General features: G+C 39.7%; 2 protein-coding genes across 3 annotated transcripts; both read left to right on the top strand.

Annotated features, from left to right (window-relative positions):
• The first annotated feature begins 12,242 nt into the window (after positions 1-12,242).
• On the top strand, positions 12,243-16,997 carry LOC113715596 (putative late blight resistance protein homolog R1A-4). Of its 2 annotated transcripts, none has more exons than XM_027239837.2 (2): positions 12,243-14,705; positions 15,090-16,997. In XM_027239837.2, the coding sequence occupies exons 1-2, from the start codon at positions 12,429-12,431 to the stop codon at positions 16,776-16,778; spliced, it is 3,966 nt and encodes a 1,321-aa protein (XP_027095638.2). In that variant the 5' UTR covers positions 12,243-12,428; the 3' UTR covers positions 16,779-16,997. The 2 variants fall into 2 exon arrangements, with proteins under 2 accessions (XP_027095638.2, XP_071929105.1); XM_072073004.1 differs by having other exon boundaries at positions 12,243-16,319; positions 16,426-16,642.
• Positions 16,998-52,300: 35,303 nt separating this feature from the next.
• On the top strand, positions 52,301-53,137 carry LOC140021164 (uncharacterized). Its single transcript, XM_072071935.1, has one exon. It carries the CDS (start codon positions 52,301-52,303, stop codon positions 53,135-53,137), a length of 837 nt encoding a protein of 278 aa, XP_071928036.1.
• The last annotated feature ends 18,952 nt before the right edge of the window (positions 53,138-72,089 follow it).

Below are 72,089 nucleotides of genomic sequence, written 5' to 3'. Positions count from 1 at the left end.
ATTTATAGCTAGCAGCAGATTACAATTCTTATGCTTGGAGTTACATCTGAAATTGCTCGAGTATGATTCTGTGATGAATATGACCTGATAGCTAGCTGAATAGGCAACTCAACTCTGATAATAGATTTTTACAGCTAGTAGCAGAATGTAATTCATATCTTTGGAGTTATGTTTGAAATTGATCTTTTATGGTTTTATGATGATTATGACACGATTGAAGTGCTACTTATTGTCTTCTGAGTTCTGAGAATGGTTGAACTTAGGGGCCGCTTGGTAAGTGGTTTGGAAAATCACAGAATGGAATAAACCCTTTATTTGTTGTTTGGGTTAAACCTATTGGAATGCAGTTTTTGGAATTATTTCTAAAAAATCGGACTTCTCCCATTCTAGAACAAATTGGGAGGTTTTAGACAAAACCCTCAACTGATTTCCTCACAACATTAATGGCAGACTTATCCATCACATACAAAACTCCTCTACCCTCTCTTTCTCTCTATCACATGCTGCTCCCTCTGTTTTTTCTTCTTCATCAGTTTTCCTATCTCTTCTTCTTCATCGTATAGTCTTCATATCTTATCCAAAATCTCTTAAAAAAAAGATTTAAAGTAGATCTAAATGGATTAATAGTGGGCAAATATTTTCAGTGGGCAAAATTGTTCAACAAGATCTCCACGAGAAAGATCTCCAAGAAAAACTGAAGAAAATCCTCAACTCAAATCCAAGGGTTCTATGAAGTTGCTCCTGAGATCACAATTCTCTACCAGGATCTTTTCTCCTTGCTGAGTTTTCTTGATGATTCTTCTGATAAATTCTAGGATCATGAATTACTGTAATGCATCAAAGACGTTGCTTATAAAGCAAGAGATCTTGTTGAAGAATGTATCGTGGACAATCAAGTCGAGTCAGTAAAGACGTACCTCATTTGCTCTTTGTCTAGATTCCGGCCGCAGGCAGTGGGGAAAAGTTCTCTTGAAACAGTGGTCAAGAAAAAAAAGAAACTGTGGTCAAGAAAAAAAAAACTATGGTCAAGAGTGTCTTAGATGGAAAGAAGGGTATTCATCGAGGTTTAGTGCATGCATTACAGGATGTTCAATCTATCAAGAGAATTACTACAAATATAGATGAAAAGAGTCTAAGATTGCAGGGATCAATCTTATATGCCTTTTAATTCTCGGTATTCAAAGGTATTAATGTCTTCTATGCCTTTAATTCTTTTATTTCATAAGAATTATTATATCAGGGTAATTTTGAAATTTAATTGCATTTAATTCCGAAATACTCATCAAACCAAACATCAGAAATTGGAATGATGCTAATTTCAATGTGTGAACCAACCTAGATATTGAAATAAAAAGTTTAATTTCAAAACCAGAGTCTATGATTCCATTTTCATTTTTTATTTCAATCTATGAAACAAGCACCCCTTAGTACTTTCAGATTTGTTCTTATGAAGTGTGTATATTTCTTAAAGAGTAGCGACTGTCTATAGTCAATGCACACAAGGATGCATTTGTTGTGACGAAATAATGAACAGGATGCGAGTATGAACCTACTATGACATGTACATTCCAATGAAAGTATGCAATTATGAGAAATCATCTCTGGCAATCAAAATCAGTGGTCGTCATTTATCTAAGCGCCTGATCGATGTTTGATACCACATTTACATATAAAAAAAAATATTTAACGTTTCATTGAAAAAGAATATATGCTAAAATTTATAAACCCATTGTCATGAGAATTTTTGGTTAAGTGTTAAAGCCTATTTGTTTTCAATTGGAGTAGAACTCCTTTATTTCAAAATTGAAAACAAAAATAATGATCAAAATTACAGTTTGTGTTGCAACAAATATATGTTAATTGATTACACTGACAACTTTGATGGCCCTTTCTTTTTATATATACTAGGGGAAAAAGCCCGCGCCATGCGCGGGAGTTTAGTACCTATAATTAAAGATAGTTAATAATTATTATTTAGTATTTTGTAGTATAAGAATTGAAGTATGACAATTTTATTATGTGATATTAAATAGAAAAATCATAAATTACATATTGAGTAAAAAATATAATATGCATTGAAATATAATTATAAAACACAATTAACCACTTTGCGTCTAATCTAATAGAATAAAAGATCTACTTATATCTGCTCATGCACTTTAGGGATTTTAAAATTTGTTGTTTAGTTTGAATTTGATTTTGATATGAGGGCAATCCACCTCATTATCTTATCATATAAATGAGATTTGAACAATTAGCATACTTGAAGAAATCATTGCTAGTGGAATTTCGGTTCTTGCAACCCAAATTCTTTGATTTATATTGATTCCAAGGGCATATTATCATGAAACATCCACATTGACCAATCAATCAATTATGATTTATTGTATGATTTAGGACATATAGCAAAATATCTCCTTCTCAGTAGGGGCTACAATCACAAAACATCAGTTTTTGACTTAGTTGCAAAGATATACAATAACTAACATGCTAATCTAGATGAATAATTACCTAAAAAAAGTACTAAAACATCTTAATCCACTCAATTCAAGAAAACAATTAAAAGTAATGAAGTACATACTTTGGATCTACAGCCAAATAGTTTTAAGTAGATAGTTAAACATATTGGCAAATCAAATGAAGTGAAAAATTGCCTACATGGAATCATCAATAAAGTAGCAAACAATTTGAAAATTACCGTAACTAATAGTTAAAACAACAAAAGAAGTGGATGCAATCTATAAATGAAAAATTTTATGATGATAAACTTATTCTAAATCACAAATGACAATTAACAAATGTGATCTCCTCCCTATCAAGCCTATCTAACATGGCAATTGAATTAAAACACTAAAAAAAAATATTGCACATACAACTTGCAAGATTACAGATTTCTTACAACCAAAAAAGTAGATTAGCTAAAGAAAACATACCTATTGAAAAAGATGTTGCAAAATGGGAAAGAGAAGTAACTAATATAACAACATCTGAATTCAATAAACTATATGATTGTAGTGGAACAAAAGTATAAGTAAATGAAATGAATTTGAATAGATGGGGGTTACTATGGTAACGGCCAAGAAACCAAACTTCTCTACTAATCAGTATTAATTGTGTCTTAACATCTATATATCATAAGTTTGCAAATAACTGATGATAAAGGCTTTAAGAAATTAAGAGAATTGGATGCTAATCCAATAAAATGATTAAAAGGATTTTTATGTAATTCCACTAAAACACAAGCTGAATTCAATTGTACCCAATGTTTAATCGGATATCGAATATTGCCACATGTTAAACTTATCCATAACTTTAAATGTCTCATAGAACATTTAAGTAATTATAAAAAAATCAAATTAGTTATAATGATTCATATTCAATACTTCAATTGCACTTCAAATACTCTCAGATTCCCAAAATAGTCCCACCCTTGCGGTTGAAATCTTTGTACTAAACTTATTCTTATATAGTATAAGAATATTTCCCCCAATAACTCCTATGGTGGTACAAAAAAAAAATCACTTTTAAGGATATTTATGGGACTAGATGCATGAATGGACTGTTGCATTATTTAATTCTTTTAATTTACAATTTCATTTTGTCTTTTATAATTTTTAGATTTTCTAAACAAATAAAGTCAAAGTTAATACGAACCCAACTGCTTGAAGGAAGTCTCATAGTCCACAAGTTCCAAAATCTAGACGATTGTTCCAAGTTTGAAAGGTGCAGAATCCTTAAACCCTTTAAACCCCTTGATTGTGACTCAAGAACGATTCTTACCCACAATAAGTGATGAAAGGACACTTAGGATGTAGTTAGAAAGGCGTTACTAACAAGTGCGATTCTTATTTGATAACCCTAATTCGAATACCTTTGATAAGTCTAATTCGAATACCTAAAACTTGCTCTAAAGTATTCAAAGGTTGCTTCAAGAAGCCAAGGGAACTTCTCTCTAGTGTTTGCTGGAAATTTGTCTAATCTTTATTACTGAAATCCGTGGCCTTTAAATAGGCTTACAAGCGACGCAAATCCTACTAGGAATTGGAAGCTAATTCAGCTCATTCAAAACCCTAAGCTAGCCGAACATTAATCCTACTAGAATTAGGAAAGCTTAAACGAAATAGCCACTAGAGTAACTGACTAATCGACTAAATACTAAGCTCAACATGAGCCAGGCGCTACCTACTAACTAGTTAAATGACAAGTAACTAAACTAATTACAGCAATAAGACTAACACTAGAACTAATGAAGAAGTCATTCCTCTAGCGCTTGCAACATGTTCACGAACTTGATTTGTTGATCAAGTCCTTCTATAGTAGAACTCCCGGCTTGCTCTTGCACAGATTGAACAAAAGCTTGTAGTCCAGCTTGCAACCTCTTAGCCCGTGCTTGAGTCATTGGACCAAGTGGCACTTGAATGGCACACGCGAACCACCATTGGAACTCAACGAACCATGTGAACCCGAGGCCTTCACTTGGACAGCATCTATGACCACATTAGTCCCCTCCTCTTAAGAAGGATTTGTCCTTAAATCGCGATCATCACCTACATCAAACGGACTCAAATCAACAACGTTAAAAGTTGTACTAACTCCATACTCACCTGGAAGGTCGATCTCATAAGCATTGTCATTGACTCGCTCAAGAACTTGAAATGGTCCATCTCCACATGGAAGGAGTTTATTCCTTCGTTGCACTGGGAAATGTTCTGTATGCATATGAAGCCACACCCAGTCACTAGGTTCAACTATCACTTTTCGTCTACCTTTTTTGCTTGCTTAGTAAACTGCTCTGTCTACTTTTCAATATTTAAGCACACTTGTTCATGCAAATTTCGTACCATCTAGACTAACACGTTCATTCAAAAGTAAAGGCATTAGGTCCATAGGAGTTAACGGGTTAAAATCATAAACAATCTCAAAAGGCGAAAACTGCGTAGTAGAATGTATAGAACGATTGTAAGCAAACTCAATATGAGGTAAACAATCTTCCCATGTTTTTAAATTCTTCTTAATTAAAGCTCGTAACATGGTAGAAATAGTTCGATTAATAACCTCAGTTTGACCATCAGTTTAAGGATGACTAGTAGTTGAAAACAACAACTTAGTTCCTAACTTAGACCAAAGTATCTTCCAAAAGTAGCTAAAAAGTTAAACATCTCTATTAGATACAATCATACGAGGTATGCCATGTTATATAAGTATCCTTTTAAAGAACCAGTCCGCAACATGTGAAGCATCATCAATTTTGTGGCATGCAATAAAATGAGACATTTTAGAAAATCTATCAACTACCACAAATATAGAATCATGATTTCTATGAGTTCTAGGCAAATCAAGTATAAAATCCATAGATAAATCTACCCAAGGTTTACTAGGAATAGGTAAAGGTGTATAGAGACTATACGGGTTAACCTTAGACTTAGCTTTCTGGCATTGCAAGCATCTCGCTACCTCCCTCTCAACATCCTTTTTCATGTGAGGCCAAAAGAAGTGTTCTTGCAAAATATCAAGTGTTTTAGTCACTCCAAAATGGCCCATTAATCCACCACGGTGAGATTCCTTTACTAGCAAATCTCAAATGAAACCACTAGGAATATAAAGTTTATTGATGTAAAACAGGTAACCATCTGACACATAGTATTTGCCGTGTCCAGCAGTAGCGGAGCCACGTACAAGCAAGTGTGGTCAATTGACTGCACTTAACTTTGAAAAATTAGTTCTTAGGCTTGGGAAATTTGAAAAATTTTAAAGTTGCATCTTATTTGACCCCACTATATTTTATCAAATTCTCTTTCCTATATACATTGATCTCAAAAAATTGAAAATTCATAATTCTTACCATCACAATAATTTTGAATTTATTTCAAATTATCTATGGAAGTTAGTTCAAGAACAAAATCATCTAAAATTTTCAAACACAAGGGGTGAACTTTCTTGAGTGGAGTGAGAAAACCAATTCTTCAAATCATTTTTTTCCAAACTTCAAAGTCTTCAAAAACAAGAATTATTCAAGTGGATGGTAAACTTTTTATTTATAATACAAAATTAAGTTATTATGATTTTTATTTATAATAGGGTAAAGATAAATTTTGTAAAAGAAACCTGTAGAAGATCAAGTTGATGGTGATTCATAGATTATTTTAAAAAATTCAAGAGGTTCAATTACTTACATTGAAAAAGATGCATTTAACAAAATTGATAATGAATTGCTTTTGCAACAGTTTTTTTAAAAAAAATTTAAAAAAAAGAGTACTCATAGGGTATAGTTATAACCTATATATAATGTTAGTAGTTTTTATTTTTTTAAAAATGAATTTTAGTATACTAAAATTTGACCCCACTTACTGTGGGGTCTTAGCTCTGCCCCTGGTGTCCAACTTCCTTACACAAAGCATAAACATCTTTAAAATTCATGTCAGTCGGGTATAAATCATTAATCATTTCAAATCCTAGTAACTTAGCATTGAGAGAGGTAAGCAAGGCATACCTTCTCGATAATTCATTGGCTACTACGTTAGTCTTGCCAAATTTATATTTGATAACATAAGGAAAAGTTTCAATGAATGAGATTCATCTCACATGCCGTTTGCTCAATTTATGTAGAGCCCTAAGGTACTTCAAAGATTTATGGTCGGTGTGAATCACAAACTCTTTGGTCTGCAAGTAATGCTACCATGTCTCCAGTGCATGAACTAGAGCATACAATTCTTTGTCATATGTACAATAGTTCAAAGAAACACCACTTAGCTTCTCACTAAAGCAAGTGACAAGACGACCACCTTGCATCAATACTGCTCCAATTCCAATACCTGAAGCGTCACATTCAATTTTAAATATTTTAGTAAAATCAGGTAATGACAAAATAGATGCATGTGTGAGGTGTTCTTTAAGTGAATCGAAAGCTCTTTGTTCACCTTCTCCCCAAATGAATTTCTCATTCTTTTTAATGATTGCTGTCAATGGGGCGGCAATTGTGCTATAGGATCTCTCACAAGTAGCCTATAGAAACTCGCAAGTCCATGGAAGCTACGAACTTCACCAACAGTCCTTGGAACCAGCCACGCACGAATTGCTTTAATCTTACTATCTTCTACTTGAATTCCTTGTGAACTAACAACAAAACCTAAGAACACAAGTTTATTAGTACAAAAAGTGCACTTCTTAAGGTTGGCATAAAATTATTCCTTTCGAAGTACTTCAAGTACAAGTCTTAGATGGTCAAGGTGGTCTTCTAGACTCTTGTTGTATATGAGTATAACATCAAAATAAATGACTACAAATTTCCCTAAGTAGGCATGCAACACATGATTCATCAATATCATAAAAGTATTAGGTGCATTAGTTAACCCAAAAGGCATAATCAACCACTCATACAAGCCATAATTAGTCTTAAAAGTCATTTTCCATTCATCACCCTCTTTAATACGAATTTGATGATATCCACTTTTAAGATCAATTTTTGAAAAGATGATAGCACCATGCAACTCATCTAACATATCATCTAAACGAAGAATAGGGTGGTGATACTTTATTGTAATTGAATTGATGGCTCTGCAATCAGTACATATCCTCCACGTTCCATCCTTCTTGAGGACGAGTATAACTGGCACAACACACAAACTTAAACTCTCTCTCGCCCAACCATTTGCAAGTAGGTCCTCAACTTCCCTTTGAAGTTCCTTCGTTTCCTTAGGATTGCTTCTATAAGCTGGTTGATTGGGTAATGGCACTCCAAGAATTAAGTCGATTCGGTACTTGATTCTTCTAATTGGTGGTAAACCACTAGGCACTTCTTCAGGAAATACATCTCCAAATTCCTGCAAAAGAGACACTATAGAACTTGGCAAAGAAGATTTAGTGTCATTAGGAGGAACCAAAACCTCCTCGCTTAGAAGCACAAGTAAGGTTCGGCGATGACAAAATCTCTCTCTCATATCTTTGGCTTTTGCAATCAGAATTTGTTTTCTCTCGGTTTTTACCTCAAGATTCAAACCATTATTAGCCTTTTTCCCCTCATTTTCTTGGATCCCTTTGCTGATTTTCTCTTGGTTCTCTCTCTTTTTCTTTTCTCAATGTTCACATCATACTCTCTTTGCAATTTTACTTGATCCTCATACACTTACTTAGGTGATAGAAGTACAAGGCTGATCTTTCTATCATTGTGCACAAAACTATACTTATTGGTTCGACCACCCTCATGACTTGCATTCTTATCAAACTCCTAAGGTCTACCAAGTAAAAGATGACTAGCTTGCATAGGTATAATATCACAAAGAATTTCATCCTCATATCTACCAACTCTGAAGGGAACAAGTACCTAATGTGACACATGAATGTCATCACAATTGTTAACCAAAAGGCTTAGGATACTCATGAGCCTCCAAGCCCAATGTTTCAACCATCAACACACTTGCTACGTTCGCACAGCTACCCAGATCAGTGACTAAACTACACACTTTGCCTTTAATGTGACAACGAGTATAGAATATGTTCTCCCTTTAAGTAACATCGTCTTTGACAAGTGTCAATTTTACCTAATAATTTATGCATATTTTAATTTATTTATAGTTATTCTGAGCTCCTAAGGTAATGTGAGTGACCATTTTGATAATATTTGATGCCTTTGAATAATGTTGAGAAGACTTGTGAATTCATCCTTTTTAGTTATTAATGTTTATCATATTTTGGTAGGGATGAAGGAGCAAGGACAATACGGGGCCATTTACAAAAGGTCATCATCAGATTAGATGAGAGTATACGTTGGACAGTGAATTTCGAATCAGATATCAAACCGAATACCCGTTAGAAGGTTTTGTAAGAAAAAAGGTGTTGAGCAGTATACAACATCAGATTGAGGGAGTGAAGTCAAATAATCATACCAAATACTCGTCAAAAGATTTTTCGAAAAAGAGTGTTTAACAGTATACGGCGTCGGATAGTGAAATTCGCTTCAAATACCGCGTCGTATACTTAGCGGGAAAAATCTGCAATTTGTGCAACTTGCACAACTTGCAAATATCTTTTCATCTTTCTTTCTTGCAGCATCCATGATGTTTTGGCAGCAACTTTTTGGGTCTAAGACATCAAATTTTGTCAATTTTGTGTCATTTCATTTCACAATCTTGACTCCTCAAGACCAAGCCAAGCTTCTTGTGGAAGATTTAGGAAATCTTGAAGATTATAAATAGAGGAGCTTTTTGTCTTAGAATGAGCTTTTGGAAGCCTTTAGTTTCCAGTTAGTTTTAGAGAGGAAGAGAGCTTTGGAGCAAAAGAAAGAAACAAAAAGGATTGTGTCTTGCCATTTGAGGCAAGACAGAAACCCACCACACTTATAGCCTTTTCCATTTCTCTTAGCTTGTAGGACTAGTTTAGGATTTGTATTATGTATATATTCTTGTAAAAGCTGAGAAGGAGGAAGATTGGGATGAAGAAGGGGCACGGTGGAGGCTCTAGTGATAAGGGTTATCCTCTTTCCCAAACTCTTTATCTTGTGTTTAACTCCATGTTTAGTGCATCTACTAGTTTGGATACTATGTTTGTTGATGTTGTTTTAAAGTTTATGCCTTGGGTATTTGGTTGAACTATCTATGATTGCTATGTGTTGATTTCTTGATTATTTTGGGTATTATCTTGATTGAGTTATTTAGCACTTTTGTTCTTAAAATCATGATTAACTGGCGATTAATTGTGATAATCTCAAGGTGTTAGATTTACAATGAAAATTAGAATTTGACACTAGTTCATGAAAATGTTAAATTTAGGGAGTACACTCACGAAAGTAGAGGTGCACCATCACGGCTTGTTTTGTAGTAATTTCATAGAAGTAAATGAACTTATAGTTGATTTCATAAACACGAAAGTAGGTATGGATTAACTATAGGTATAGTTGGTACATCGACGAAAGTGGGTATCACGTACACTAGGAAATTACACCATTATTTAACCGAAATTTTAGTACTCAATTAGTCAAGAAGTTGCGCTAGGATGAGTAGATAGGGATTCCATTATCCGGGGAGCTTTTATTTGTATTTTCTTCCCATTGTAGTTTAGATTTGTTGATTTTAATTTGTTGGTAATCTAAATAATAGAGAAACTTTAGTAGTGCCGGTAGTTGTTCGTCTTTCCTGTAGGTTTGACCCTAATTACCTTATACTTGCCCAACCCGTATACTTGTGGAAAATTACATGTGGGGTAATTTAGGAGATTATAAATTTAGAACTTGACTATGGATTGAACTTTATTGTTGTATGCATACCCCGCGCATATCAGTTTTTAACATGTACAACCAAAGCTCTCCTTGTAACCAAGCCTAAACTAATAATTTCTTGTGAATCATCTCCTTCCTTAACTAGTGATGGCATGTCTTTATATTCTTCTTCATCGCCTGTCACAATTTCTCCACTTGGAAGTACAAGCATTGCCCTTTGATTAGGACATTGACTCGCAATGTGTCCAAGCCCTTGGCATCTCCAACACTTAGTATCTCTTTGTCTTGGTTTCGGTGTCTCATTAGAAGGCTTAGCGATCGGTTTTGCTTCCCCTTTTGACAAAGTAGGTCTTGGTTCGAGAAGGGTATATGTCTGGTTGTAGCCCTTTCATCACACCTATCTTGTGGTGTGTGTGAATAAGATGGTGAAGGACTAGGAGCTGATCTCAATGGACCCCTCCTCTTTAACCTCATCTTGGCCTTGATTGCTTTTTCCAACATATCACCAATTTCAACGTAGTGATGCATCTCAACTTGGTCCGTATTTTTTGGTCGTAATCCACTCAAAAACCTTTCCATTGTAGCCTCCCTATCTTCTACAATGTCAACTCAAAGCATATAAATCTTCATCTCCTTATAATAGTCCTCAACTCTTCTATTCCCTTAAATCAAGTTTTGCAACTTTTGATATAAGTCGCGATAGTAATGACTAGGAACAAAGCGTTTCTTCACGAGAGCTTTAATTCCGTCCACGTATTTACTGGCAATTCTCCACTCCATCTCCAACTGCTAGAGATTTGATCCCGCTATATGATAGCATACTCAGTGAACTCCATTATGGCAAGTTTCATCTTTTGCTCATTAGTGTAGGAGTTACAGTCAAAGATGAATTCTACACGTTTCTCTCACTCTAGATAAGCATCCGGATCAGATCTTTCTTGAAAGGAGGGAATTTTCATTTTGACTCCTTTTATAGCATCAGATTAAACTCTCAAATTCCTCTTGTTCCTCCTCGGCCTAGTCTCCACCTCGTCGTCCGAATTAGAATTCTCAGATTCATGTAATGGTGTTCTACCCCGGCTTCCTTTGCTAGCACTTTTGGCAGATTCTAGTTGATCAATCCTCTTATGAATTACCTCCAATTTCAGGTCCATGATTCGGCCCATGTCACCTCTCAAAGATTCTGCAAAAGTTTCGAAGTCAAAGGTTGAGAGCTTTCTCCTCCTTTGTTAGACATCTTGGAAGTAAGCTGCAAAATAGAGTTAGTGATAAAAACAAGTTCCAACTCTCGCTCTCATTTTTACACTCGAAACACTCCAAGAAGCTCACCAAAATGTTCTCAATGGCCCTTGATTTCACCCTCGAAGAAGTTAGAAAAGTCCAAGAGTAATCAAATTTAGCTTTCAAACAAGTCACACTTTAATGTAGCTTTTGGTTGTAACAAATTTGGCTCAACTCAACTGAATTCAGACACAAAAACTTCGGATTAGTGGCTGAAAACTTTAAGGATCTTGGCTGAATTTTGGAAACCTAGGAAAGTTATTCTACCCGATGACTTAGATTGAAAAATTAATTCATCATGACTTTTAGCCAAAAATTTATATGTAATAAGAAATCATTAGTGTGAATGTGAAATACTTAAGTTTTGTTTATAAAGTATATGCTTTATAATTTCTTATATAATGATTGAATTTTTTTAATAAGAAATTAATGGTATGTATTTAACTGTAAAAATAAATTCTTTAGCACATTATTATCAAAATTTATATGCAGTAATAGGAGTAGAGAAGGAGGAAAAAAAATTTAAACATAATAAACAAAAAGAAGAGAAGAAGAAGCAGAAAGTGCCAAAAAAAAGGAGACAAATTTCCTTCAACTGTGAGCATTATTATCTTTTTATTATCCCAAAAATATGATTTTTGGCCATCAGAGGATAATTTATAGATTTCGCCAGTACAGGGAATCAATTGCTGCTTATGATTATAGGGGCAACTTGTATTTAAGCCTAAAATAAACGCGGACTAGTATTTTGACACAAAGAGTACGAAAGTCAACTAGTTGTGACTCTGACTGAGTTGACCATAGGTCAACCCACTTGTGAGTCATATTGCTTCAAGTTGGGATTTGGGAAATCGGGTGGAGACAGAGATAGTGCCGCTTCTTTCGCTTTCTTGTATGATCTTGTGAGAAGTGAAAAGGTTAGTGATCAGTATTAAAGATGAGTAAAACTTTCAATTCTGTTGATTATATCCTCAAGGTGCTGGAGGGGACATGGGGGAATGATGGTGATGATGCTGCTGAAGAAGAAGATGCATTTCGTGATCCATTTGAAAACCTCAAGGTTGAATTAAGACTACTGAGAACATTTCTCAAATACGTAGGAAATTGGAGGGACACTGATGACATGATTCAGGCTGACTTTTTGGTCCTTGATGCTGAATTTGAAGCTGCACTCTCTGTTGTCAAAAGGGATCTCAGCACTGCTTCTTATCAGAAAGGGTATGAAAGAAGTGCTGAATTCTTGGATTCTGCAATTGCTCAACTACAAGAAAAGATTACCTTTTTCAGGCGAAAAGTTATGAAAATCTATGAGTACGTGACCAACTATTCGTTCCAATCAGAGCCTCCTCCCCTGACCAAGTCTCGTCAATGGAATGAGTTCTTTGACTCTTTGGAGCAGAATCTCAAGGATCTTCTCCATGGGAAGTACAAGTTAATTGATCCTGTCTTGGTTAGAGAATTGATGGCCCTTGAAGAAAATGTCATACCCTTCAAAGAATTAGCATGGTGGAGCATTCGTGGTGCAGATTTTGTCGAGAGCGATGTTTTGGTGCAGTTTGCAGAGCTTGGTCTCCAGGCAGCACATCTTTCTTATTCTTGTTGGTGTGATAAGATGGATGATGAAAAGATTTCCCTGTTTACAGACAGGGTTGTGATGCTAAGTGATCTGCAAAAGAAGTTGAAGCTCAATACTCCACAAGTTGCAGATATTTATCTCAATGTTCTCAGAGGCATAAAGTCATACCCAGACTGGGCAAAGGCAGAAGTAGTTGATTACTTTGTTGATTTTCTTGTTCCTAAGAAGGATCAACAACTGGAAATAATCAATCAGGGATTTGTTGAATTCATATTATTTCTGTTGGATTCATGTGACGCGTTGTTCAATAAGGATGAGGTGCAGTTGCTCTTGAGGGATGTTGTCGTAGTGGCCATCCAGATTGGATCTATCGGCTGCTCAATGACCGAGAATATGGATGAAAAGAATGAGGTTGCACTGTATAAGTTGCATTCGAAAATGGAGCTTCTCAAGGCTGAGGCATTCCTCAGTGTGGTATTGAAACCAGAAGATGCAACAGTCTGTTATGAGGAGAGGATTGATGCTCATCGGGAGGGACTGAAATTGTTGAGAAAACTTCTGACAGATTCACCACAGGGAAAAACTGAAAGCAATAAGACAATCTGGATCCATATTTCAGCTTTGGCTAAGGAGGTAAGGTTTGCTGTTAGCTCATTGAAAGGCAAATCATTTGCACGCAGGCATCGTGATGTGCTTGAGGTGCTTAAAGTTTTCCTGACTGAGGCATTTTTCACGGAGCTACTTAATAGTCAACCTTATTCAGATTTAATGATTCATGATAGGGAGAACATTGAAACCATTTATGGGGGGCTAATATTGATCAGAACATTTCTAATGGGTCCAGGAGAGAAGAATGAGGAGCTCTTGTCTGGGGTTGTATCAGTATCTAAATTTGTAAGATCTCTCTATGACTCATTCCTTGCCAGCAACTTTAGAGAAGATTTGGTTGGGAATATAAATCTTTTACTCCCTAAGTTGGTAAAAAGGATTAAACCCCTCAGGGAAGAGATCAAAAATATTTATTTGCAACAACGAAGCTCAATGGATTATAACTTCCCCAGGACTAATGGAGTGGGATTTATGGACTTCCTCTTGGGAAATCTGGGAGTGCTTTACAGGAAAAAAGATCTGGGGAAGCGGTTTATTGATAAATTCGATTCTAATGCTTGCATGAAGCATTATGTTGAAGCCCTATCCAGACAGGTGAAGATCATGAGATCTCTTCTCAAGAATATAATTGAGCAGTATAATGAGCACTCAGACTTGAATGATCTCCGTTCATGCGTAATAGATATGGCATATGAGACAGAGTATTTTATTGACAAAATACTGGTTGGCGGTTGTGTTGAATGGTATCATGCACTATGGTTTTCTGATCTCATAGAGGAGTTTAAAGTCATAAAACTTCAGGCTTCAGCAATCTTTGATAAGATGTATAGTATTGAGGTCCATAATGTTGTGCATACTTCGGGAAGTTTAATCTCACCAGCTATTGTGCCCAATGTGGATGAAGTTGTGATTGATCTTGATGATCAGGCTGAACTGATTATGGATCGACTTACAAGTGGAACATTGCAACAACAAGTCGTTTCAATTGTTGGCATGCCTGGACTAGGTAAGACCACTCTGGCTAAAAAGGTATACAATGATCCTTCGATTACCTATCACTTCCATATTCGGGCATGGTGTTATATTTCTCAAGTGTATCGTAAAAGAGAATTGTTACTTAACATATTAAGTGACATTATGGAACTTACTAATGATGTTCTTGAACTGAGTGAGGATGATTTAGAGTTCAAGTTGTACCAATGTTTAAAGAACAGAAAGTACCTCATAGTTTTGGATGATTTGTGGAGCAGAGAGGCATGGAATGACTTAGAATTTTCACTTCCGGATGACAAAAATGGAAGCAGAATATTGATTACAAGTCGTCTTACTGATGTAGCTTTGACGACAAAATCTGATAGTATAGCTCATTCACTTCGTCTGTTTTCTGATGATGAAAGTTGGAATTTATTGCAGAAGAAGCTTTTCAATCGAAAAGATTGTCCTGATGAATTGGTGAACCTGGGAAAGAAAATAGCCAGAGGTTGTAAAGGTTTACCTCTTGCAGTTGTTGCAATATCTGGTCTCCTTCAGAGAACTGGCAAGAAGCAAGATTGGTGGGAAACAGTTGCGAGAACTTTAAGCTCATGCATTGCTGATGATCCAGAAATGAGGTGCATGGACATCTTAGAGCTAAGCTACTCACATTTGCCAACCTATCTGAAGCCATGCTTTCTGTACCTTGGAGCGTTCTTGAAGGATAGAGAAATTCCAGTTTCAAAGTTGACACGTCTGTGGATAGCTGAAGGTTTTGTACAGAATCCAGAGCTAGACAGTTTAGAACACCTGGCAGAGAAATACTTGAATGATCTAATTGGTAGAAGCCTAGTAATAGCTTCCAAAAGAAAGTCCAATGGTGGAGTCAAAACACGCCGTGTTCATGACATGCTGCGTGCTTTGTGCTTAGTTAGATGCAAAGAGCAAAACTTTTTGCATTCGATAACTGGGTATGATGAACTTTTTGCTTCTTCCCATGAGAATTTAGATTATGGTGTTGATCCTGGTTATTGTCATCCTTCAATTTCCATTACATACAAAAAATATCGGCTGTCTATTTGTTCAAGACGAAAGCATTTTGCTATGTCAATGCCTTCTGGGCCATGTGTGCGCTCTTTACTCTTTTTTGCCACCAATGATATGTATCCACGATGTCCTTACAACGTTGGCTTCATAACAGACAATTTTAAACTTCTCAGGGTGTTGGATTTAGAGTGCATCAACATGGGCCATTGTTTCCCTAGGGGATTGGAACATTTGGTTCATTTGAGGTATTTAGCTGTTTGTGGTGACTTAGACTCTATTCCAGCATCAATATCCTGCCTCTGGAATTTAGAAACTTTGCTTGTGAGGGGATTGAAAGGTAAAGTTGATCTGCCGCATACGTTTTGGAGCATGGTGAAGTTGAGACATGTGCATGTAAAGAGCTTTACTTCCTTTAGTTTCGTCAAAGAAGATTCATCTCAGTTAGATAATCTTGTTACTCTTTCCTCCCCAGTTCTCTTTTCTGGGGAGGAAACAGAGAAGTTGATGAGGCAGTTACCCCAACTCCAGAAACTGGGATGCATATTCTCAGAATCTAAAGTTGATACTGGTAAAGGCTATGGGTTCCCACTCTTGGGCTTTCTAACACAACTTGAAGCACTCAAGGTAACATATTCCGGAAGATTTTGTCATCCTCGTAAATTTGACTTCCCCTTGAATCTTAAAAAGTTGACTCTGTCAAAATTTTGCCTACCATGGGATTGTGTTTCAGAGATTGGGAGGTTACCCAACCTTGAGGTTCTCAAATTACTTTCTAGAGCCTTTGAGGGTGAAAGATGGAACATGAAAGAAGGAGAGTTCCTTAAGCTTAAATTTTTAAAACTTGACACTCTAAACATTGCTCAATGGAATGCCTCTGCTGATCACCTGCCCAAGCTGCAACAACTTGTGCTGCGGAATTGCAGGCACCTTGAGGAGGTTCCCTCTGGTTTTGCAGATATCCCTACATTGGTCATGATTGAGATGCAACTGTGTCGAAGCTCAGCCGAAGAGTCAGTCAGAATTCTGAAGGAGGAACAACTGGGATTGGGGATTGATGACTTAAAGGTCCTCATCAATTGTTGAGACTCAGGTTTCAGATTGTCTCAATCAAGTCAGTGGATGCTCACTTTGTAAATCTTCATCTTGCTATGTTTCAGCTTTGGAAAGTTTGCATCATTAGTTGACGACTAATTTGTTTGCCCTTTCCCATGGTCTCTAAAATTGTTTGGTGTAACACTTTTGTAGTTAATATTGTCTGTTCATCAGGCAGTTCAGTAAGAGGTAAAGTTTGTTTCAGTATAACAGAGCTGATTTCTGTGGTGCCTTGTTCATCAAGGTCATTGGACACCAAGAAAAATTTTATCAAAACAGGAAAAAGTAACTGAATAAAACAGAAAAGGTTTGGTAAATGAAAAAAGCCTTCCATGCAACAGCTTAATGGAACGAATGATGGCCAGAGATGAACCTTATATGTCGGGGGAAAGGACAAGGCCAAAAAAACAGAGAGATGGTCGGAAAGGATACTGGTTGGTTGCATTAACTGCTGATTTTTGGATTATTTGTTAACTGACCAGATCTCTTACCAGTAGGTCATGGAAATATTTTGTATTTTAGGTACTTCAAACAGCCCTTTTTCCCTTGTGCTTCCTGGTGGAAATGCAACTCTAAAAGTGGCAACTTGATAGAGCTTCTAATTAAAAACAAGAAAATGAGATATTTCCCAATTCAAAAGGACTCATTTTTCCAATTCAAAAGAACACGATGCCGCCGAAGGCTCATCCCAGTTACTAGAAAGGTCAAAATATCCGTAAAGAATCTGGTGCATGGATTGATTCTCTTCTCAAATTATCAAATCAGATCCTCAGTGCTATTTAATCAGTGACAACTTGATGCCACTCCTTCATCCGATACCAAGTGTCCAATTAATTTAAGATTAGATATTACGCGCTAATTTAAATTAACTGAACACTTGATATAATTTAAAAAGTGGCTTGCACTGAATTACCACCGAAAAAAGTGATAGTGAGGATTTCAATTCGTCAAATTATTTCACCTGTGATTGAGACATTTGGCCTCAATTATGATATATTCCACCTTTGAGGTGGAGAAATCTCAACTTGGCGATTTCAATTTCGCAGCCTACATACCAAAAATAGCTAATCATCCAACATATAGATAGCTTGGGTTGTTTTTCTCATGTCATTAGCTAGTAGTGGCATTTGAAGAACACATATGTTATGAACCTCTCCGATCTAGGTGCCTATTTCCAGAGCTTCCCCAGTGTTAATTCCTATCTCATCACAGCCAAACTTTGCACTGCTTGTCCGTGCGCAAGAACTCTAACGGCTAAAAGAACTGAAAGTATGTCTTACTTAGTCAACTTGATAGTACTTCTTTTGCATATGTAATCATATTCTCAATTTGGCTTTTCAGTTTTGTTTGAAAGAGCACCCGTAACAGCATAACCACCAGAAAATTGCTGTTAATATTCGCCATGATAGAAACTCAAGGTATAAAACGTTAGTTGCTCTATGATATGATGGTAGTTTTAGTGCAAGCTGTCAACTATGTGTCTAAGAGCTCTGTCTTTCTCAATCTCTGTGTAGTTGGAAGCTTCACTGTTGGAAGTTTGATGGCTTAGACCACTTAAATTTCTTTCCAAGAGAAGTGTTGGATATTTTAATAAAAATATCATTACTATTTTGAATTCATTCACATGTTTATATTTTGAATTCAAATGCAATAAGTTACAAATTCTTTAATGAATTTTCAGTTACAAAATCAACCATTCAAAAGGGTAACTTATGAGATTTATGCCTTGTATTTGTAACCTATGTAATGATTAGGTTTTAAGAATTTATTTAGTGAATTTTGACTATTATACAATGAACCTAGAATTTTTTAAATTTTGTAAATGAAAATATGACATATTTATTCCATTTAATGGTGATATTTTAATACTCCTAAAGTTTTAGCCTATAAATAGAGGCTACTATCAACTGAAAGCCAATCTAGATGATGTTAAAGGCATCCGGTATGGTTTAGTTATAAGTATAATTGATTCACTATGAGAGTAGATTTCACATACATTAGAAAATTACGCCATAATTAGCCAAAATAATAGCATTCACTTAACTGATAATGTCATTTTCAAGAGTAGTAAGGAATTCCATGCCTCTAGGAGTTTTCTAGAGTATTTTTGTTACTCTTATAGTGTGGATTTAATTTCTTGTACTTGTGATAGTCTAAATAATAAAAGAGTTCAAAAAACGTCGGTAATTGTCACTCTTCCCTGTGGGATTGACATCTAATACCCCTATGCTCAATAAACAAACTGTATACTTGCAGAAAAATCACATGTGGGTTATTAAGGATTTATAAATGTAAAACTTGACTGTAGATGAGCTAACTGTATATATATACCCCGCGCTCGTCATGTTTGGTTGAAGTAGATTTCAATTGAATTTGGACATGGGAGATTTGGCAATTGGGAAAATATCCTATGCGTGTTTTTCGTTGGACTCAAGGTTTTCATGCTCATAAGGAATCATCTTTGGTTCCGGTATGGGTTTTGCCACTAGCCTTACCGATTCATTACTTGGACAAGCAGTCGCTCTTTGCAATATTATCCCCAGTTGGAAAGCCCCTTTTTCTGGATTCAACAACTGTAGCAGGCATGCGTCCTAGTGTGGCTAGGATGTGTGTAGAGATTAATTTATTGAGGCCATTTTGTTCAAGAGTATAGGTGGCAGTCAAAGATGAGATACGTTTTTGGCATGCTATAAATATATTCATGTATAATTACCAATCATATGTACAATTACCAATCATTGTTTATGGTTCTGAGTCGACATGAGAGGTACCTCCCACTCGAATTGGTGTGGTACATGCTATCTCTCCGAGAACCAATTATAGTACTGAGACAGTATGAGAGGTACCTCTCACCCGAATTGGTGTGGTACATGTTATCGCTCAGAAAACCGCTTATAGCACTAAGATGGTATAAGAGGCACCTCCCACCCGAACAGAGTGTGGTACATGCATCCACTCAGAGCTTACAAGTTAAACATATTCATGTACAATTACCAATCATATGTACAATTACTAATCATATATGTTCATGTAACGAGTATCACATAATTAAAAGAGGGAGAGAACGAGAGCGATAAAGTATACCCTCGTCTCGGCAAGTTTATGTATCATATATTACACTTGTACACTAATCTATTTACTCTCCAAGTCACAAGTTCGAGCTAAATTAAAGAAATTTTTCTAGCTAAATCGTTAAAATAATGCTCAAGAGAGATCGAAAGTGGTTTTTGATTCAAGTCATGATAAGAAATCTCAAATCCAAAAGATAGTACCGTTTTCACTTTCGGCACGAAAATCGAGAAAAAAGGGTAAATGATTTTCATTTCCTAAAACTTTAAGTCTCATCGTGTCCAAACCTAAAAAGGCAAGGAGCATGCACATCATCCAAACTAATGGAGTTAAAAACTCGTTTAAAGTTCACTTATTTTCATAGAAAAATATCAAAATTAAGGTTCCAAAGTTCAAGTATGAAACTAGTGAAATTCACCAAGAATTATTCTAGTCAAAAGTATTTTTGGCATAAGAAACTAGGGTGCTGTTCATGATACGGTGGGGGATGTTGTGATGCTGCAGAGTGTTGCTGTAACTGAATGTCTGGAGGTGGAGTGCGCGGATGCGTTGCGACCTCCTGAGGTTGGGACGCTATCAGGAGAAGTGCGGGATGGTGATGTTTTTCTTCAGCAGTTTGGTCTGTCTGCTGCGGCGCTGGTGGAGGGGGCAGTTGAGGCGGCTGCTGATTCTATCATTCACACGCTGGCAGACCAAGTGATTCATGAACCTGAGGAGGTGTTGGAGGAGGCGGACACGGCAGCTTTGGGTTGTGAGAATGGGGGCCTAGCGGCTCCAATTCTGGTGGACCAGGTTTGGGTGGAGGTGGGGGATCAACAGGGAGCTATGGTTGCGAATCTCAACTTGTCACCTCGTAAGGCCAGCGTGGAAACAGGTTCGGCCTTGGGGGTTTCGCAGCAGGGGTTGGAGGGGTTGAGGGACTCTGGAAACTGGCATATGGTAGTGAGTCGTCGTGACAGGAAGAAGGGTGGTTCGCCCCCTCCTTATTTTCTAAGACCGCGCTCATGATTAAAGCCCTCTTCTGGAATGTTAGGGGCGTGGATAATGCCCTTACCATAGCTCGGTTGAGGAAGTTGAAGCGGATGCATAAGATCTCTTTGTTAGCTTTGTGCGAACCAAAGGTGGGTCGCGTGCGTCTTGATATTATTCGTCGAAAGTTAGGTTTCCCCCAGGCTTTCTCTAATGCGGAGAGCAGGTTGTGGGTGATGTTTGACCATGACTTCAGTTGCGACTTGTTGGCTACCTCGTCTCAGTTTTTGGCGCTGCGAGTGACTCACTCCGTCTTATGGAGTTCCTTTGTTGCGGTTTTTGTTCATGCCTCGTGTGTTACCCAAGAGCGTGAGGTGCTCTGGCGTCAGTTGGTGGGGGTCTGCCCACGAGGGGGTCCGGTGATAGTTCTAGGAGATTTCAATGTTATTACTGGTGCCAATGAAAAGAAAGGGGGGCGTCCTTTTTGTGCGCGGGAGTCGGACTCCTTCCTAGGCTTTATTGAGGATGCTGATTTGGCAGACTTGGGGTTCACTGGATCCCAGTTTACGTGGTGTAACAACCGGTGGGGCAGAGCCAGGGTTTGGAAGCGCTTAGATAGGGTTTTCGTTAACCAGGAGTGGTTGAACCTAGCGGTTACCACGTCGGTTGCCCATTTGAGTAGGGTTGCTTCAGATCACTCTCCTTTGTTAGTCTCTTGCTCTATGGCGAGGGGTGGGGTTCCTACCAGTTTTCGATTCCTTGATGTTTGGAGGTCGCATCCTGAGTTCCAGAGTGTGGTTAGGCAGGCATGGGAGGGGGAGGGGGAGGGGCGGCCGATTAAAGTCCTTCTCAGGAAGCTAAAAGCGGTAAAGCAGGCATTGCGCAGATGGAATAAAGAGGTTTTTGGGAATATATTTGATCGTGTGAGGGAGCATGAGGCTAAGGTCTCGGCTCTGGAATGCTCTTTAGAGGAGGGTCCATCGGAGGAAGGGCTATATCAGCTGGTACAGGCTCAGGGTGAACTCAAGCAATCGTTGCTTACCGATGCGGGCTTTTGGCGTCAAAAGGCATGCTTGCGGTGGTTTCGGGAGGGGGATGCCAATTCTAAGTTTTTCCATGCACAGGTGAAGCAGCGGAGGGCTCGCTCGTTTATACATCGGGTGAAAGATGGTGACGGAGTTTGGACGGAGGAGGCCGGCAGGATTGAGGATTTGGCGGTTGCTTTCTTTGAGGGCATTTTGTCACAGTCTGACCGGGGGCAGGTGGACCCATCTCTACTAAGGGTGATCCCGTCGATTATTACTGAACAGGATAATGAGAGTCTCCAACGGTTCCCCACAGAGGAGGAAATCAGGTCAGTCGTTTTCCAGATGGATGGTGAGAGTAGTTCTGGTCCAGATGGCTTCAAGGGGACTTTTTTCACGACTTGTTGGGAGATAGTGAAGGTGGATATTGTCAGGGCTGTTGTTGATTTTTTTGCAGGAGCGGAGCTACCCTGGGGCTATACGTCTACATGGTTGGCTTTGATTCCCAAGGTTCCCGGGGCTTCCTCTTTTTCAGAGTTTCGCCCGATTAGCTTGTGCAATTTTGTCAATAAAATCATTTTCAAGCTGTTAGCGAGGCGCTTGGAAAGCGTGCTGCCAAAGATAATTTCGTCGCAACAGAGTGGCTTTGTAAAGGGTCGGCAAATCTCAGACAATATTTTGCTGGCCTTAGAGATGTGCTCGGCGTTAGGAAAGAAGGTGCGGGGATCTAATGTTGCTCTCAAACTAGATATGGCCAAGGCATATGATCGGGTATCTTGGAATTTCCTCATCCAAGTTATGAGACGGTTTGGATTTGGGGAGCAATGGCTTGACATGGTTTGGAGGCTGATCTCGTCGTGTCATTTTTCGGTTCTGGTTAATGGGAAGCCTTGCGGATTCTTCCAATCCTCTCGTGGGTTGCGTCAAGGGGACCCTTTATCCCCGGCCCTATTTATTATTGCAGCTGAGGTTTTGTCTAGGCGCTTGAATGAGCTACCTCGAGACTCGAGGTTTGTCCCATTCTTGGTGTCGCGGGACTCTCCGCCGCTGACACATCTGGCCTATGCTGACGACGTCATCGTTTTCTGCAATGGTGGCAAGCGGTCTTTGGAGTGTGTCAGGGAGGTGCTACAGGGTTATCAGGAGGTGTCCGGGCAGCTGGTGAACATGGCGAAGAGCTGTTTTTTGGTTGGCAAGAAGACTTCGGTGGCTCGCAGGAAGATTATTGCTCACGTCACTGGTTTCTGTCCTAGATCTTTACCAGTCACGTACTTGGGATGCCCGTTGTTTGAGGGGTGACGAGTGAAAGCTTTATTTTCTGACTTGCTGACTAAAATTTCCCAACGGATTGCCTCCTGGCATGGTCGGTGGTTATCTATGAGTGCTCGGGCCCTATTGATTAAGCATGTTTTGTCGTCCATGCCTATTCATTTTCTTGCGGTGATAGAGCCCCCAAAGGGGGTGATTTCTGATCTGGAGCGGGTTTTGGCTAGGTTCTTTTGGGGTGAGACGGAGTTTGGAGCGAAGCGGCACTGGTCGAAGTGGGAGAATTTATGTTTTCCGGTGGATGAAGGAGGGGTTGGTTTTCGGTCTCTTCAGGCGATTGTGGAGGCTTTCTCCTGTAAGCTTTGGTGGATGTTTAGACATGGGCAATCTCTCTGGGCGCAGTTCATGACGGCTAGATATTTCGAGCCTCTGCATCCAAATCAAGATCCGTTTTCTGTCCAATTATCTGTTACGTGTAAACGTATGCTTAGCGCCCGTACAACCATGGAGCATTGGTTGTTGTGGGATCTCTCAAGAGGGGAGGTGGCTTTCTGGTGGGATAACTGGAGTGGGCTAGGCCCATTGGCGTGGAGGTTTCCTGAGGAGGCGTCGGATGCAAGGGTTACGGCTTTTTTACGAGAAGGGAGATGGGATTATTCGGCTTTGGCATCAGTGCCCGCAGTGATTAGGGATGCTGCCCAGGGATCCTTTTTCTGTTTTGGGTTGGACCCAGATACCCTAGTTTGGTTACGGGATCCTTCGGGAGTTTTCTCGATTAGGTCGGCATATCAACTTGTTCGCCCGGCTAGGGCTCGTTCCTGGGTTTCCTCTTTCTTTTGGCATTCCTTCATCCCACGTAAATTCTCTTTCTTTATGTGGCGTTTAGTGAACGGCCATTTGCCGATGGTTGACGTGCTCGAAAAGTTCCAAATTCATGGTCCTTCTAAATGTCACTGCTGTGTGCTTGGCCAGTTAGAGACGATGGAACATGTTTTCTTAACAGGGCAGCTAGCCTCTGCGACATGGGCGTTTTTTGAGCATTCTCTTGGATTATCGACATCGGCTGCCACGGTTCGCTCCCGGTGCGCCACTTGGTGGTTAGTCCCCGGGAAAGGTAAGGTTATACGCTGGTTAATGCGTATTCTCCCAATCCTCATTTTATGGTTTCTATGGCGGGCCAGGAATATGTCCAGGTTCGAGGGTCAAAAGATTGGCGGCTTGCAGGTTCGGGCTCTTATTGTACATGAGGTCAGAATGCTTGTCAGAGCCCATTTTCCGGGTATTACGGTGCTTGGTCAATGGGATGAACTTCTGAAGGCCCTGTCTGTGGTTCGGAGGGCTTTAACTTCAACGCCGGTCAGGTGGGCTTTCCCTCCGACGGGCTGCTTTAAGTTAAACACTGATGCTTGTGCCACGGAGCGTGGTAGCGGGGGCGGAGGGGTGATTAGGGATTCGTGTGGGAAGTTTATTGTTGCTTTTGCGAACTCCTTTGGTGGTGTGGACTCTTTGCAGGCGGAGGCCCGCGCTCTCCTCTTGGGGCTTCAATTGGGACGCCATGTAGGGGTCTCTCGGTTAATCGTAGAATCTGACTACCTGGTTCTGATTAAGTGTTTAAGGGGGGAATGGGGAGTCTCTGCGGGGATTCGGCCTATCGTTCGTGCTATCCGGGTGGGTGAGCCAAGCTCTCACCACTTCTGCCATTGCTATCGGGAGGGGAATACAGTGGCGGATTCGCTAGCTGCATATGGGGCCATGTCAGGTACTCGAGTTATTTTCACTAAGGGCTCACAGTTGCCAACTCGTACTAGGGGACTTTTGGCTTTGGATCTGCAAAATTTTTGTAACTTCCATTTTGCTTTTAGGGGCTAAGGTTTTCGCCTTAACCCAGGCTATGTTTTCAGTCTTTCATTAATGAAAAAGTGATTGATCCAAAAAAAAAAAAAAAAAACAAGAAAGTGGCACAACCAAGAAAATGCGTTAAGAGAGATTTAACCTTCGGAAACCAAGATTTGAAATGAAAGTTTAAAGTTCCAAAGGAACCATGTATTCAACCATGAAATTACACTTAAAACCGTCCAACAATTGCAAAGGAAGGTGGAAAGTTCTTAAAAGAGTAATTTGGTTGAAAACAGAAAATTTCCAATTTAGAGTGACACTACTTGAAAACATCGTATCTCGAGTTTCTTAAGTCCAAAAATTGAAAAATTTATACTGTTGGAAACTAGACTCAAAGCACTAAAAGTTCCTAGAAGATACTTTTCCAAGATTCTAAACGAAAAGCATTCATTTTTCAGCTCAAAATTTCAGTTCCAAGAAGACAGGTTTGAACCAGTCTTGGTTTTCCAGCCATCTTTGGAAATTTGGCAAAATTCACAAAAAGTGAATCAGCCCTTGAAATTTGTAACACAATAAGAGTTCCAAGCACAATAAATGGAACTAAATTCGGAGTTTTGAGCAACAAGATATAACAGTTCAAAGTCGGTTAATTTTCACTACATGAACAGTGAATTTCCAGATTTGAAGAGCCATCTTTGGAACAATATTTGGGTATCGAAATGGTCTTAAAATTACACCAAATTTGATACTTTTAAACTTTCATATGAGGACTACTTCTCTATCAAATTTCACACAAAAACTCACGTGGGAAGGTAGTTAACAAAACTACCAAAGTTTAAGAAATTCTCAAAACAAATCTGTCCTCTTGCTTTTCTTTCCTTTTTCAAACATTTTGCACCATGAAATCAGTCCCAATTCGGTTCATTTTTGAAACCAAGGCCCTATAAACATTTGATAAGCAATTGGTGAGTAATTGACATCAAAATTTTCGAAATAAAACATCTCACAACAAACTAGACCAGTCGGCCAACAAGAAGGAAAGGTTTCTTCTAGTTTTCCAGCTTTGTCACAGTTTGGAAATTGAACCAAATCTCACTCAATACAACTTGAAATTGAGAATGGTTGGTGGTGTTGAAACTAGGTTCAAAAGGCTACATTTCATCAAAACAAGTCGGTTCCAAAATCAGTTCACAATCGTCGACTCTTAAGAACCTTACGCGTTACAACCCAAGTCTAAAGTCATACCATCCCAAACATACAAGTTCATACAACACAAGTACGAACATGCAAGCCGAATATCTGAATCAGGGATTGCACTTTTCCAGCTTCAAGCAGCAATCCAAAGCATTAAGTACACCTAGCTTAGCGTATCTCCAATCCGATACATGACATAAGTAACATTAGACATTACAAACCGCAAAGCGAAGTCATAGTATTCATTTACATCCATAAGAAAGTCTAAGAAAATTGTAAAGCTCTCAATTTCCAGAACCTACCAAGGAAAACAAATATACACGGTGAGCCAATAGCTCGTGAGGCCAATAAAACACACATGCACGCACGTTGTTCAAGTAACAATCCCAATATTCAAGTAGAACGATAAGGTTCAAGTAAATTACAATTCAAGCGAGACAAATAAACAGAAACAATTCAATGATATAGGAGCTCTCAGGAGCTATTTTCCACTTGCTTCGCCACGGCTCGATCTGATACCCCCTCATGATGACACTCCGTCATCCGGGTGGGTATTATATCCGTAGAAACTTCACTTATTACTTCCTCCGGCCAACATTCCACCCTCTCAGATCCGTAACCAAACACGCACGAAAAGGGCGATACTCGTTGAGTATGCCGAACGAGATCTCAAGAGATCAAATTTTGATTGTTGAACACGCACGAAAAGGGCGATACTTCACGAGTATGCCGAACAAGATCTCAAAAGATCAAGTTATGTTTTGTTATTCCCTTGGCTTATCAAGCTTCTCGACCAAGCCCATGCTGGCTCGAGTTGCAAGACTAGCTAAGAGAAGATGGGCGTCCCCATAAGTCGAGGAGTTTCACTCCACCCGACAACACGTCACGCACGACACGCACGGCAAGCACAACACGCACGACAACACGACATGTACACGAAAACGGGTATATTTTAGCCGACGAGGTTCACTCAAATCGACTTCGAAAACCAAGTTAATACAAGTAAAGTTCAAGTAAAGGAGAGCGAGTGCGATAAAGTACACACTCGTCTCATCAAGCGATATTCACGTATATAAGCAGGTAAATCAAGTAAACACGACAAGTCATGCACTTGACACTCACAATTCAAGAGTAATTGAGCGAGAGAATCGTTAGTTGTCCTCTCCGGGATTCTCTTCAAGACTAGCTTGAGCACCTGAAGCAATTGACAAGTATTTTTCACTCATAATCACACATTAATCAAGGAAGGAGTTACACTCATCTAGACTTGTCACTACCTCAAATCAAGAACCTTAACCACTAAAAATAAAGGTTCAAAAGTGAGGTTTTATTAACACAAGGAAAAATAATTTCCTTCATGGAATCAAGTTTAAAGTGACCAATTATCATCAAGAAGGAATAACGGATTTTCAAAATTTCATTTTCGAAGAAATCGGCAAATTTCAGCTTTGCACGTCAAACTTAGAAAAATCAAATCTTGTATTCAATAGGTCTAAAATTGGAAAACGTGGTACCGTTGGAAACTACTTCCAGAGTACTAAAAGTTCCTAGAAGACACTTTTCCACGAGTGTAAGTGAAAGGCACTCAAATTTTTGACTCAAAGTTGGTAACTTGAATTACCAAAACAGATTTAAGTTGGTTTTTGGCCAACTTTGGAAATTCGGCAAAATTCACTTGTTTGGAACTAGCTTTTGAATTTGGTACTATTTTAGAGTCACAATCCAAGAGTATAACAAAATAAACGGAACGAGGAACGGAGTTTTGAATATTAAGATATGGCAACTCAAAGTTACCAAGATTCCCTTGTGAAACATGGGTTTTTTTCAAGCTCGAGTCATGAACTTTGATAATTTATTTGACCCATGGAACGGTTCTCGGAATAACATCATAATTAGCAGTATAATACTACCATATAAGGGTTGTCCCTCTACCAAATTTCATAGGAAAATATGCACGGGAAGCCACTTAACAAAATCACTCAAGTTTCCAAAATTTTAAGGCAAAGCTGCCTTGAATGTGAAAATTTCCTTTTCTAAACTTTTGATCCAGGAAAATCCTCTAAACATGGTTCATTTGCATAGAAAAGGTTTAAGCGTCATCCCAGAACAACATTTGTGGTGATTAACACCAAGAGATTTAATTTGCAAGTCTACACCGAGCCTTGCATCAAATCTGTCTAAAAATCAGGGTTTTCAAGGACAGAGCAGGTTTCCTATTTTGATCATAGATCACTCAAATTAACTCGGAATTTGGCATGGTTTATGGCGTTGGAAAAAACATTCATAGAGCTATAATTTCACAGAAGAAATCACTTTGAAATTCGGCACACAACTAGCTCGAATTCGAGCCACAAGTTGCAGCCTCATCATTTTGTTCTTGTAAAACAGAGAAACTGGACAGCCGACTTAAAATGTTTGGTTTGGCTCACATACATGGAACCAGAATGTGCATTTTATACCGTTGGAAAGGCTGGGATGTCTAGTTTCAAATGCCACTGACGGCACTTGATTTCGACATCGGAGCACAGAGTTATGGCTGAAATAAGAAAACTGGTCAGAGCATTACGAAAATAGTTTTCCAGATTTACTAGTTTCACGAAATTGATCCATTTGACCAACCAAACTTCAATATTTTTAAATGAAACTTTGTACACCATATCTTCAACATATAAGCATGATATACAAGTCATGAAACCCTCAAAATTTTGCAAAAAAGGGTGCGATTAAAACAGGGTAAATCTGAACATTTTTGAACTACACATCCCTTGAAGTCGAGACTAGCTAGGTATCATTAATTTACCCAATTAAACACTAAACTAGCATTATATCCATCATCAATCATTTCAACATCCATAAATCCAAGGGTGGGAGTTCATAGAGCCCACCATCAAAATTCTCCAACACGAAATAAAACAAATAACATGTAATTTTGGCAAATAATTCCACCACAATAAATCTGTCATCGCTAAACAGAATTCCAGCAGCTAATTGGTCATAAATCCAACTTGTTACTCGGCTAAAACATGATATTAAGTACTCAATTTCGGCATGCAATTACTTAGCTAGTCGATTAACATTTCCAGTTCAAGATTAAATTCAAACAACAGTTATAATCATCCCAAAATCCAGAAATTTGTGCAGCTCTTCCTCGGCTAAGCTAGTATGCGACAGATTTCTTGTTTCCTCTTATTATATTTTTTTTTCTTCTTTAGCCGAACTGATTAGCCTCATGCAAGACTTACACACCTAGTTATTAACTAGTTAATCATAGCTATCAGTTCAGATTACTCCAATTTAAACAAAATTAAAGCTGAAATTCGGAATCATCTCACGGCACATTCTATTTTCACCAAAACAGATTTTTTTCTTGCTCTTAATCTCATCAACGCACATAAACACGACATGCAAGTCTTAATCTCCTTGTTTTTACTTAGTTAATCCCAAATTCCTGCTCAGATTATCCCAGATTATCGAATCAAAGTTGCAAATTTCCAGCTCAACTCTCGGCAGCTCCCATTTGTAAGATTCAGGGTTTCCGATACTTTAATCCATCATCCAAGAGCTTGAACATCACATGCAAGCTTATAACAGCATCATCTACCCAAAATCAGCTACTCTAAAGCCGGAAATTACCTTGGTTTGAAGCTTAGCTCACGCAATAAGGTTCTGCAATTTTTTTCTCTCCTCTTGGCTGCTATCGCACTTGGTGTAGCTGGTCTGGCTCAGGGGTTGCAGCTGTGGTGTTTGTGGTTGGGTTAATCACAGCTGGTTGAAGGTGAGGAAGGGATGAAGCTCACGCACTGACTCTCTCCTTTCTCTCTCGGACAGTTGCAAAAGTTACAGCTTGCGCGGCATGCAACTCTTTCTCACTTTCTCACTTCACTCACAGCTTTACGGTTGGAGAAGGGAAGAAAGCTTTCGGTTGTTTATCTCTCGGTGTTAGCAAGCAGAGGAGTATGTAGTTGGTTCCTTTTCTTCCTTATTTGCTCTCGGGTCTTATTGCTTAGGAATAACAAGATTGTTTCTTTTCGGTGGCTAGTGGCAAGCAAGAACAAATAAGGCTAGTTTCTCTCGGTTTCCTTCCTTTTCTTTCCTTTCGAATCGCAGATCGCAGAATGCAACTCCCTCTCTTGCACCTCGTCGATGATAACAAGGCGAAGTAAATGTTGTGGTTGAAGCTGAGATAAGGTGGAGGTGATTTGCGGTGAGGGAGAGGTTGACTGTTTGGGAGGTTGTGTGTTGGAGTGGAGAAAATTGTATTGGCCGAATGGTTTGTGGTTGCATGGGAATTTTTAAGATAGTTGGGGGGGGGTAGTTTAGTCTTTTCACATCTCCTCCAAATTTCTACTCGAGTCCTCAATTCTAATCCAATTCCAAAGTTTACCCCAAAAGTAATTTAAACGCCTAATAATGCACTAATCTCGCTAAAGTTTGGTTATCGAAATTTTTATGTCTAAGTGCGTTTAATATACTTGTATCGATTTTATCTAAAATTTATCGGTTTCGTCTTAATGTGAAAATTCCTATTAAAATTTAACGTTATTAACTTACCTTAAAATTACTTATTGGAATTCAAATAATTTATTTTGAGGTAGTAAAATTAATCTGCTCAAGGAATATTAGTTTAACGCAATGGAAACTAAGTACTTTAACATTTTATATTAAGGCGACAAAATTATTCTAACTCCAGAGGTATTAGTTTTGCAAAACAAAACCAATTAATTTAATATTTTGGCACAATTGTTTTATATATAAAGAAATTGTTTTCATGCACTTATTGAAAAGCAAATAGATGTAATACTAGAATTTACCAAGGAATTAAGAATGCTCATGACATATGCATTGATATTTATATATATTTTCAGGGTTCTCACATCCTACCCTCCTTAAAGAGAATTTCGTCTTCGAAATTCATACCTTCTGAAATTTGTGGTGTGATCATGTCATATGTTCGTTCATACGTCACTGGCCGGTTCCTCCTTCCATTGGCTTGTCGAGGGACAGTTCCATTTCCCACTTATTTCTTATAACATTCCACCATGCTCGAGCCGATCCTTCAAGTTGGAACACAGCAGAATTTACTTCTCTCTCCTCGGAATAATCTAGTGCATCAAATATATTTCTTATATTTTCCAACCAACTCTCAGCTATATCGGGGTTTGGACCCCCAGAAAATTTAGGAGGGAAAAAAAACTTTTGAAATCTCTCTAAAGCCCTATCCTCTCCTATTTCTTGGTTTCCAAGTTGGTTCATTTGTCCAATTTCCTGGCCTTGTTGGGGTACCAATCGCTCTAATATGTCTGTCATGCGAGTCAAAACTAACCCAATTTGGTTTTCTACCCCAACCCTAGGTTCAGCGTTTCGGTCGGCGGTGGATTCTCTATCTCCTCCTTGATTTCGAGGTCGTCTGGGTTGACGTCCACGTCGTCGTCTCCCAGCTTCCATTCTCACAACTAATCTATACATGTATGTGTAAATGGCTCACTAAACCAAAATTATCTATGCACACGTGTATTTAACAATTTTTAAAATGAACAATACAACTATATCCACAGATAACATTTTCACAAATGACACATTCACAGTTAACATAGAATTTAAACTAGTCTCAATTAAGTTGCATGCCATTAGAAAATTAAAGTTAATCAGGTCATAATACAAGTTGAAATCAAAGGTCACTTGTCCAAAGTTTAAAAATCTTTAGCAAGCCAACCATTAACTAGAGTACATTCATCTCCAAGAATAACCAATCTTGGAGTTTCTAGTTAAAGCCTCAAGTCCCATGTTCAAACTCAGAGAATATGTACAACTGGCTCACTTAAGCGTCAAGTGGGAACCAAGTCAATTCGCACTAGGACTGGCCATCTCCAGATGCAAATCAACTCAATCACCACTATTCCTCAAAGAAAATTTCACAAAAGGTCTCACTCAAGCAATCGATCCAAGATTCACATTCAATTTCATACATATACTTACGAAGATTACAAGCCTAGAGGATACCTCGAATCTTATGATTTACCCAGTCAAATTCGATCTTATAGATATCAACCAGTACCAATGTTCAAGAACTCAACTATCACTTTTCAAATCAATTCTCACACAATTCTCTTCAGTTTCTTACAATATAAGAAACTCTAGTGTGCAAACCTGTTGACCTTGGTCGATCAATCCTTGGTTTTGATGATTAACAAACCAAAATGTAGATTTGGGCTAATGTTTTTATGTGAGCAATTTGTTAGAACAGATTCTTGTGGCACAAAAGAAGAAGCAAAAACAGGGCACTCATGTGGGACGTCCGAAAGGAAGCTATCGGACGTCCGAAAGGATGAAGAACATCAAGAAGGAAACTCTGTCGGACGCTTGTGAGGAAGCATCGGACGTCCGGAAGGATCGGACGCACGCCTCGGACGCACATCGATCGCATCGGACGTCCGAGAAATTTCGCGAAGATTTGATGACTCTCTGACGACGTTCGGACGCAGGGTTCGGACGTCCGACAGGTGGTTTGGACGCAGGGTTCGGACGTCCGACAGGTGGTTCGGACGTCCGACAGGCCAACGGCTAGTTTTGACAGCATTTAATATTTGACCGTTGGAGAGCCTTTTGGAGCCATTTCTCACCTTCTATAAACACCCCAAAGCACAAGAAGACACAAGACTTTTGCCAACACAATATACAAGCTTACAAGTGAGATTTTTGAGTAGAAAGATTCTTTGTTGGTTGTATAAGGGGTTGGGGAAGTTGGGTTGTGAAGTTGCTCAAGTGAAGGTTATTCTCTAGGAGGAGTAAAACCTTGGTGAAGGTGAACCTATCACTTGAAGTGGTAAAACCTTGGTGAAGGTTGCCTCATTTGTATAAAATAGTTCTTAATTGGGTGAGTGATCTTTCAAGTGTAGGTTGTTGAGGGTTAACTAGAATTGTTGTAAAACTCCTTGGCTCAACCAAAGTGTGTTTGGGGTGAGGAAGGAGTGAGCCTTCACTTGTACATCTTGGTTAGCATCGCCATCAATTGAAGAGGCTATTGGTTTGATATTTGGTTTGCATTTCTTATCCTTTCTCTTTAATTAAGTTTTCTTTATTGTGCTTAAATTTGATATATCTTTGTGCATCATTGTGAATTTGTTTGTACTCATTGGGTTGCACCGGGCACTTACAATTGGTATCAGAGCTTGGTCTCCTTGAGACTAAGCTCAATCGGCTTGGAGTAAAGATCATGGCAACCATAAAAGTTTCCTTTTTAGAAGGGCAATCTATTGATAGACCACCTATGTTTAATGGTTCTCATTTTAGCATGTGGAAACAAAGAATGATGATTTTCTTACAATCCGTTTATATTGAATTATGGTATGTGGTAGAAGATGGTCCTTATGAAGCTAGAATAGTTGACTCTACCGCCAATTTGAGTAGATTAAAGACTAGACAATAATTGAATGAAAAAGACAAGAGATACCTTTCTTTGAATGCCAAGGCCATGTGTATATTGTACAATGCATTAGATGTAAATGAATCTAGTAGGATTAAAGGTTGTAAATCAGCTAAAGATATTTGGGATAAATTGTGTGTATTTCATGAAGGTAACCAAGATATTAAAGAACAAAAGAAATCTTTGCTTGTTTCTCAATATGAATTTTTCAAAATGCATCCTCTTGAAAATGTTGATGAGATGTGTAGTAGATTTTGTGACATTATTGAAGATCTTAAATTGCTTGGAAAAGAATATTCTTTGGGTGAGAAAAATAGAAAGATTTTGAATGCCTTGCCAAAAGAATGGGAAAACAAAATAAATGCTATAGAAGAGGCAAAGGATTTAAATTCTATATCCATTGAATCTCTTGTGGATACCCTAACCTCTTATGAATTAAAGCTGAAATTCAAAGTGCAAGAGGAAGAAAATGCAAGAATGTATAAGAGAGGCATAGCTTTTAAAGCATCTCAAGTGGGGGATAATCCATCCTTCATGGGTAATGAAATCATGGAAGTGGACAATGATATAACTTCTCACATCAAAAGTTTCAAGAAGATCTTCAACAAGAGATGTTCAAGAGGAGATTGCAAAATTACATGGGATGAATGCAATTCAAAAAGAGAAAAAGAAGAGTTGACCCAAATGGCACTAATGGCCGTTGGAGAAGATGAGGTAAGTTCTTATCACTCTTCTTGTGATGAAGATAATGAAGATGATGATGTGAAAATTCTTATGATTAAAATGCATAAAAGTTTGAGAAAATCTTATGCTAAAAATAAAGATTTGAAAACAAAAATAAATGATTTGTTGGAAGAAAACTCCAAACTTTTTCAAGAAAACAAATGTTTGAGAATGGAAAATGATGATTTAAAAAATCAAAAAAGTGTTTTTGATTGCAAAAATAATTTGAAAAGGAAGTTGGAAGAGAAAACAAAATTTTATGAAAAAATGTTGGAGGAACAAAATGTGTTAAAGAAAAGAATTAATGACTTGAACGAGTTTCTCCAAAATGAAAAACAAACGTTTTCTCAAACAAAAGAAAGCAAATCTTTTCAAGGTACAAATAAGTTTGCTATGATAAGAAGTAAGAAAATTAGTTGCATTAAATCCACTTATGTGCAAAATACTTCTATCATGTGTCACTTTTGTTGTCAATTTGGACATATGCAAAATGATTGCTATGTAAAGAAAAATATGAGAAAAGGTATGAAATCCATGTGGATTGTTAGATCATGTTGTACTAACTCCCAAGAACCCTATAAAAAATTACAATTGGTATCATGACAGTTTTGTCATTCTATATGGTCTTGATTTGGAAAATAAAGGGGGAGTTTGCTTTTTGATTGATGTCAAAAGGGGGAGTAGGATTTATTGAAATTTCTTTGTATGTTGGCATTTTCTAAGGGGGAGTTTTATTTGAACTTATTTGATCAAAGAAATCTTCATTTTGTTTGTCATCATCAAAAAGGGGGAGATTGTTGACCTTGGTCGATCAATCCTTGGTTTTGATGATTAACAAACCAAAATGTAGATTTGGGCTAATGTTTTTATGTGAGCAATTTGTTAGAACAGATTCTTGTGGCACAAAAGAAGAAGCAAAAACAGGGCACTCATGTGGGACGTCCGAAAGGAAGCTATCGGACGCCCGAAAGGATGAAGAATATCAAGAAGGAAACTCTGTCGGACGCTCGTGAGGAAGCATCGGACGTCCGGAAGGATCGGACGCACGCCTCGGACGCACATCGATCGCATCGGACGTCCGAGAAATTTCGCGAAGATTTGATGACTCTCTGACGACGTTCGGACGCAGGGTTCGGACGTCCGACAGGTGGTTTGGACGCAGGGTTCGGACGTCCGACAGGTGGTTCGGACGTCCGACAGGCCAACGGCTAGTTTTGACAGCATTTAATATTTGACCGTTGGAGAGCCTTTTGGAGCCATTTCTCACCTTCTATAAACACCCCAAAGCACAAGAAGACACAAGACTTTTGCCAACACAATATACAAGCTTACAAGTGAGATTTTTGAGTAGAAAGATTCTTTGTTGGTTGTATAAGGGGTTGGGGAAGTTGGGTTGTGAGGTTGCTCAAGTGAAGGTTATTCTCTAGGAGGAGTAAAACTTTGGTGAAGGTGAACCTATCACTTGAAGTGGTAAAACCTTGGTGAAGGTTGCCTCATTTGTATAAAATAGTTCTTAATTGGGTGAGTGATCTTTCAAGTGTAGGTTGTTGAGGGTTAACTAGAATTGTTGTAAAACTCCTTGGCTCAACCAAAGTGTGTTTGGGGTGAGGAAGGAGTGAGCCTTCACTTGTACATCTTGGTTAGCATCGCCATCAATTGAAGAGGCTATTGGTTTGATATTTGGTTTGCATTTCTTATCCTTTCTCTTTAATTAAGTTTTCTTTATTGTGCTTAAATTTGATATATCTTTGTGCATCATTGTGAATTTGTTTGTACTCATTGGGTTGCACCGGGCACTTACAAAACCCACTTAAAACAAACACTTCAATATTACTCAATCAATCATCAAGTATTAAGATCACATTCCACTTACTAAACAATCAAACTCCACAGTCCGGCATCCTATGCTTAAAGTCTAAGATACACTACAAAGATCTAGAGCCTAAGCTCTGATGCCACCTGTGACGGCCCCACTTCTCCCCAAGGCGAACCAAGGGGTATCTGCTGGACGCCTGCCCAGCTCTTGCCAGGACTCACGCAAGAAATCTAGCCAAAACCCTAGACAAGAATAACCTAATCTATTACAATATCGCTTTCCTCTAAAATGGTCAATAACCAAACCACATTAACTTCAGAGATAACAGCATTTCAATATAGCCAATCGTCGACTCTTAAGAACCTTACGCGTTACAACCCAAGTCTAAAGTCATACCATCCCAAACATACAAGTTCATACAACACAAGTACGAACATGCAAGCCGAATATCTGAATCAGGGATTGCACTTTTCCAGCTTCAAGTGGCAATCCAAAGCATTAAGTACACCTAGCTTAGCGTATCTCCAATCCGATACATGACATAAGTAACATTAGACATTACAAACCGCAAAGCGAAATCATAGTATTCATTTACATCCATAAGAAAGTCTAAGAAAATTGTAAAGCTCTCAATTTCCAGAACCTGTCAAGGAAAACAAATATACACGGTGAGCCAATAGCTCGTGAGGCCAAGAAAACACACATGCACGCACGTTGTTCAAGTAACAATCCCAATATTCAAGTAGAACGATAAGGTTCAAGTAAATTACAATTCAAGCGAGACAAATAAACAGAAACAATTCAAGGATATAGGAGCTCTCAGGAGCTATTTTCCACTTGCTTCGCCACGGCTCGATCTGATACCCCCTCATGATGACACTCCGTCATCCGGGTGGGTATTATATCCGTAGAAACTTCACTTATTACTTCCTCCGGCCAACATTTCACCCTCTCGGATCCATAACCAAACACGCACGAAAAGGGCGATATTCGTTGAGTATGCCGAACGAGATCTCAAGAGATCAAGTTTTGATTGTTGAACATGAACGAAAAGGGCGATACTTTACGAGTATGCCGAACAAGATCTCAAAAGATCAAGTTATGTTTTGTTATTCCCTTGGCTTATCAAGCTTCTCGACCAAGCCCATGCTGGCTCGAGTTGCAAGACTGGCTAAGAGAAGATGGGCGTCCCCATAAGTCGAGGAGTTTCACTCCACCCGACAACACGTCACACACGACACGCACGGCAAGCACAACACGCACGACAACACGACATGTACACGAAAACGGGTATATTTTAGCCGACGAGATTCACTCAAATCGACTTCGAAAATCACGTTAATACAAGTAAAGTTCAAGTAAAGGAGAGCGAGTACGATAAAGTACACACTCGTCTCATCAAGCGATATTCACGTATATAAGCAGGTAAATCAAGTAAACACGACAAGTCATGCACTTGACACTCACAATTCAAGAGTAATTGAGCGAGAGAATCGTTAGTTGTCCTCTCCGGGATTCTCTTCAAGACTAGCTTGAGCACCTGAAGCAATTGACAAGTATTTTTCACTCATAATCACGCATTAATCAAGGAAGGAGTTACACTCATCTAGACTTGTCACTACCTCAAATCAAGAACCTTAACCACTAAAAATAAAGGTTCAAAAGTGAGGTTATATTAACACAAGGAAAAATAATTTCCTTCATGGAATCAAGTTTAAAGTGACCAATTATCATCAAGAAGGAATAACAGGTTTTCAAAATTCATTTTCTAAGAAATCGGCAAATTTCAGCTTTGCACGTCAAACTTAGAAAAATCAAATCTTGTATTCAGTAGGTCTAAAATTGAAAAACTTGGTACCGTTGGAAACTACTTCCAGAGTACCAAAAGTTCCTAGAATACACTTTTCCACGAGTGTAAGTGAAAGGCACTCAAATTTTTGACTCAAAGTTGGTAACTTGAATTACCAAAACAGATTTAAGTTGGTTTTTGGCCAATTTTGGAAATTTGGTAAAATTCACTTGTTTGGAACTAGCTTTTGAAATTTGGTACTCTTTTAGAGTCACAATCCAAGAGTATAACAAAATAAATGGAATGAGGAACGGAGTTTTGAATATTAAGATATGGCAACTCAAAATTACCAAGATTCCCATGTGAAACATGGGTTTTTTTCAAGCTCGAGTCATGAACTTTGGTAATTTATTTGACCCATGGAACGGTTCTCGGAATAACATCATAATTAGCAGTATAATACTACCATATAAGGGTTGTCCCTCTACCAAATTTCATAGGAAAATATGCACGGGAAGTCACTTAACAAAATCACTCAAGTTTCCAAAATTTTAAGGCAAAGCTGCCTTGAATGTGAAAATTTCCTTTTCTAAACTTTTGATCCAGGAAAATCCTCTAAACATGGTTCATTTGCATAGAAAAGGTTTAAGGGTCATCCCAGAACAACATTTGTGGTGATTAACACCAAGAGATTTAATTTGCAAGTCTAGACCGAGCCTTGCATCAAATCTGTCTAAAAATCAGGGTTTTCAAGGACAGAGCAGGTTTCCTATTTTGATCATAGATCACTCAAATTAACTCGGAATTTGGCATGGTTTCTGGCGTTGGAAAAAAAATTCATAGAGCTATAATTTCACAGAAGAAATCACTTTGAAATTCGGCACACAACTAGCTCGAATTCGAGCCACAAATTGCAGCCTCATCATTTTGTTCTTGTAAAACAGAGAAACAGGACAGCCGACTTAAAATGTTTGGTTTGGCTCACATACATGGAACCAGAACGTGCATTTTATACCGTTGGAAAGGCTGGGATGTCTAGTTTCAAATGCCGCTGACGGTACTTGATTTCAACATCGGAGCACAGAGTTATGGCTGAAATACGAAAACTGGTCAGAGAATTACGAAAACAGTTTTCCAAATTTACTAGTTTCACGAAATTGATCCATTTGACCAACCAAACTTCAATATTTTTAAATGAAACTTTGTACACCATATCTTCAACATTTAAGCATTATATACAAGTCATGAAACCCTCAAAATTTTGCAAAAAGGGGTGCGATTAAAACAGGACAAATCTGAACATTTTTGAACTACACATCCCTTGAAGTCGAGACTAGCTAGGTATCATTAATTTACCCAATTAAACACTAAACTAGCATTATATCCATCATCAATCATTTCAACAGCCATAAATCCATGGGTGGGAGTTCATAGAGCCCACCATCAAAATTCTCCAACACGAAATAAAACAAATAACATGTAATTTTGGCAAATAATTCCACCACAATAAATCTGTCATCGCTAAACAGAATTCCAGCAGCTAATTGGTCATAAATCCAACTTGTTACTCGGCTAAAACATGATATTAAGTACTCAATGTCGGCATGCAATTACTTAGCTAGTCGATTAACATTTCCAGTTCAAGATTAAATTCAAACAACAGTTATAATCATCCCAAAATCCAGAAATTTGTGCAGCTCTTCCTCGGCTAAGCTAGTATGCGACAGATTTCTTGTTTCCTCTTATTATATTTTTTTTTCTTCTTTAGCCGAACTGATTAGCCTCATGCAAGACTTACACACCTAGTTATTAACTAGTTAATCATAGCTATCAGTTCAGATTACTCCAATTTAAACAAAATTAAAGCTGAAATTCTGAATCATCTCACGGCACATTCTATTTTCACCAAAACAGATTTTTTTCTTGCTCTTAATCTCATCAACGCACATAAACACGACATGCAAGTCTTAATCTCCTTATTTTTACTTAGTTAATCCCAAATTCCTGCTCAGATTATCCCAGATTATCAAATCAAAGTTGCAAATTTCCAGCTCAACTCTCGGCAGCTCCCCATTTGTAAGATTCAGGGTTTCCGATACTTTAATCCATCATCCAAGAGCTTGAACATCACATGCAAGCTTATAACAGCATCATCTACCCAAAATCAGCTACTCTAAAGCCGGAAATTACCTTGGTTTGAAGCTTAGCTCACGCAATAAGGTTCTGCAATTTTTTTCTCTCCTCTTGGCTGCTATCGCACTTGGTGTAGCTGGTCTGGTTCAGGGGTTGCAGCTGTGGTGTTTGTGGTTGGGTTAATCACAGCTGGTTGAAGGTGAGGAAGGGATGAAGCTCACGCACTGACTCTCTCCTTTCTCTCTCGGACAGTTGCAAAAGTTGCAGCTTGCGCGGCATGCAACTCTTTCTCACTTTCTCACTTCACTCACAGCTTTACGGTTGGAGAAGGGAAGAAAGCTTTGGGTTGTTTATCTCTCGGTGTTAGCAAGCAGAGGGGTATGTAGTTGGTTCCTTTTATTCCTTGTTTGCTCTCGGGTCTTATTGCTTAGGAATGACAAGATTGTTTCTTTTCGGTGGCTAGTGGCAGGCAAGAACAAATAAGGCTAGTTTCTCTCGGTTTCCTTCCTTTTCTTTCCTTTCGAATCGCAGATCGCAGAATGCAACTCCCTCTCTTGCACCTCGTCGATGATAACAAGGCGAAGTAAATGTTGTGGTTGAAGCTGAGATAAGGTGGAGGTGATTTGCGGTGAGGGAGAGGTTGAGTGTTTGGGAGGTTGTGTGTTGGAGTGGAGAAAATTGTATTGGCCGAATGGTTTGTGGTTGCATGGGAATTTTTAAGATAGTGGTGGGGGGGGTAGTTTAGTCTTTTCACATCTCATCCAAATTTCTACTCGAGTCCTCAATTCTAATCCAATTCCAAAGTTTACCCCAAAAGTAATTTAAACGCCTAATAATGCACTAATCTCGCTAAAGTTTGGTTATCGAAATTTTTATGTCTAAGTGCGTTTAATATACTTGTATCGATTTTATCTAAAATTTATCGGCTTCGTCTTAATGTGAAAATTCCTATTAACATTTAACGTTATTAACTTACCTTAAAATTACTTATTGGAATTCAAATAATTTATTTTGAGGTAGTAAAATTAATCTGCTCAAGGAATATTAGTGTAACGCAATGGAAACTAAGTACTTTAACATTTTATATTAAGGCGACAAAATTATTCTAACTCCAGAGGTATTAGTTTAGCAAAACAAAACCAATTAATTTAATATTTTGGCACAATTGTTTTATATATAAAGAAATTGTTTTCATGCACTTATTGAAAAGCAAATAGATGTAATACTAGAATTTACCAAGGAATTAAGAATGCTCATGACATATGCATTGATATTTATATATATTTTCAGGGTTCTCACATGTGGTTTTTGGTTATTATTAATGGGGTTTCTCATGGTTTTTCTAAGTCCAGTCAGGGTCTTCATTAAAGAGACCCACTGTCTCCTGCCTTATTCGTTATTGGGGCTAACGTTCTATCAACCTTACTGTACAACCTGGTTTCCTTGGTTTTAAAGTTTTGAATGGTTGTCCGGCTATAACTCATTTGACTTTGGTGGATGATGTGATTATTTTTCCCAATGTTTCCTCTGGATCTTTAAAAAATATAATGTATGTGTTGGATTTGTATTAGAAAGCCTCTGGACAGCTTGTGAATCCTCAAAAGTGTGGTTATTTACTGCATCCATGTCTAGAAGTGGCTCGAAGAAGGGTGATTGAACGTATTACTAAATATTCAAGGCAGCATTTTCCAGTTCATTATTTAGGATTTCCTTTGTATTTTGGAAGGTGTAAGTCGGCTTATTTTAGGGAGGTTGGTCAAGCCGTTCTTGGAAGAATTTTATCTTGGAAGTCAAAGTTTCTTTCGACAGCAAGGAAGATGGTCTTAATTAAGCATGTACTTTCCTCAATACCTCTTCATTTGTTATTTGCTTCGATAATCCCTATCTTTGTTTTCAAGGGTATCCAAAAAGTTTGTTATCTGATGAGGGTCCCAAGTTTCATTGGCTTCGATGGTCACATTTGTGAGGACCCGAAAATTTTCTTATTTTTATAGAATATTACTGGAATATTTAAATGATTATTCACTCATTTTCTCTGAATTATTTATTTCGACCATTTTAAATCCATTTATATGGAACGACGCCTCTTTATATTTTTAAAGCGTTTTGTTGAAAAATTCGCTTTTCGAAAATTTGTTTAGTCTGGAACGACGGGTGCACGTTTTTCTAGGCTATATTTGAATAGGGAGTGTATTAAAATTGGAGAATTAAGAACGATTAATAATAGATTAAGAAAGGTTAATTGAGGAATTAATACTCAATTCACGTGAGGACTCCTAAAATTATTATTTTTAAACCCCTAATTTTGGCTCAATTAATTATCTATTTGGATTTTTGCCACGAATATTATTTTCTATCCTTATTAGACCTAAATATATGGAATTGTAGCTTCATTATATTTTAAAGTGACTTGTTTCAAAAATTAATTTTTCGGAAGCTCGATTAATGAAAATAGTGAAAGCGTGTTTGAAAATTTTAGCCAATTGGGGGTACGTTAAGCTCGGAAAATTGGAGACATGTACAATGGTCTTAAAATAGATAAATTTAGGTTTAAGTACTCAAGTGATAGTTAGTGGTATGATCGTTATAAGAATTTTTCGAAGGTTTCACTTTATCGCGCCTAAATTGGAAATACGCGTTTTCACGCGTGCGATTAATTGAGGAACTTTAGACCATTATCTTGGGATAATTAAGAGTGAATAATATTTATATGAATATAAGTGCATTAGAGGTTTAGTGCACTAGAGAAATAAACTCGAAAGGAATCGAGCCCAAACGCACCCTACGCGCACTATTGAGAGTTGACTTTGGGGCGATTTTTGCACCACACATTGTATCTTCCTTAGGAAGCTAAAATTTGACCAAACACTCTCTCTCCTAGTCTCTCTCTTGGCCGGCCATCAGCTACAACAAACAACCTCCAAGTTTCAAAATTTCTTCTCACAAAAACCTCACAAATCTTCACCCAAATCCTACCAAATTTCATACACACTTAGATCTACTCTTGGACACCACTTTGAGCTGCAAAAAGGAGCTAAAACTCACGATTTTTCTGGAGCAAAGGGGACCGAAAATTCTGCCTTGGTCTTCAACTAAAGTAGGTAATGATCCAACACTCTAATCTTGGTTTATAGAGGTTGTTTAACACCTTTAAGCTCTTGTATTCATATGGGTTGTTGTTGTTGTTGGAAAATTTGGAAGGTGGGCTCTATGAACTCCCACCCTTGTCTTGATGGCTGATGTGATGATTAATGATGGGTTTAATCTTGGATTAGTGCTTAAATTAGTGGTTTGTTGGTGGAAAATTGATGGAAACTCATGATGGTTGCAAAGGCCAAATCTGACCATTTTGCCCCTGCTTTGTTCGGCCACTTTAATGCAGAAATTTGAGGATTTAATGGCTTGATTGTGTTGTTTACATGTTGTAGTAGTTGTATAAAAATTTTCATTGAAAAATATTGAGTTTTGGTTGGTCAAATGAATTAATTTCCCAAAGCTAGTAATCTGGAAACTGTTTAGGTAATGCTCAGACCAGTGTTCGTATTTCGTCCATAACTCCGTGCTCCGACCTTGAAATAGAGTGTCGTCAGTGGTATTTGAAACTAGACATTCACACCTTTCCAAAGGTATAAAATGCACATTCTGATTCCAAGTGTGTGAGCCAAACCAGTCGTTTTAAGAAGGCTGCCCTGTTTCTCTGTTCTGCTGGAACGATTTGATGATGCTGCAACTTTAGGCTTAATTTCGAGCCAGTTGCATGCTGAATCTTAAAACGATTTCTTCTGTGAAATTATAGCCCTATGAATTCATTTTCCAACACTATCAATCATGCTCGATTCCAAGTTAAATTGAGTGAGTTACGATTAAAATACGGTGACTGCCCTGTTCTTGAAAACCCTTGGTTTTGGACAGATTTGATGTGAGACTTGTCGTGGTCTTACTAAATGAATTTTTTGGTGCTAAACACCTACCAAATGTACCATGTATGTTCCTTAGGCTTTTCTTGCACAAATGAACCATGTTTGGAGGTTTTCCTTAGCCGAATGTTTGGAAACGGAGAGAAATGGAGCTAAAGGCAGTTCTGCCTTAGTAAATTCAAAACTTTGGTTGATTGGTTAACCACCTTTCCGAAGGTATTTTTCCACGAAATTTGATAGAGAGATGCCCTTCATATAGGAGTATTATGCTGCAAAATTTGGTACCAATCCAAGTCCGTTTCGACACTTAACTAAAGGTCCACAGTCGGAAACCCAAATCTGGAAATCGTTCAACAGTCTTGAATTTTTCCCAATTTTGAGCTACCATATCTTGGTGCTCGACACTCCGATTCTTGATCCGCTTTTTCTGTTGGAAACCTCACTTGCAACTCTAATTGAGTTACAAATTTCAGAGGCTAGCTCGCAACGTGTGAATTTTACCGAATTTCCAAATTTAGCTAAAAACCAACCCCGGCTCAATTCTGAGTGTTCTGGAACAGCAACTTTAAGCTCATTTTTGAATACTTTCCACTTAGATTCATGGAAAAGTGTTTTCTAAGAACTTTTAGTACTTTCAAAGAGGTTTCCAACGGTGCCAAGTTTTCCAATTTTTGACATGTAGAATGTGAGATACGATTTTTCAAAATATCGTATCAAAACTGAAAATTTTCCGAATTTCAAAAGAAGGGAGTTTTCAAGTACTTCTTATCCCTTCGGTATTACTTGAGCATTTTATACTTGATTTTCCAAAATGAAAACTCGATTGCTCTTGTACTTTAAGAAACTCCAGTTGAATCTCGATTTACGAGTAATTGAGATTCGTTTTCGTGAAATTTCCTTAGATTGTACTAGTGTACAATCTTCCTTGATAATTGGGATATATGAATGATAATACATTATTATTTGCTCAAGCGCACACGAGGACCTTCAAGAGGATCCTACCGTGAACACTTGAACTTCCAGAAAAATATTTCTTCATGAGTGCTCAGTGAGTGTCAAGTGTATGACTACTTGAACTCTATGGACTTGATTCATGCTTGGCTTACCTGATTACATGCTTAGCCTAGTTGATTTTGAAAAATGGAGTCGAGTGTATATTTTATCGCACTCGTTCTCATTTGAAACAAATGACTCATGCTTAACATGGTTTGTCTGGTTTACATGACCTGAAATACATGTTTAAACCTGTCAAATGCTTGAATACATGACATGGTATGCTATGGCTGCATACGTCGATGGAGTGAATCTCCTCGACACTTACATGATACATGGGGGACGCCCAAACTCATAGGCCGACCTTGGAACTCGAGCCGGCATGGGTTTGGTCGGGAACCTCGGTGAGCCATGAGATTCACATGATAAGCTTGATCTATTGGAGAGATCTTGCTTGGCATACTCGTGGAGTATCAACTCATAAATGTCGTGCGGGCCCGAAGCGGTGTATGGTGGATGGATGAGAAGTAAGTGGTGATCTACGGTTTGGAAATATCAACTCGGTTGACGAAGAGTCATCGCGGGAAGATATACGAATGAACTGGCAAAGCAAGTGGAACTTAGCTCTTGAGAGCTATCATATCCTTGAATTGTTTCTGATTATATTTTTGGTTGGCATTACTAATTACTTGCAAGCTATTACTTGAATCGTTATTTGGGCTTGTTACCTGAACTATGTGCCTGCATGTGTGTTCTTGGCCTCACGAGCGTTTTGCTCACCCTGTAAATTTATTTTCCTAAACAGGTTTGAACTCGGAGGTGTACTGGAAAAACCCTCCTTTTGTACTTTTGTTAGGATTTCTATTACATTTGGGCTATGCCTTGGTTTTGGGTTGTACTTTTGGAATTGAAATGTAACTTTTGGGGCGTGATGTATATTTGGAAATCATGATGTACTTTGAACACCCGACGTGTGGGTTGGATAATGGATGACTATTGTTAAGCTTGAACGCTTCCGCATTTACTGTATTTAAGCTATTTACTTGTGTTGTGTAGATCGATAATAAGCTTGAATGGAATTGCTTGAGTCCTGGCGAGAGTTAGGCATGCGTCCCGCGGATACCCTTTGGTTCGCCTTAGGGAGAAGTGGGGGCGTCACAGTTGGTATCAGAGCATAGGCTCTAGATCTTGTAGTGTATCCTAGGCTTAAAGTTTAGGATGCTTGATTGTGGGATTAATTTGAATATTATGTGAACTAGAGGATTTATTGTATCCTACGGGTTAAAGAAATTGGTTACTTGAGAGTTTCTTACTTGGGACTTGTAGAAATAAAAAATTGAGAAATTAGGTGATATTATATTGAAGAAAAATATGGGATGAGAGATTAGTAGTGCAAGATTGGACGAATTTGAATTATTATTATACTTGTGAGTGTGGAAAGAAGTGAGGCAATTATTAGTGCTGGCTAAAGAGGATAAGAGACTGAGATTTGATGGTCAAACTCCATGTATCGTGATTGTGAACCCAGATAAAAGAGTTTCAAAGGAATAGAATGCATTTTCCTGCTCATTTACCTCCTAGAGAATTTATGCTTTGAAATTCTAAAGGAAAAATGAGGATGTACTAGTTTTATTTTCAAACGATGATTGGAAATAATATATATATGCTTTAAGTATGTGTAATTCTTCGATTTTGGTAAATATGTGAATTTTACTTGAATTTCAATTTAAAAATTTGTGAATAACTGATAAGTTTGTTGAAATTTTGTATGTGATGGACTGATACAAGGTCAAAATTTTCTAAACTAGATTTTCCCCCTTGATTGTATACTGGTGTATTCTCACACTTGAAATCGTCTATGCTTTAAAAAAATAATAATAAATAATAATAATAATAAAAATATCTTGAGTTTTCGGAAGAACGGCGAACTTATGTTTTTATAATGAAAATCTTGAACTTGATAAGATTTTTGTTACTTTAAATACTCTTCTTAAGTTTTAAAATTCTTGGTTTTCAAGAAGGGTGAGGCTATCTTTAGGTGTACGGATTGAGGGAACTTTGAGATATAGAGTAACCGCATTCAAGAACACGCAGTTAGTGTGAATTGACTTAGTTTCCATTTGACACGTAAGTTAGCAAGTTGTACTTATTTCTTGGGTTTGAATTTGGAGCTTGAGACTTTAACTATAAAACCCTAAGACTGGTTATTCTTGGAGATGATGGTGCTCTGGTTGGTGGCTTGCTTATTAAAGATTTTGAACTTCGAATGGATAACCTTTGGTTTCCGCTTGTGTTATGGTTTGATTGGATCTAATTTCGTAAAGGCATGTGATCTGATTGGAATTAGTGATATTCGGACCCTTTGGTTTAATTAAGGACTTAGGAAGGGTGGTGCACGCCGTGAGACCTTTTGTATCCCGCTTGCATATACTTCTACATTTTGTGACCCTTAATTGCCTATATACAGTATTTGACATATTGGGGTTGTTTTGTGACTTCTTAACTCGTACTATAACCTTCGATACATGTAAAGAATCATGTCTTGATTCTAAATATTTTTGCAACTTGTATATGCATTAAGTTCTTTTATGATTAATTATTCCTTTTCTTGCGCTTATAGACTCCTATTAAGTATGGTAGCAGGAATAGGAAAAAGGGGTCGTGGCCGAGGGATTAGACAACCCTGTACTCGTGAGAAAAATTGATGGATAGTCTTATATAATTTAATGAGATCCTAGTACTGAATATGAATCGAGAATAAACCAAAAGATTAGATCTACCAGTGTATAATGGATTAACCTAGTTGGGAACTTAGTGAGATTTTCCTGTGTGAAATTTTAATAGCTGCTTTATACGTATATTATGATTAGCCCTGTAGCCATATTTCAACTTTTGTGAAAGTTTGAACTCCAAAAGTATTTCGTGGATTTGGTGAGATGACTTGAACTCATTATCAATTTGTTCTACTTGAACAAAAGCGCTTTCAATTTTACTTGACTAATACTATACCCAGAATCACTTGTTTTACTTTTCACAAAATTTATATATATATATATATATATATATGTATACATATTTTGAACTCGTTTGAGACACGAAATCAGATAGAGTTCAAGTTCGAATCTTTCTTAGGAACATGAATGCCCATTTGTTATGATTCAGAGATTAGAAATGATCGGGTTTTATGTACCAGTAGAGTTAACTCTTGAATGGATAAAAGGGTAGTAAAGGTATTGGATCACAGGTTATGCGAATATGAACCTACATGTTTACCTATCTTTCTTAAAGGTATTTTCTAAAATATACGTCTTACTCGAACATAGATTTAACTCGAAACTGTGAGGAAAAGTGTTGAAACACCCTCCATGTATATGTTATGATTATTATGTATATGTTTTAAAAATCAAGCATTAAGTTGCGTGATTAATATTCTTAAATCTATTTGAGAGATTTTAAATATGTATTGATGATTGTGGTTAAACATTATTTGAAATCTCTTACTAAGAAAATTTAGTTTTGGGTCGTGAAGAAAATTTGTATCTTTAACTCTAATTTTGAAAATTTTGAATCGCATTTTGCCACAGATACATTCAAAATATATCAAAAGTCTTGACCTTATCTTGTAAGTCATGATTGGTTTGATTTAGACAAATTTTGAGGAAAGGGATTTTGGTCCTGCTAGTGCGTAACAGTTTTTTTTTTGTTAGGATTTGGAACTTGTTTCATATGGCGTGTAATTTATAGTTTCACTACACACGTGAGTAAGACCTTAGAATGGAAGTACATATCATTATATCAAGAGGTATTACTTTAGTCGTGTGTGTGGATTTTCTTAAGTATCATTCGAGGAGAGGGATGAGTAAATATACCTGGATGACTTAGATGCGTGAGAATTTACAGGTTGTGGATAGTTGAGTTTCAAATTCTGATTTGCTACTTATTTAGATGCTTGAGCTGTTGATAGGCTAACAGTCAAGATTAAGAAAATGGATGAATGAAAAGTTTGGAAGAGATGCGTATAGAAATAGAAGTTCTTCACAAGGAGTTGGAATTCCAAACTAAATTGGCTGAATTCTGGGAAGAAAAAAAAAAGTCGAGAACTTAGGGTTGAAGATGGGATCCAATGTTTGATCGCCAATTTGAGATATTAAAAGTTGTGAGATTTGGGTGAGTGAAAGGAAATATTTGATGGCTTGAATGAGCCTAACGATTAAGGACCGGATGTTATATTTGGAATGGACGTTTGAGGCTATATATACATAGATTATTGAGATTTGAACGATGAGACTATTAAGAACAAATACTCCATAGCCTCACATAAACGAAAATTATAATCAAGGGTTAGGAGCAGCAAATAAGGGATTTAAAGTAGAGTTACTACCAACCGGGAATCCTAGAAACTGATGTGCTTAAAACCACTTCCAATTCAAGATGGGGATGCTTGAATTTTCAGTTATGCCAATTGGGTTGACTAATGTATTAGCAGCAATTATTGTATTAATGCATCAAGGTTTTAAATCGTAATAGGATTAATCTGTGATGGCATTTATTGATGATGTATTGATATACCCTAAAGTTTGAGAAGATCATGAAAAAAATACCTGATGGTAGTTTTATAAACCCCGAGAGAACGCTAACTTTTGTTAAGTTCAATAAATGTGAGTTCGATGGGAAGAAATAGCCTTTCTAAGTTATATAATATCTAAGGAAGAAATTATTGTTAACTCAGCTTAAGTGGAAGCTGTTTAAGAAGAAATGACTAGAAAAATCCTACCGAAATTTGGAGTTCTTAGAGGTAGTCGAATATTACCTTGGTTTGATCAGGGACTTCTAAGGATACGAGACTTGGCAAGTTATTTGAGATTCTAAATGTGAGGAAGAATTTGAAGGTGAAAATCGTTTAACCAGTGCACTTGTGTTGGCTTTACCGAGCGGATGAGGTGATTTTGTGATTTATACAGATGGTTCAAAGGATGGTTTAGAATGTATATTAATAATATATGATGAGGTGATTGTATATGCCTTCTGAAAGTTAAAATCTCCCGGAAGAAAGTAATCAACTCATGATTTGGAGTGAGTTGAAAAACGTAAGTCAATGATTGATCTGATAGGCTTAACCATGAAGGGAATGATATTGTTCTAAGTATGAATTTCGAGGACGAAATTCCTTTCAAGGAGGGGAGGATGTGAGGACCCGAAAATTTTCTTATTTTTATAGAATATTACTGGAATATTTAAATGATTATTTACTCATTTTCTCCGAATTATTTATTTCGACCATTTTAAATCCATTTATATGGAACGACGCCTCTTTATATTTTTAAAGCGGTTTGTTGAAAAATTCGCTTTTCGAAAATTTGTTTAGTCTGGAACGACGGGTGCACGTTTTTCTAGGCTATATTTGAATAGAGAGTGTATTAATATTGGAGAATTAAGAACGATCAATAATAGATTAAGAAAAGTTAATTGAGGAATTAATACTCAATTCACGTGAGGACTCGTAAAATTATTATTTTTAAACCCCTAATTTTGGCTCAATTAATTATCTATTTGGATTTTTGCCCCGAATATTATTTTCTATCCTTATTAGACCTAAATATATGGAATTATAGCTTCATTATATTTTAAAGTGACTTGTTTCAAAAATTAATTTTTCGGAAGCTCGATTAATGAAAATAGTGAAAGCGTGTTTGAAAATTTTAGCCAATTGGGGGTACGTTAAGCTCGGAAAATTGGAGACATATACAATGGTTTTAAAATACGTAAATTTAGGTTTAAGTACTCAAGTGATAGTTAGTGGTATGATCGTTATAAGAATTTCTCGAATGTTTCACTTTATCGCGCCTAAATTGAAAATACGCGTTTTCACGCGTGCGATTAATTGAGGGACTTTAAACCATTATCTTGGGATAATTAAGAGTGAGTAATATTTATATGAATATAAGTGCATTAGAGGTTTAGTGCACTAGAGAAATAAACTCGAAAGGAATCGAGCCCAAACGCGCACTATTGAGAGTTGACTTTGGAGTGATTTTTGCACCACACATTGTATCTTCCTTAGGAAGCTAAAATTTGACCAAACACTCTCTCTCCTAGTCTCTCTCTTGGCCGGCCATCAGCTGCAACAAACAACCTCCAAGTTTCAAAATTTCTTCTGACAAAAACCTCACAAATCTTCACCCAAATCCTACCAAATTTCATACACACTTAAATCTACTCTTGGACACCACTTTGAGCTGCAAAAAGGAGCTAAAACTCACGATTTTTCTGGATCAAAGGGGACCGAAAATTCTGCCTTGGTCTTTAAGGATGGTTGTTTCGGCCCGGATAGTCCGGGGCCTCACCCTGTGATGCTTCCAGGAAGTGTCGACTCGGCCCACTACCTAGCGAGGTGATATCGACCCAATTACCATCTCGGCTAGGATTTACAATTCATTAGCCGAGGTGATGCCTTGGTATCCGACAACTACAATAGGTGGGGTGTGACCCTGACACATGGTATCTGAATGACGGAAAGCTGCTCTGACACCTGCCGTCTGAACCTGGCCACTGTCTCGACGCAGCTTCCCACAGGGACTAGTCAAATCAACTTAATACGCTGTCCATATCAAATCTTTGGGAACCTGTGCTGGCAGACCCTCTTCCCAATCGATCCCCTATAAATACCCAACGTATCTACTGAGAAATGGGATGACCATTTTCTGGTAACACAAGCTATATCATCACTCTCCATTATATTGCTCTTTTAATACCGAACTAACTTAAGTTTCGGAGTTACACCGGGGGATTCAGCCCCTCTTGTAACCTAAGCAGGTGACCTCGCCGGTGTGACCTTTCTAGCCGGGACATGCCCCACTCCTGGTTCATTTCAGCCGGTCAGAAATCACTTCTTCAATTGGCGCCGTCTGTGGGAACGTGAAGACATCAGAATATGAAGCCTACGTGTTCTAGGAGCAGGAAAGCTCTCACTATTGGGGCTGAGCAGAGCAATGCAGCCCAGCAGGAAGATATTTCCGAAGGGCATGAGTCCCCAAGGACTCAGCCCGCAAACAAAGACGCCATAGCCCGTATGGCCGAGTTTGTGACCGAGAATCCTAACATTTTTGAGGAGTTGGGAAGGTACCTTAAGAGACAACGCAAGCAAAAGGCGGAGTCCTCTAAAAGGAAGTCAGATGGGTCTCCTGAAGGATCATCTGAAGAAGAGTCTGATGGGAGGCACCTAAGCCGGAGTGCTTGAAAACGGGCATTCTCTAAGGCCACCTCTAAGGTAGTCTCCCTGACTAAGGCATTTTCCCGAGGGCTCTTGGGACGACTGCCTGAGGAGGAACCTCGGCCCTTGGGAAGATCTGGGGTGGATTAAATGAGGGCTCTACCTTTCACTGATGATATCAATGAGGAAAGGCTTCCTCCAAATTTCAAACTCCCATTGATACAATCTTATGATGGCCGAGGTGATCCCGAAGATCACATCCATGCCTTCATATCAGCTTTCCGCTTATATTGCATCCCTGACCCAGTCATTTGCCGAGCTTTTCCAGTGTTCCTCCAGGGGACAACTCGCAAATGGTTCTGGGGTTTAGAACCTAAGAGCATCTCAACCCTGGGGGAATTAGTGGAGAGATTTCTCCATCGGTTTGTGTCATCCCGACCTACGATCAGGACCTCGGCTTATCTGCTGAATATGCAACAGAACCCTGGAGAGTCACTTCGGTCGTACGTCCAAAGGTTCCACGAGAAAAGTGTGCAAATACCTGACCCCAATGAACAGGTGATCATCGTTGCCTTTACCCATGGGCTCGTTGCCGGGGTATTCAACACGGGGATCCACAAGAAATATCCCCGCACGCTCCACGAACTGTGGCTGAAGGTCGAGAAGGGCATACAGGCCGAAGACCTCAACCGCATGAAGAAAGATGTCCAAGTCGCCCGCTCGAGGGCTGACCCCCGAAGGGGGAAAGATCTTGGCCGAAGTGAAGCAGGGACAGGGAGTGCCTTCCAAAGTCCTGACCGAGATCGCCGCAGCGTGTTTGACAGGATCTCTAAGGGGAAATCATCCATCCCCGAGTCTGAGTTGACCCCTTTGAACACTACCCGATCCCGTGTGTTGTCCGTAATGGAACAAAACAACCTCGGGAAGGCACCTCCGAAGATGTTCGGAAGCCGAGACAAGAGGAACTCAAACCTCTACTGCCTGTAGACACCAAATTTTTTATTTTTTAACTTTATTTGTTTAATTAATTTTATAGGTTTATTTGTTTCAATTCTAGGGTTTTTATTTGTATTTTTATTTTAGTTTGTTCTGGTTTACTTTATTTTTTATTATTTATTTTTGTCTTCATACTAAATTTCAAAAAAAAAAAAAGAGAAAAAGAAAAAGCAAAAAAATGACACGTGGAAGGGGCATGCATAGGGACAAGTGTCCCTTTATTTTGTTTGACAACACAACACCTTCTAGGTGAGGTGTTGAGACACTTGGGGGGCTGAGGAAATTTTGGAAGAAATAAAAGGAAAATGGAAGAAATAGGATATGGGGGTTACGGGAAAAAGGAGAAAAGGAGGTAAATGAGAGGGAAGCTCGGCTAAAGAAAAAACAGAGGGCAACAGAGATCTGTGGGCGGCTGAAAAAAAAACTGAGGAAGAAAGAACAACGGGGAGAGCAAGGAGGATCTGGGGAGCAAAGGGATAACGGCGGAAAAAAAAAGAAAACAGCGGAGAACTAAGAAATAGAGAGAGCTACGGTTGAGGAACAAACAGAATTTAGGAGATGGAGGAAATAGAGGATCTGGTGTGGTGGTTGGAGTGAGAGAAGGAGGAGTGCGGCTAAGTTCTGGAGTAAAGGAACGAAAGTCGAGAGGAAAAACAGTGAAAGGGAGGAAAAGGCAAGAAACGCGAGGGTTTCGGGGAAGAACCAACAAGGAAAAGGAAGAGACGGCTAGAGGAAGCAAGAATGGTTTCTGGCAGATTGAGTGAGGATAGGAAATCTGAGAGAAAGCTTGAGGGCTGAGGGTCAATCTAGGCTGCAAAGGGAAGAGAAAGGAAATGAAGGAAAAGCTGCAGAATTTTGCGCAACAAGGGCTGATTTTCAGCCATCTTTGAGCTCTAATATCTCTTTGATCTTTGCTCCTTTCAAGAAATTTTCAAGTTCTGCACCAACTAGGAAGTAAGGGGAGAAGTTTTCGTTCAGAAATCATTCGCAGAAAACATTGATAAAGTCTTCGAATTTGCCCCCAAAACCGCTGCTTGATTTCACTGGTACGGGTTCGACGCCACAATGAAGCGATTCCAGCGGTTTCTTTTTCACGGCGTTTCCTGTCCTGATTTCGAAAAAAGTCTTCATCAGGTATCACCCCAAAACAATGCTCCAACTCATTTCACTTTCATTTGTTTTCACGTTCCTGGGCTTTGTTTTTTCAGTTTTCTTGCTGTTTTTCTTTTTCCGTAGCCCGCAATCTGCCCGTTTGTTTTGCAATCTATCTTGTCAGAATTCATTGCATGAAATTGGGATGGATTTTTTTGTCTGTAATTTGGGTATATAAGTCTCTGGCATTTGGGCTTTAAACCTTGAGAAAAATGGCCGCGAAGTTGCATTAGAAATATTGCAGCACAAAGCAACCCAACGAAGAAGATGAAGTCTTCATAGGCTGCATGAAATAATTCCTATAAATTGCGCTTTGACCCCTGTTCTTTCATGTAATGCCTTTATGGCCCAGAAACTTTGGAAAATCAATTAATTTGGTCCCTTTCAAATGTTAATTTCCTTTGATATGCTCTAATTTGTTTTGGGCAGTTGGTTTAGGAGTTGTAAGATGAAATTTGAGCATTTAACGATTCTTGATAATTCTTAGTTTAATTCGGATTTTAGTAGAATTTTGGTAATTTTGTTGCTTAATTATAACAGATGGGTTATCTTCCATTTTTGCGAAGTTTAAATTTTGATTTTGCTATGTTTACTCTTGAGTCGTTAATTCTACTTTTTCTTCCTTTTAGACCCCCTGACATTCAATAAATTGACCCCTCGTGCTTCTTTGATTTCACAAGCAAGTCTCTACTTGTTTCAATTTTTTAAACATGGGTCATTTGCCTCCTTTTAAGTGCCTTTTGATTGATTCAATTTTATGCTTATTCCCACTTCATGTGATGGTTTCTTATTTAAAGTGATGCCTTGACTTTTTTTTTTATTATTTTGGAGGGCAAATAAGTAATTTCACTTCGTTAGGGCTCCAACTCAAGGGAGGTACACCCTATCCTTTATTTCTTACTTTATTTGATCCTATGTGCGCACTTATATGACTACATGAGCTTAATTGCATGCCTTTTGAATGTTTTCATTTTATTTATTTATCTGTTTATCCACTTTATTTGTTTTAGTTTTGTATATTTACTTTTAATTTTGATCATTTGAAAGGCACTTGAATGCCGAAGTTGTAATAGTTAGGGATTTAATTATTTTATTTTATTTTATTCTTTTCCCCTTAGATTGTAGTAGGGCATCCCCAAGTGTAATAGTTAGGGGTTCATTTGCTTCATTTGTCTTGTGTGTTTTTTGCATGCTTATGTGTTGTGTGTTACTTGCTTTTTTAGGGCCTTGCATCTAGATACCATGCTTATGTGTTATGTGCTATATGTGATTTATGTGTTTATTTGCTTTATTATGCTTTACATGATTTATTTGATTGCAGTGAATGTGTGACATCACCACGCTAGTCCAACGCTAGTTGTGGTCCCTTTCCCGAATCCACACTAGTCCAACGCCAGTTGTGGCTCATTGTTCCGATTTTTCACTAGTCCAATGCTAGTAGGAATTCATAGATATGGGCTAGTCCAATACTAGACCCTTAGGAACCCTTCGAGCATTAGAGCATGGTTGTGTGAATAAACATTTCATCTCATGCATTTTTTCACTTTTTAGGGTCTTTTATCATTTTTTGCATGACATCCTTCCTACACATATATTCCTTCCCCCATATGTATATTCCTTACCCCTTTGTATGAACACATAACATTAGACTTGCATTTCATTTAAGAAATAGAATTAGGGTAGGGCATTTGTTTGATTAGATAGGGAAAGACCCCTTAAGTATGGGATATGGACGAGTTTGACTTTTTCTAGCCTTAGCACGCTCTTATTCTCTCTATCAAAGGGAAAATTGAGTCACAGTCTAGGGTTCCCCCCGTACCCATTTTGCATTCCTCTAGGGCTCATGCATTTTCATTTTGCACATGATCACTTTCACCATTCTCACTTCACACACCACTACTTTTTACATTATTCACTCTTCACACTATCACTTTGCACTCACACTTCACATTCTTTTCCCGTTTCCATATTTTCACTTCACACAACTTTTATTTTGCACATTTTCACTCTACCACTTATACTTTATATACTATCACTTGCACACATGCACTTCATACTATCACTTTACATACCTCACCTTGTACATCCATTTGCACACTTCCACTTACACATTTATTGTCTTTTATTACTTTCACTTCATACAAACTCATGTTTTCACATTGCCTACATTCATTCCACTCATTTTCACATGACTTGCATTATTCGTGACTTCTTCGAAGAGTCCTTATTGGGCGTCACAATTAATGTGATTGGTACCACCAAGTAAGTTTTGAAGATACATTTCGACCCCCCGAAACCCTCCTAGGTCTAGGGTATGCATTCATATAGTACATCCAAATGTGATAAATCCTTAGGTTAAAATAAGAAAATCTTTGACTAAATCGCGCAACTAGCCTTGGTTAGATTGAAAGGGTGCCTTGGATTCTTATCCTTGCCTTCCCTTTCTTCAAATGTGACTCCCGAATCTTTTTCTCTGATTTTCATAGATTTGGAGTCATTTAAAAAGGGTTTTCTACTTTTTTTCTTTAAAATTCATTTTTAGGTGACTTGGTACACCTCAACTCAATACCAAGTGGCGACTCCGATTTTTCATTCAAAAACCCTTTTTAAACTATATTTTGGGTCAAATCGTCGCATTTTCAAGTCCCATTTAGACCCATATTTTTTCATTTTCTTTTTAAATCAAAAATTCATTTTCCTTAACTAAATTAATTATTCTTATAAAAAATGGGGCGCGACACTGCTTGTATCACCGAGACATCGGGCATGAGACTGAGGACTGCAACGACCTCAAAAGGGAGATTGAGAACCTCATCAGGTAAGGACATCTAAAGCAGTTCATCCGCCGAGGGGGAGGTCATCGTAATGAATCCCGACGTGATGGACGAGAGGATCCTAGGGAGACAAAAGGGCCTCCCCGAGACAGATCTTCAGGTCAGGGGCTAGGATATGAGTCAAACATTGTTGGAGTCATCAACACTATCGCCGGAGGTCCAACGGGAGGGGATAGTCAGAACTCCCGGAAGAGGACCTACAGGCAAGCTAACCCGGATCAAGCCGAGTCAAGCTCTCGCCTATCCGAGGTGATCTCCTACGGGCCCAGTGATCCTGTCCCAACTGCCTCTAGTAGTCACGAGACCTTGGTGATTGAAGTGCTCACCAACAATTATATTGTGAAGAAGGTCTACATTGACCCGGGAAATTCGGTGGACGTCATGTACCTCCGTACATTTGAGAGCCTTAAGTTGGCCAGGGGATGCATGACCCCAGTAAGGACCACCCTGGTAGGGTTCGGGGGACACGTCGTGCATCCCGAAGGGATGGTGATTCTGACAGTGATTGTGGGGCATCACCCTCGTTGTCGAACCATTCCAGTCAACTTTGTGGTGGTAAAGGTTGACTCCCCGTATAACTTGCTTCTAGGTCGACCCACGCTTAATGCTTTGCGAGCGGTATACTCCACATACCACCTAAGCTTTAAGTTTCCTACCCCCGCAGGGGTAGCCGAGGTCAGCAGCGACTTCTGCACTGCCCGGGAGTGCTACCTCGCCACTTTATAAGCAGCTTCCACGTCGGCCTCCGATACGAGGTCCGAAAAGAGGTCAAACATACTTTCGATAAATTGCATCGATCCTCAGCAATCTGAGAAGCTCTCGAGGTTGGAGACAGGAGATGAGGTGGAGGAAATCTCCCTGGACCCCATGAGGCTGAACCAGACAGTCTGCATCGGCATTCATCTGCCTGGATCGATCAAGAAAGGTATGGCGAACCTCCTCATAGAGTATCAGAACGTCTTCGCTTGGGCCGCAGATGAGGTCCAAGGAGTCCCGCATCACCTCATGGTGCACGAGCTGAACGTTGACCCCCAAGCACGCCCGGTCAAACAGAAAAGGAGGCATCTCAGCCCTGAACGCAGCTGAGCTGTAGGAGAAGAAGTGGACAAGCTCCTACCTGCTAAGATAATCCGGGAGGTCCAATATCCGACCTGGTTATCCAACCCGGTCATGGTCAAGAAGGACACGGGGGCTTGGAGAATGTGCGTCGACTTTACCGATCTCAACAAAGTCTGCCCCAAGGACTGCTACCCATTGCCCAAAGTCGACACCCTGGTGGATTCGGCAATGGGTTATGAGATCCTTTGTTTCCTTGATGCGTTCAAGGGGTATCATCAGATCGGAATGAGTCAAGAAGATCAAGAGAAGACGGCCTTCTACACCGACCGAGATACATACTGTTATACTACCATGCCCTTCGGGCTGAAGAATGCCGGAGCCACATATCAGCGCCTGGTTAACCAAGCCTTTAGGTCCCAGATCGGCAGAAATGTCGAAGCCTATGTGGACGACATCTTCCTCAAAAGCCAGATGACTTCTACTTTCCTGGCTGACCTGAACGAGGTCCTTGATGTCCTTCGGAGAACCCGAATGATGTTAAATCCCAAGAAGTGTATTTTTGGGGTCACTTCGGGAAAATTCTTGGGTTACCTCGTCTCCAGGCGAGGCATAGAAGCGAATCCGGATAAGGTAAGAGCGATCCAGGAAATGTCTCCACTTCGGTGTATCCGCGATGTGCAAAGGCTTACAGGACGGTAGGCAGCCCTGAACCGGTTCTTGTCTCAATCGGCCTCCAAGTCGTTGCCCTTTTTCAAGGTTCTGAAGAAAGCTGACAACTTTTCCTGGACTGAAGAATGTCAACAGGCGTTTGAGCAGCTGAAGGATTACTTTCACCACCTTCCAACGCTCACCTCACCTCGTCCAGGGGATAGGTTGTTCCTGTACCTATCGGCCGCAGTCGAAGCCTTCAGTGCCGTGCTGATAAGGGAGGAAGGTGTACAAGTTCCAGTTTACTACGTCAGCCGGGTCCTCCGAGGTCGGGAAACCAGGTACATACAAGCGGAGAAACTTGTGCTAGCCTTAATTCATGCGGCCCGCAGGCTTAAACCCTACTTCCTAACCCACCACATCTGTCTAAGAACTGACCAGCCCCTCAGACAAGTCTTATCACGATCGGAGGCGTCCGGACACCTTACTAAACGGGCCATCGAGTTGGGAGAGTACGACCTGTCTTACGAACCTCGTACAGCAATCAAACCTCAGGCTCTCGCGGACTTCCTAGCCGAGATCACTTTTGATGAGGTGAACGAGTCCACCCCGGCCACCGCTGAGCCTCAGCGGTGGATTCTGCATGTGGACGGCTCGTCTAACAGTGAGGGTAGTGGAGCAGGTTTGCTCCTCGAAGACCCCCAGGGAGAGGTGTGCTCATATGCCCTAAGATTTACCTTTGCTGCCTCAAACAATGAGGCCGAATATGAAGCAGTCATTGCCGACTTGCAACTGGCTCGTAAAATCGGGACTGCCCACATCTTGGTCTACAGTGACTCCCAACTCGTCGTGTGCCAGATAGTGGGAGAGTACGAGGCCAGAGAAGAGGTGATGCATCGCTACCTCTCCTAGGTCCTCCAGTTGGCGACGCACTTCAAGTCCTTCGAAATCCAAAGGATACCGTGGTCTCAGAACAGAAGGGCTGATGCCCTCTCCCGGCTTACGTCCACCTCATTTTCTGATTTGAACAAGACGGTTCTTGTGGAAGTCTTAGCCGAGCCGGGATACCTAGGGGAGGTCGTGTACCCCATCTACCCTGGGGACACTTGGATGGGCCCTTTGATTCGATTTCTCAGCCAGGGGGAGCTTCCCGAAGACCGAACTGAGTCGAGAAAACTTCAACGTAAAGCAGCTCGGTACGCTCTTCGACAAAATCTCTTATACAAGAGGTTGTACCTCGGCCCGTGGCTGCGGTGTATCACGCCAGAAGAGGGAGAGAGGATCCTTCAAGACATACACGAGGGACTCTGTGGTGCTCACGTCGGCTACAGGATGCTCGTTAAGAAAGCTTTGTTGCTCGGGTATTTCTGGCCCACCATGAGGGTAGATGCCCAGGTGATGGTCCTTAGTTGCCCTTCTTGCCAGCACCACTCTCCTGAGCACCACCAACCGACCAATCTTATGATCCCCATCACCTCGCCATGGCCGTTCGAGCAATGGGGAACTAACATAATCGGCCCATTTCTCAGAGCTCCGGGCAATTATGCCTACGTGGTGGTAGCAGTGGACTATTTCACCAAGTGGGTTGAGGCAGAACCTCTAAGGAGTATCACTGGGTCAGCAGTTCAAAAATTTTTCTAGAAGAGCGTGGTTTGTCACTTCGGCCTACCCCGAGTGGTCATCTCTGATAACGGCAAGCAGTTTGCGGATAATCCTTTCAAAGCGTGGTGTGAAAACCTGGGGATCAAACAGCATTTCACTTCGGTTGGACATCCCCAGGCTAATGGACAGGCCGAGAAGTTCAACCGCACTCTCCTTCATGGTCTTAAAACCAGGCTACATCGGGTTGGGTCATCCTGGATGGAAGAACTTCCCAGCGTGCTGTGGTCTTACCGAACCACCCCGAGGTCAGCAACCCAAGAGACCCCGTTATCTTTGACTTATGGGTCCGAAGCCGTCGTCCCAACCGAATTCATTACTCCGAATCCACGGATGGCAGCATACGCCGCCGAAGTCAACGAGGAGGAACGGCGAGTTGACTTCGACCTCGCCGAAGAGAAGCCTGATATGGCCGCGGCCAAAGTTGCTCTTTAAAAAAATATCCTAATTGGCTACTACAATGCTCGGGTCAAACACTTGCGATTCAATCCGGGAGACCTTGTGCTCCGAAAGAACTTGGTCAGCCGAGCTGAGTCTCAGGGTAAATTAAACCCCAAGTGGGAGGGACCATACCGTGTTATCGAGTCCAGTCAAAATGGATATTGTAAATTGGCATACCGAGATGGCTTTCGGGTGCCTCGGACCTGGCATGCCGAAAATCTTAAATTATACTACCCTTGAAGGGTACGTGCTTTTAAATTCCAGTTTTTCGAGTTATTTTTCACTTAGTTTCATTTTATTATAAGTGAAAAATAAGGGGACAAAGCAGCAGTAAAAAGTAGAAAATTGAGCTCAATGGAAAGGAATTTAAAAATACGGACAGTTGTATTGAAGCACAAAAAAGTTGTAAGTACAAAAAGTAGAAAATCGAGGTCATGGCCTCGGCCTTCAATTACAAAAAGAGGAGTGCTTCTAAGCACTCCCTACCCCGGGGTCCTGTTCCCCCATGGTCTCACCGCCCGCCTCGGCATCTTGATGTCCTTCAGCTCCTCCGCCAGCCTGGTCTCCTTTAAGGCCGTCGCCGTTTAACTCAAACTCCTGAAGCCATTTGTTAAACTCAGCCCGGATCTCGGCTAGGTCTCTTCCGGCTTGGATACCCTCAGCCATGCGGTCGTACAGTTCCTTGGCGTCCTCATTATAGTGTGGAGCGCTTTGAAGGGACTCCAGCTGCTCAGAAGAAAGAAAGGGCATCGCATCGTTAACAGCCGACGTGTAGCCGAACATAAACCTCGCCCGTGTGAGCTCGCCGAGGTCGCGAGTGAAGGACTCCGATTTCCGGAAGGCCTCCAAGGCAGTGATCCCGGCCTTGTCTATTGCCTCCTTGGTCGACTGTTCTTCTTGGGCCCTTCTTTCTTTCTCCTCGTCAAGGGCCGTTATCAGGGAGTTTTTCGTGACTTCGGCTTTCTTCCTAGCCGCTTCGGCTTTGTCTCGCTCCAGCTCGGTTGCCCTCAGCTTCTCTTCCAGATCGGCGATCTTCTTCTGGAGCTCGGCGGGTGGTTCATAAATTTCCATGAAGTGCCCGTATCGTTGGAGCATCTCAGCAAAGAAGGCCGTTGTGGAGGTCCAGGAGACCGAGGCACTCTGCATCAGCTCGGCGGGAGTGAGTTTTCTAGCGTAAGTACTGTCCCGCGGCAATAGCGAATGCACGAGGAGCTCATGTGCGACCAGGGGGTTCTTGCAGCGGTCGTTGACATTGACCTCTCACTCCGGACACCAATGTGCTCCGGAGTGCCTCTTATCCTCCCCGCCTTCCTTTGAGGGCACATGATGGAGGTTGAATAGCGAAGACCCTGTGACAGAGTTCTCCGGAAATACAGATACACCTTGTCCCCGAGGTGGAGAGGTTATGGTGACTCCACGGAAAGGAACCCCCACCCGGATGGCTGAGGTTCTGGACCTCCCAGGCGTGGCCGAGGTGCGTGAACCTTCGCCCACGATCACCACGGGAGGCTCGCGGTCGCCCGTCGCCGTGGTGGATTTCTTAGCCGGCCTGGTGGAGGACTCAGCAGCATCCTTGCGCTTCTTGGGTGGTCTCTTCACAACCTCGACGTCTCCCGAAGTTATCAAGTCAGAAATCCTCGCGCACTGCAAAGCGTGAAGAAGAGTTAGTTAGAATTCAAGAAGGATAAACAAAAAAGAAAAATGGAAAAGTACAAGGTTTTTGAAACTTAGAAGAGAAGAAGACGGGGGGTCCGAGCTGATCAAGGCTCGGCTGATCCCGCCTTCCACGAGCACCACTTCGGAAAAATCCCAACAATTAATCCTGAGACCCGACCACGTTAGCTTCTTAAAGTTGCGTTCTTCCAGTTTGTCCGGGGACGTCTCTTTGACCGAGGTGGGAGGCCTCCACCAGAACCCCCGGGGGAAGTCCTCGGCCGGGACAAAGATAAAGTTTCTTTTCCATTCCTTTATTGAGGTCGGGGCGTCTTCCACCAACTTCGGAACCTTATTTCCGAAATAGAACCAATCCTTCTCGCTCCCGCTGTTCTTAAGCGAATAACAACGGCGGAAGAGGTTGACAGTAGGCTCTATCTCTTGATGTCGGCAGAGTAACTGAAAGCCGACGAGGACGCGAATTGCATTAGGGGTGAGCTGAGTGATTCTCACCCCCCAATACCTCAAGCAATCCAGGAGAAATCTTGTTGTTGGCACTCTGAGCTCGGCTTCCAGTTGATCCACGTAGATGGCCACCCTACTCTTCGGAGGCAGTGCGGCTGACTGGTGTGGCTGGGGCAGGTAGATGCTGTAGTCCCTCCTCCATGGGTACTTGCGAACTACCTCAGCTACTGAGGCTTGCCCCATGTTACTACTGAAGGCCGGCATCTGGCCGTAGTTAAGCGTCGACAAGTTCGGAGGAAAGGATGGCTCTTGTACGCCCTCGTCCCTAGGGACCTCATTCCCGAGGTCATCATTGTACAGGATCTCGGCTTCGACCTCGATCTCCTCGTGCTGCCCCTCAGATGGCCCGGCTCGATGAGACGCCTCAACACTTCCTTCCCTGACATCGGACGCAGTTCTATCCTCGGAGGGGTCGGGCCTCTCTGCCTCGGTAAAGTCGGGCCTCACTGTCTCTTTGTGTGTGCGAGCTGTTCTAGCCATTAGTACAGAAAGAAAAGGACTTACTCAGAAGATGCAGTTTAGAGGAATTGCCGAAGTGAAAAGACACAAGAACAAAGTTCTGGGGTGATTCGAAATTTCTGGTAAAGAGTAAAACGGTGAAAGGGAACCCCTATTTATAGGCCAGCAGGGTGAAACCGAAAGGGTGTCACCTTTGGGATTCCCTAGGGTACACTCTCCCCCTCATTAATGAGGGTACTATTCATCTGACAGCCGATCCCACGTCTATCCATAGATCTATCATTAAAGCCGACAGCCATCGTTTCACCTCTATCCCAGTCCCATCCACACAGTCATGATGTATCCTTGCTGTGTTCCGTGTTCTATACGCTAATTAGCCTCGGGAAGTGACGACCTCGGAAACAACGACCTCGCCCTTCTCGAAGCTTGGGGGGCTTAGTGAGGATGGTTGTTTCTACCCGGATAGTCCGGGGCCTCACCCTGTGATGCTTCCAGGAAGTGCCGACTCGGCCCACTACCTAGCAAGGTGATATCGACCCAATTACCACCTCGGCTAGGATTTACAATTCATTAGCCGATGTGATGTCTTGGTATCTGACAACTACAATAGGTGGGGTGTGACCCCTGACACATGATGTCTGAATGATGGAAAGGTGCTCTGACACCTGCCGTCTGAACCTGGCCACTGTCCTGACGCAGCTTCCCACAGGGACTAGTCAAATCAACTTAATACGCTGTCCATATCAAATCTTTGGGAACCTGTGCTGGCAGACCCTCTTCCCAATCGATTCCCTATAAATACCCAACGTATCTACTGAGAAAGGGGATGACCATTTTCTGGTACCACAAGCTATATCATCACTCTCCATTATATTGCTCTTTTAATACCGAACTAACTTAAGTTTCGGAGTTACATCGGGGGATTCAGCCCCTCTTGTATCCTAAACAGGTGACCTCGCCGGTGTGACCTTTCTAGCCGGGACATTCCCCACTCCTGGTTCATTTCAGCTGGCCAGAAATCACTTCTTCAGTCTTCAACTAAAGTAGGTAATGATCCAACACTCTAATCTTGGTTTATAGAGGTTGTTTAACACCTTTAAACTCTTGTATTCATATGGGTTGTTGTTGTTGTTGAAAAATTTGGAAGGTGGGCTCTATGAACTCCCACCCTTGTCTTGATGGCTGATGTGATGATTAATGATGGGTTTAATCTTGGATTAGTACTTAAATTAGTGGTTTGTTGGTGGAAAATTGATGGAAACTCATGATGGGTGCAAAGGCCAAATCTGACCATTTTGCCCCTGCTTTGTTCGGCCACTTTAATTCAGAATTTTGAGAATTTAATGGGTTGATTGTGTTGTTTACATGTTGTAGTAGTTGTATAAAAATTTTCATTGAAAAATATTGAGTTTTGGTTGGTCAAATGAATTTATTTCCCAAAGCTAGTAATCTGGAAACTGTTTCCGTAATGCTCAGACCAGTGTTCGTATTTCATCCATAACTCCGTGCTCCGACGTCGAAATCAAGTACCGTCAGTGGCATTTGAAACTAGACATTCACACCTTTCCAACGGTATAAAATACACATTCTGGTTCCAAGTGTGTGAGCCAAACCGGTCGTTTTAAGAAGGCTGCCCTGTTTCTCTGTTCTGCTGGAACGATTTGATGATGCTGCAACTTTAGGCTTAATTTCGAGCCAGTTTCATGCTGAATCTTAAAATGATTTCTTCTGTGAACTTATAGCTCTATGAATGTATTTTCGAACACTATCAACCATGCTCAATTCTGAGTTAAATTGAGTGAGTTACGATCAAAATACGGTGACTGCCCTGTTCTTGAAAACCCTTGGTTTTGGACAGATTTGATGTGAGACTTGTCGTGGTCTTACTAAATGAATTTCTTGGTGCTAAACACCTACCAAATGTACCATGTATGTTCCTTAGACTTTTCTTGCACAAATGAACCATGTTTGGAGGTTTTCCTTAGCCGAATGTTTGGAAACGGAGAGAAATGGAGCTAAAGGCAGTTCTGCCTTAGTAAATTCAAAACTTTGGTTGATTGGTTAACCACCTTTCCGAAGGTATTTTTCCACGAAATTTGATAGAGAGATGCCCTTCATATAGGAGTACTATACTGCAAAATTTGGTACCAATCCAAATCCGTTTCGACACTTAACTAAAGGTCCACAGTCGGAAACCCAAATCTGGAAATCGTTCAACAGTCTTGAATTTTTCCCAATTTTGAGCTACCATATCTTGGTGCTCGACACTCCGATTCTTGATCCGCTTTTTCTGTTGGAAACCTCACTTGCAACTCTAATTGAGTTACAAATTTCAGAGGCTAGCTCGCAACGTGTGAATTTTACCGAATTTCCAAATTTAGCTAAAAACCAACCCCGGCTCAATTCTGAGTGTTCTGGAACAGCAACTTTAAGCTCATTTTTGAATACTTTCCACTTAGATTCATGGAAAAGTGTTTTCTAAGAACTTTTAGTACTTTCAAAGAGGTTTCCAACGGTGCCAAGTTTTCCAATTTTTGACATGTAGAATGTGAGATACGATTTTTCAAAATATCGTATCAAAACTGAAAATTTTTCGAATTTCAAAAGAAGGGAGTTTTCAAGTACTCCTTATCCCTTCGGTATTACTTGAGCGTTTTATACTTGATTTTCCAAAATGAAAACTCGATCGCTCTTGTACTTTAAGAAACTCCAGTTGAACCTCGATTTACGAGTAATTGAGGTTCATTTTCGTGAAATTTCCTTAGATTGTATTAGTGTACAATCTTCCTTGATAATTGGGATATATGAATGATAATACATTATTATTTGCTCAGGCGCACACGAGGACCTTCAAGAGGATCCTACCGTGAACACTTGAACTTCCAGAAAAATATTTCTTCTTGAGTGCTCGGTGAGTGTCAAGTGTATGACTACTTGAACTCAATGGACTTGATTCATGCTTGGCTTACCTGATTACATGCTTAGCCTACTTGGTTTTGAAAAATGGAGTCGAGTGTGTATATTATCGCACTCGTTCTCATTTGAAACAAATGACTCATGCTTAACATGGTTTGCCTGGTTTACATGACCTGAAATACATGTTTAAACCTGTCAAATGCTTGAATACATGACATGGTATGCTATGGCTGCATACGTCGATGGAGTGAATCTCGTCGACACTTACATGATACATGGGGGACGCCAAACTCATAGGCCGACCTTGGAACTCGAGCCGGCATGGGTTTGGTCGGGAACCTCGGTGAACCATGAGATTCACATGATAAGCTTGATCTATTGGAGAGATTTTGCTTGGCATACTCGTGGAGTATCACCTCAAAAATGTCGTGTGGGCCCGAAGCGGTGTATGGGGGACGGATGAGAAGTAAGTGGTGATCTACGGTTTGGAAATATCAACTCGGTTGACGGAGAGTCATCGCGGGAAGATATACGAATAAACTGGCAAAGCAAGTGGAACTTAGCTCCTGAGAGCTATCATATCCTTGAATTGTTTCTGATTATATTTTTGGTTGGCATTACTAATTACTTGCAAGCTATTACTTGAATCGTTACTTGGGCTTGTTACCTGAACTATGTACATGCATGTGTGTTCTTGGCCTCACGAGCGTTTTGCTCACCCTGTAGATTTATTTTCCTTAACAGGTTTGAACTCGGAGGTGTATTGGAAAAACTCTCCTGATGTACTTTTGTTAGGATTTCTATTATATTTTGGCTATGCCTTGTTTTTGGGTTGTATTTTGGGAATTGAAATGTAACTTTTGGGGCGTGATGTATATTTGAGAATCATGATGTACTTTGAACACCCGACGTGCGGGTTGGATAATGGATGACTGTTGTTAAGCTTGAACTCTTCCGCATTTACTGTATTTAAGTTATTTACTTGTGTTGTGTATGTAGACACCAAATTTTTGAATCATTTCATTTTTTACTTTTGGTTTATTTTTATTTTTAGTGATAATTATTATTTATTAATTTCATAATCTTTGTTTTGGGTGTTTTCTAGTTTTCTACAGCATTTTAGATTATTATTGTCTATTGTTTCATTTTAGTTCTATTTTTTGTATTCGTGTTTCGCCCTTTAGTTGTTTATTTTTATTATAAGACTTTTAACATAAAAATTTGTAAGAAAAAAAAGAGAGAAAAGAATTTGTTCACAAAATATGTTTATTTCTTTTAAAATTCAACTTTTTGGCATTTTTATTTATTTTTGTTAGGTTATTTTGAAAAAAAGAGAAAAAGTGAAAAAATGATGAAAATGGAAAATGAAAAAAAAGGAAATTGGATTTTTGCACTTTGTTGTTTCTAGTTTATTTATTTTTCATCCAAAATTAATTAAATTGCTTTTGTTATTTATTTTTATTATTATCAATTTTGTTTTTAATCAAAAAAAAAAAAAAAGAAGTGTGCGCGACTTGCAAGCTGCGTTTTGTCGCAGCTTGCAAGGAAGGACTGGGAGCTCCTTGGCTGCAAATACAGAAGAAAGGACTGAAGGTTAGGGTGAGGGGATGTTCCATATAAAAGCCAAGAGAGAGGGCAGCCGCAAGGGGGGAGGTTCTCGGAGGAGCAGAAAGAAAAACAGCGTAGGAAAGAAAGAAGTCTGGAAAAAGAAAAGAAAGGCCGAGATGGTTTTTTTGGTAGGAAGGTCTGATAGTTTTGAAGGCTGAAAAATGGAGAGGGCTAGCGGCTAGGGATAGAGTGCGAAAGAGAGAACTTCCAGGGAAATAGCAGGAAAGAAAAGGAAAGGGCGGTTAAAAAGAAGAGATTTTTTCTGGCTGAGAGGGACGTGACCTTGAGATAGGGAAGACAGAAGAACTGTGAGTGAAGGAGGACGACGAAGCCTGTTGTTTCCTCGGTGAGCCCAGATATCACCGCAGCGGCTGGTCTCCTGAGAAGCGGTCGTCGTTCACCACGCCTTGTAGCCTGGATCGCCGACAAAAGAGAGGCCACTGTAAGCCATTCTCCCCTCTGAACCTTGAGTTTTAAGTGCTGATTCCTTAAGCTTTCCAAGCATTTATATGCGTGATTGGAACTTTACAAACTCAAATCTGTGAGTTCCATGTTGCCTTGCTCGTGTTTTTAGCGTCAAAGCTGTGGTCTTTTATGTCTGCCTTTGCCTTGCACGTTCAGCGGGGACAGTTTGAGGCCCATTTGGTTTTTGTTCATAGATTGAAATTCCATAGCAAGTTCCTAGCTTTGAAAAGGAAGGATTTTTGCATGGCCTGTCCATTTAAATTGTCGAAATACGATCATGAAGAAAAGTCGCCTGTTTCGTTTTTTATTGTCTGGTTTGGTTCGGATGTTGGAGCATTTGTTTTGGTTGTTGTTGGAACTTTTTGTTTGGACTGAAATCTGAGATTTGTTGCTCAGTTCATACACCACATGCCTGCCCAAGCCAAAATTCTGATATTCAGCCTGAGTTGGTGAAATGATAAGAAGTTTATAGCAGTTTTTGTTCTTCCTTTTCTGTAGTTTTTCCAGAATTTTCGTATGATACCTTTTTAAGTTTCTGGTCATTTAATTGTGATCATCATATAGTTTTGTTGCTCGGTAAAAGTTGGATATCGTAATGAGGCATATCTAATCAAAGCTGTGCGTTTGGATCAAAAATCTGGTTTGCATGATTGAAATGGAAAGAAAAGCTGCGGCTGGAAAAATTGCAGAATGCATGAGTTTCTTTGCATCTTTTGCGTGAGGTTCCTTTATGTTTTGCTTGTTTAGGTGTTAAGGTTCTATACTCGGTTGTTTAGTCTAGAGTTTTGATGTTTGGTGGGTGAAGTTCTCCTCAAAATTGAGCCTGTGGATTGAACTTTGTGTTTGGAATTTGAAATTGCAGCAAAGCTTTTTTTTTTCTGCTTTAACAAAATTGGATGACATGCCTAAGCCATTTTGTTTTCTGAATTTCTGGACATCTAAGCCAGAGATGTTAGACATTGTTAGGTGTCAATGGAACGGGAGTTTTTCAGGCCCACCGTTAATGGTCCTTGCAGCAAAACTTCAGAGTGTAAAGGTAGCATTACGAACTTGGTCTCGCAAGGTGTTTGGTGATATCTTTGAATCTGTGAAAGTGGTGGAACACCATGATTTTAATGCAGAGTTGAGTTATGATGCTGACCCGTCTGAGGCCAATTTGGTTGAGTTACATGAAGCACAGGCTCAGCTAAGGCGTTCTCATGGAGTTAAGCATATGTTTTGACAACAGAAAGCTAAGATTAAGTGGTTAAAGGATGGGGATAGGAACTCGAAGTATTTTCATTCTGTGGTGGCCGAATGCCGGAGTACATCAGTAATCCATCGAATCAAGTCGTCCAGTGGGGAATGGTTGGAGGTAGCTTCTGATATTGAAGGGGAGGCAGAATCTTTTTTTAGACGATTGTTCACGTCTGAGTCCTATGTCGAGTCCTTTGATATTCTCGATGTTATCCCGGAATTAGTTTCTGAACAAGATAATGCGAATTTGGAGGAGATTCCGTCCATGGAAGAAGTTAAGTTGGTGGTTTTTGCTATGGACAGTAAGAGGGCGGCTGGCCCGGACGGTTTTCGGGTAAGTTTTTTACTTGTGTGTGGGATATCGTGCCTGAAGATGTATATGCGGAAGTGGTAAGTTTCTTTTGTGGGGAGGTTCTGCCGAAGAGTATTTCTTCAACCTCAATAGTGTTGCTTCCGAAGGTTAATTCTCCTCAAGATTTTACACAATTCCTTCCGATAAGTTTGTGTAATTTTATAAATAAGGTGGTATCGAAGGTTTTGTCTGATAGATTGGCTCGGCTTCTCCCTAAGATTATTTCACCACAGCAAAGTGGTTTTGTGAAAGGAAGGCAAATCTCAGATAATTTTTTGTTGGCTCAAGAGCTGATTTCTAGAATTTGGCAGTCTAATCGTGGGGGGAATGTGATAGAGTCTCTTGGCTCTTTTTGTTGCAAGTGCTGCGATGGTTTGGATTCGGTGAGCGGTGGATTGATATGATTTGGCAGTTAATTTCCAATGTTTGGTTTTCGGTTCTTATTAATGGCCCCCCCTGTGGTTTTTTTCAGTCAACTCGGGGTTTGCGCCAAGGTGATCCCATCTCGCCAGCTCTTTTTATTATAGGGGCAGAAGTATTATCTAGGTTGCTTAATACTTTGAGCGGCCAGAGAGGTTTCCTTCCGTTTAAGGTTCCTCCTAGATGCCCTATAGTCACACATCTAGCGTATGCGGATGACGTGATTATTTTTTGTAGTGGAGTTAAGTGTACTATGCAAAGAGTTATGAGGGTTTTGGAAGACTATTGTAATGTGTCTGGGCAGCATCTTAACTGCCAAAAAAGTTGCTTTATTGCTCACGATGCTTTGAGTGCATCTCATAAACGTGTTATTTCACAAATCTCTGGTTTTCATGCCAAGTCATTCCCGATTAAATATCTGGGATGTACTCTTTATTCTGGGAGAAAGAAAAGTAGTTATTTCTCGGATATCTGTACCTCGGTTGCAAAGAGAGTTTTGTCTTGGAAGGAGAAGCTTCTGTCGCCTGGAGGGAGGTTGGTGCTACTCAAAAGTGTTTTGTCCTGTATGCCTATTCATATCCTTGCTGCATCGTCTCCTCCAAAGAGTGTCTTAAATATCCTTGAAAAAGCTTTTGCGAATTTTTTATGGGGGAGGGCTGAGAGGGGCTATCGATATCATTGGATTAGATGGGAATCGTTGTGTAAGCCATATGCGGAAGGGGGTATGGCAATGAGGGCTTTGTCTGATGTGTTTGACTATTTTTCGTTGAAGTTATGGTGGTCTTTAAGACAACGTCGGTCTCTTTGGGCTAAATTTATGCACTCTAAATATTTATATAACTTGCCTGCTTGTGAAGCGGAGTTTCAGCCATTGCAATCGAGTACTTGGAAGAGATTGGTCAGGTGCCAGTCTTTGGCCGATCCTCATATTCAGTGGGTGTTGCAGAATGGCTTGGTGGACTTCTGGCATGAGAATTGGATGGGTACAGGTCCTTTGTGTCAGTGGGTCGAGGTTTTTGGCGATCATAAAGTGGCTGACTTTGTTTTTAATGATCATTGGAACGCTCTAATGCTTCGTCAATTGCTCCCGGAAAATGTTGTCTCTATGATTCTACAAATACCCTCTCCTGATGTTCACTCTAATCAGCCTGATAGGATACATATTTTAGGTTTTTTCTCCATTTCTTCTGCATATAACTTGGTCCGAAAGGTTTCCAATATTTCAATTTTTTCATCTAAATATTTGGTTGGAAGCTCTACCAGCAAAAATATCCTTTTTTATGATGAGGATGCTGTCTTGTTGACTGCCAGTGATGGAGGAGTTGCAGCGTTTGGGTGTGTGCGGACTATCGAGATGTTTTTGTTGTGAAAAACTTGGTTTGGATTCGATTGATCATGTTTTGTGTGCTAGTGAAGTCCTTAGGCAGGTTTGGGTTTCGTTTCAAGTCGAGGTTGGTGCGTTTGCCACTCCTTCAATGATAAAACATGCAATTATTCAATGGTGGCTACGTCTTGC

This window comes from Coffea arabica, chromosome 11e, assembly GCF_036785885.1.
Source record: "Coffea arabica cultivar ET-39 chromosome 11e, Coffea Arabica ET-39 HiFi, whole genome shotgun sequence".
In the NCBI taxonomy this organism is placed as follows: Eukaryota; Viridiplantae; Streptophyta; class Magnoliopsida; order Gentianales; family Rubiaceae; genus Coffea; species Coffea arabica.
Note: the sequence above shows the minus strand (reverse complement) of the source record. Positions and strands in the feature narration are given on the sequence as shown.

Excerpts from the sequence above, each read along its gene's own strand:
- LOC113715596 (XM_027239837.2), top strand. The coding sequence starts at position 12,429 with ATGAGTAAAACTTTCAATTCTGTTGATTATATCCTCAAGGTGCTGGAG. Across the intron at positions 14,706-15,089 it reads AGACCACTCTGGCTAAAAAG|AAGAAGCTTTTCAATCGAAA; the intron begins GTATACAATGAT and ends AATTTATTGCAG.
- LOC140021164 (XM_072071935.1), top strand. The coding sequence starts at position 52,301 with ATGAGGGCTCTACCTTTCACTGATGATATCAATGAGGAAAGGCTTCCT.